At 44.6% G+C, this 72,089-nt stretch overlaps 1 protein-coding gene across 2 annotated transcripts; it reads left to right on the plus strand.

Moving 5' to 3' along the window:
- Positions 1-3,530: 3,530 nt before the first annotated feature.
- Positions 3,531-44,764, plus strand: SARAF (store-operated calcium entry associated regulatory factor). Of its 2 annotated transcripts, none has more exons than XM_085641082.1 (6): positions 3,531-3,798; positions 11,106-11,284; positions 18,060-18,534; positions 21,093-21,240; positions 28,866-28,993; positions 42,568-44,764. In XM_085641082.1, exons 1-6 carry the CDS (start codon positions 3,714-3,716, stop codon positions 42,591-42,593), a joined length of 1,041 nt encoding a protein of 346 aa, XP_085497208.1. In that variant the 5' UTR covers positions 3,531-3,713; the 3' UTR covers positions 42,594-44,764. The 2 variants fall into 2 exon arrangements, with proteins under 2 accessions (XP_085497208.1, XP_085497207.1); XM_085641081.1 differs by having other exon boundaries at positions 3,541-3,798; positions 18,060-18,606.
- The last annotated feature ends 27,325 nt before the right edge of the window (positions 44,765-72,089 follow it).

Below are 72,089 nucleotides of genomic sequence, written 5' to 3' on the forward strand. Positions count from 1 at the left end.
GCATGTATCTTTTGCACACGAGTAGTCCGGTACTGTACTTAGAACACTGACATCGCTCTGAACAATTTTGCTTACACGTTTTCGGGTGTTGAACTTTTTCATAACTCTAACGCTTTTTCTGGTTCTCTCTCAGTGTTCGGTGATAATCTTGAGTGTTTTATACCACGTTCAGTCCATGCGCACGCTGATATTCATTGGTTTAGTCTTTGTAGATACGCGACGCTTTGCAATGACATTGATCTCTTTCGACCTTCATTCACTATGGACTTTCTTATTATTCCATAGTAGCGTAATAAGGTTTTGCTACGGTGTTTAATTAATGACGCATTTATGAAGTTTATTTAGGTTTGACATTTAATTGTATAATTGGGTGATACATCCATGAGCTCCTGGGGTATAGCTTGTGTATTTGTTTCTTTTAGGAAATTCCCCCTGGCGAAGGGTTTGACCCGAAATGCATCGGGAGTTTATGCTACTCGACATCTTAATTACAACAATATTTGTGAAGCTATTTAAAATATGAGAAGTATCATATGAAGAAGATATACCGATAATTGATTCATTAAATCTTCTAACTGAAGTTTACATTCAATGGAATCTTTGATTACTTGATTCACAGTGTTTACGCGCATTGATCGCTAATACAGAGTGCTTGTGTGAGCTCGTCCTTTCCCTGTAGGAGGGCGTTACTGTTTGACTATATATTTCACACCTCATTGGATCAGGAGGTGGTACTCACTAGCACCGAAACAAACTATATATTATAATTTTTGTTGACATTGGTTACACATGTTGGAGTGCGACCGTCCCGTACCTATTTGCAGAATGCTAAAGTTGGCATCTGATTTAATAGAATTTAGTGATGGCATAAAATGCCATCAGAGAGGGGATTGATGGAGCAAGGTTTCGCATAAAGAGAAACTTGCTTGTATGAAATCCTCTCAAATAATCTGTAACATCATAATCAACCCGTCTGTGAGTACTAACAGTGCTCCACATTTTACATTTATATCTAGGGGAAGCTTTCTTATGTGCTTGCAGTAATGAATAACCCGAGTGTCCTAAAATGGCTGGTAAAACGTGGGAATTCTACTGCGCATGCGTCTACTACATCTATGTAGTATGACGTTTTCTGTTGCTTGGGGGAAAATTCTGCAGCTGCGCAATAGCTTCTAATATGGCCGCTTTACAGTAACTCACTAATGCACATGCTGTGCTGAAACTAACCTATGCACTTACTACTAAGCTATTAATGCAAAAGATTTGTTAAGTAAATGGGGTTAGAGTAGAAGTAAGTGGTATACAGTGAATTCATTTATATTTGTATTCTAACATGTTCTTTTCTGACTTTATTAATAGTTCGTATTTGGGCCTTGGATGGTGACCACATCTCTGTTCCCTTGTGATTTCTACACATGCGTAAAACGACTGCTTGCCCTGGAACAAGTGATGTAAATTGACTGACTGCTAAACCCTAAGCCAGCAAGGACATGAGAAACCCAACTCTTGACCCTACGAGAGGAAGAAGGACAACCACGGCCCGTGGAGGGAGTTCCGTGGGGCGGAAAGGCGGGGCGGGGGAGGGGCAGGGTGGGGGGGGTACTAAAAACCGGAATATGGATAATTGGAGGTAAGTAAACAATTAAATAAATAAAACGAATTTTGTAGCGCGCGCTGCATCGCATTTTGCATTTTGCAGGTCCACGGGCCGCGGCTGAAGAAGGAGCAACAATGTATAAAAGAATTATCGATCCACATATGAAATGCTTGTGGGAATAAAGTTTGTGGGTATTAAAATTAAGGGGAGGGGAATTAGACAATAGCCTAAAGAAAAATATTGCACTTAGTATGGTGTGATGTCCTCACCCCACCGTTTGGCTCAATCAAATTGCGGGTGAACATGGAATTGAAACATTTGGGGGTGGATCATACACTTGAATTTGGTATAAGAGAGGTAAGTTATAGTTAGTTAGACACACTTGATGCTGGGATGCTGATACTATTCTGAGATGCTGTCCGATTTTGCTGCAATCTGACTGAAGAATCCAACACTAGGGAAATTCGCGGAACAACCGAGGAGGCATATCTAGGAAGGGGTCCGGACGCGCCCAAGCCGGAGCGAGTAGCACCAGAGAGGGGTGTAACGCTGGCCTTACACTAGAAGAGATACCTTCCCTGTCCTGAGCTGATCCTGAATCTTTGATACTCTGATGTCGGGGTCCTCACACCATTTCTAGGTAAATATAATTGTAGGTTAATGCTCCGTACTTGCTCTCTGTCCTTTCTCTCCTCAGGTGCTGTCATTGCAAGAATGTATTTAATGCAAACTGATTATGAGCTAACTGTACTATTTTCCTGATGGAGACTTCTGGTATATTCATGTGTATTTGATTTGACTCACAAAATTATTAATTCAGATAAACTTTTAAAACTCCTTCTGAGTCTGTGGTTCTTTGAAATAAAAGTTAAATGCATTATTGTATGTCCTCCCTATTCTAATCAGTTACTAGATCTTTTCGACAGTGCATTTACTCAGGAGACAGGAATGGTAAGAATACTGGTGTAAAGGTTTCCTAGGGTAAACAAAATTGATGACCAGTGGATATTTACTAGCTCATTTAGTGTATGAATGTATATGGGCCCAAATGAGTGTTCTGTGTATTAATGTGTAGAGCTGGTAAACTCCGCTGCATCACCACCACGTTGGCATATTTCTTGTATGAAATAAACCTGCAGCAAAATGTTTTCCAACAAACAAGTCATGTGTGTTTATTTGTTGATGTGCATGCTATGTTCTTCATGTTGGGTGAGTTGCCTACATTGGCACTATCTGCGTAAAAACAGTAGCCAACGCGTTTTGTCCTCATGGACTTCTCCAGGGCTCTATTCCAAGTCCTTCTTAATGAAGACACTGTGCTGGTGTATATCTTGCAAGTAATACCTCAATTTCATATAGAAAGCTTGCTTATTGAGTCCTCTAATGTTGGACCCAGGCACCCCAATCCATGCAGTGGGACACTGTATAGATTGATTCCAATTTTCGTTAACAAGGGCTTGTTCAAAGTTTTTTTCAGGACTTGCTGATAAAAATTTCCTGTACCTGAGTTCGTGTACTCCAAATACATTTTGCAAGTCCTGAAAAAAACTTTGAATAGTTATATGTATGTGGGGCAGACATTAGGGTGTGGGGTAGGAAAATAGTTCATTTTTATATAGTAGGTTTTAGTGTTGTAAGAGAGAATGCCCAGGAAAACTTTTTGTAAAGTGCACCTGTTTCAATACAGCGGCCTTTTCACACACAATCAAGTGGTCAGTGCAGCGCCCCTCTCTCCCAAGTAATGCGGTATCCACTTTGTATGACCATTCCAAGATGGCCTGTTCGTTTACAGGGCCCGGAGCTTTAATGCTGTTGCAACGGATTTCGCACGCACATTTACTGTGTCCCTCTGGGAGCGTGGCCATTGGGAAAGCAGCACGTCAGCTGCATGATGACACAACGTGAAACATAAAAATAACTGCAGCGTGGTGACAAGACGGAACTCCGCCCCCTTATACCAAAACAAGGAAATGCCCTGACAGCGCCAGCTTCGTCTTCCCTAGATCCCTACTTTGACAGAAGGCGAGGGCTGCTGTTGGAGCTGGTGTGCGGCTGACGGTTTAACGACCCCCGCTGAGTTTTCCGAGGGATCTGACTCCCCCGTGTCTTCCCGAGGATGGGGTCTCCTGCCGCCCTTGTGGTCTTCTGTGTGTCCGCGCTGCTGCTGCCACCGCCCCCAGTGCTAGCATGGTCCGACCATGGTAAGAGCAGCGCCCTTGCTCCGCAGTAATAAGTAATGTTCGTTTCTTCAAATGCCAACGCATATGAGCTAAAACCTTTGATTTAGAAATAACTGTTCCTTTCGCTATATCTTTGCGAGCAAGTGGCCTATTCACGTACGAAATGCTGTTGTATTTGAAGCCTGGACAAGGTGCTTTGAATAAGTTCAGCATGTAAAGCAAAGTTGTTACATCCTGCGATGCAAGCGTTACAGTGAATGAGCCCAAAGTACAAGGTCGCCACTAGAAGCTGTGATTTGGGGGTCAGTTAAGCATTTGTAACACATTTTCCAGCTATTTTTTAGACTAAAAAGGTAGTTTTTATAGAGCTACAGTAAGACGCGTCCAATACCTATTTTAAAAGTCTCTGCTACCAGGGCCGGCTTTAGTAGTGGTGGCGCCCTGTGCGACAATGTTTGTTGGCCCCTTCCCATGACCACCTCGCTACAAATTCCCTCAGTACCACCATTTGACAATTCCCCCCAAGTCTCCATAACCATTGTTTCTTAGATTTATTTAGTTTTAAAGCGCCACTCATACCAGTTTAAGGTGTCAGAACACTTTCACACATACGTTGCACAGAGACAATCATGCGTGCGTAAATCAGTGTATAGGAAATGTTACATAAGACAGAGGCCTACAAGGTGTAGGAGTCACATTTCATCCATACTGCTAGGCAGTTTAGTCTAAGAGTCATTGATCTGGGAAAGCACAAATTCAGAATTTAAAATGTAACACCATTGTTAAGGGTTTTCTTCATTAATAAGAATTGATTTCTACCCAAATTAACCCTCTTTGCAATATTAGGATAAGGAAAGACTGAGCAAAGAACCTGTAGCTGGAATATATTCCTCACACTTTGCATGCAGCCTTTTGAGGATAGTTAATAGCTCTGCTCTATATTATGATTTCAACGTTCAAACTGCAAGTAACACAAGGATCTCTCTGGCAAAAGCGAGAACCCACTGACCTATTTACAGTGTATGCACTTTGTGATCTGAATGGGACACGTTCTTATCGACAGGCATGTTAGCCCTCTGCCCTATGATGAGTCAAAACTTCCTCTACCAGATAAAGCGCTGGTTTCTCTCCAGTAAGAACATTAATCACCAGAGTTATCGTGACATTTTTATTGATGCTTTATTGATTCTTGAAAATTGCTGGGACAAGGAGCGTGGCATCTGGTGCTTTTAAAACAATAAACATGGCGCCCCTATTCAAGTCAGCGCCTGGTGCGGTGTCCTCGATCGAACCGCCCTAGAGCCAGCCCTGTCTACTACATTAGCCTAACATTATTATTCATGAACACCAGCTGAGAGGTTTAAGTGAGAAGGAACGAATAAAGATAAGGTAAATTAAATAAGATGTATATTAAAAGTAAAAACAACATAGAAAGTGTCACTGTTTCACTATCAAATAATGACTGAAACCAATATCCATTGGTTTCAGTCTTCATTTAGCATTCAAGTGGAAATTGGGCATGGGACTGGTGCTGTGTCAGAAGCTGCATATGATTTTGCATTGCATTAAATTGATGGACATGCTTGAACTGATATGACCTGTTGGTTGTTAATCCTAGCTAATTTCACGCAATTACTGTTAGCTCCCCTGCACTGTTAGCGAAATGGACCAACCACATGCAAATGAGCCGCGATCCTGCTATATATAATAGGGGCACTATCTTCTGCTGGTTCACCGTCCCTTGAGAAAGTGAGCGACCCTGCACTGGTTTAATCCTGCTTGCCTGTTCAAGCAAAGTACCTACATCTGGTCCTATCCACACAATTTAAGGCAACTCAGAAAAAAGTGATATTCTGCATGTAGTATTTTAAAAATAATATATAATCAGTTTGACCCAGAAGCTAATTTTGCTTGTTAAAATCAGGAGAATGTGCGTTAAGCACCATCATTCAGATTTTCTATCTTCTACAAAGTCACAGTATTGTGTTTGCCCTCTCTATACATATACTACCATATGTCACAACAGTCCCTTTACTTAACAAATGCAGAAAGTTGGCACTTAATCAAAATTTGTTTTTGCATTACGTAACAATAACAGTGCTTTTGTAGTTCAACGGATTTACACTATAATTTGTAGCTCGTTTGGAGTGTGTTTCTATTTAAAGTGCCTTGAAGCAGTTCGCTTGCTGATTACATTATCTTTATGTAAAACTATAAATGTTTCGACTTTGTTACCTGAGGGATTGATTTTTGTAAGCAGAAAAAGTACTGGAAATGTTTGTAAAATACGTTATTAAATCATAAGTAACTTCCAAGAGGAATATCCTAGAAAATGACTAGAGGTCTGATTCAAAATTGGGTGGTAACAGGACATTCTTTGGTGCAAGTACTATATCGCTTGGAGATTTCACTCTTGCCCTCCACTATGGCAATAGGATGGTGGAGGAAATTCTGCTGGTCGATTTTCTTCTGGGATTAGCAAGTCAGCTACAGATCAGAGGTCTGTGTGCTACCTTTCAAATTTGACCTACCCTCTGGCCTCCTCCCTCAATAAGATATTGTCTTATGCATTTTTATTTCTGGAAATTTTTTATTTTTTTCTGTTATACATTAGAGTCCTCAGTACAACAATAGAACTGCAAGACTTAAAAATGTGAATAAACTTCCACGGTTATATAACATTGGTGTGAATAAGAGACACACACATAATTCCATCCTCCGCATTTCACCTCCTCTTTTGTTTGGCGATAGAGAGCTAAGGGCCTCCGCAGCCATATATGCACGTCCCCCTGTATGTTGTCCAAAAACATGGTGTACGTTAGGAATATTGCATTTTCCCATATATACTCTCGGTAACCTCCGGTCTAGAGGTGGGCCTCCTATGATATCTGATTCCTCCCTATGCTTAGAGATCTGCTTAACCACTGCAGTTCCTTATTGAGTCTGTTCCAGGTTTTCACCACCATGGCAGATTTGGGTGGTGCAATGCACATTACAGGCCCCTTTATAGTATGTGTAAATTGCCGCTTCACCCCACTGCATGGGTATCCATTCTTAATATGAGTTCTTGCAAAGGGGCATAGACACATTCTTTCACTGTGTATAGTTGGGTAGCCTCACGTTATTATTTAACATTTATCATTTGTGCATCACCAAGTAGAGTGTCTTGAGTTTATCCTATTTAAATCTTTTTCTCTCCATCACACTTTAGAATTATAAAAGTTTGCAAAATGTTTGCATTCCTAACTGCTGAATGTGTACAGTAAATTTACAGGTATTTACATTTTGTTGTGTGTTACAAATAAATGATTCTGTAGCCTTTCCATTCACACTCCCCGTCTTACAGCAAGATTTTCACATAATTCACTTTACTTTCTCCGACTTCAAATTAAGAGGAGTTTGTAAACACCAATCCCTATGTTAAAAAACATAAGCAGTAATTTGTCAGAAGATCTAGCCTGACGTTTGACCTCAGTATGTGAAGTGCAACAAGTGTGACAAGACAAATACAGAATTTAAAGTCCTCTTTATTTATAGCTTGGACTTTCCCGATCCACCAAAAATCTTCTCATGACCTACCAGTGGATCACAACCCACAGTTTGGGAAACACTGCTTTAGGCGGTTCAAGGTTATCTATATAGATCAAGTGATAGATTCTGTGTTCCACGTCCACCCTTTGATTTGACCATCCCTCTGTATCACTTCCATCAGTGACTCAATTGCCAGGACGAACAGCCTCTGGACAGAGGGCGTCTATGCCTTTTCCCTCTTTCATCATTCTTAGGAGCTGTGTTTAGGGTATTCTCTTAAATGATAATGATTGAACCAAGTATGGATACCTCATAGTCATGTTAGAGGTATTTTGATGAAGGTTAGTGGAGAAGTGTGGCTCAATGGTTAGAGCGGCAGACCCTGATGCAGAGGCCTGGCCCGGGACCAGGGTTCAATTCCCCGCCTCGGTGGGTCTTGGGCTCAAAAATTCCACGGACCTGATAATTCTCTGATTGTTGGAGAAGTGTGGCGCAGCGGCCTCAGTATCCGACTCCAGAACTCCGGCCTCACGGTTCGATCCCCGGCACTGGTGGCAGCTCAGCTCAGCAGCATGTGACTCCGGGCAATAGCTTACTTAATCTCCCTGGCGGCCCTCAGCGCCTTGAAGCCCTTAAGGGGGTGATATGTTTGCGCTTTACAAATAGGAATTGTGGAGTTCTTTTTTTATTTTTTGTTCACAAATCCATTTACTGCCTCTGTCCTCTGCATAGCATTCTGGATTGGTGTAATCTGCTGATTGAGGTATAGGGTGTGAATTTGTGACAGCATATTTCTTTAATTAGAACATGTTTTATTATACTTAATTGCTGTTTGCGTTCATCTTGGGCTGTTATCAGATTGTTGTTGTATTTAGTTGGAAAAACACTAAGAAATGCATTGGTTAAAGTAAATTAAACCTCAAAGAGCATCCGCTGTGTGCAACCTTTTTATGTTTTGCCTATGCAGTGCTTGCGCTGTCTCTTCGAGACATGTATTCAGGATATGGACATGAAGCTCTCCCCACTTTCCACCCATCTTTTTAATTGGCTCCTGTCACTTTCCTTTGTAAATGGTGGCTTTTCATTGGTCAGTAGGCTTAGTAGCCTTATCTCTTCTCGTAACCTCCATGAGGACACCCCCGTTACATGTGTTGTTACTCGGTACGCTTTAATTGCAACCTCAGAGCAGTATTTTGTTACATGGCTTCCTCCTGTCCACTGTTGCAGGCAGGACACACTCTTCCTGCAAATCTTTTTTTCATATGCGCAGCATGCCTTTGCTGGCATAAAGGCGGGCACGCCTTTCCTTTGTTATTTGCGTCACCGAACGCGGCTGCATGCCTTTTTTTGTTGCTGTTTATTTACTTTTGTTAAACTGCCACCACCCGCGCTTTAGCTTTAAACATCTTCAGCAAAAGCGGGGGTACTGTGACTGCTTCAAAATGAAAGAAATAGAAAAGAAAAATTGCATCTTTTTTCAATTTCTTTACTTTTGAAGCAATTGCGGCACCCGCACTTTAGCTTAAGATGTTTAAAGCTAGAGAGTTGGTGCTGCCATTGAAACAAAAGTAAATAAATAGAATAAAAAGCATGCAGCTGCCATTTTTTCTATTAGTTACAATCGCAGCACCTGCGCTCTAACTTTAAACATCTTAAGCTACTGCGCGGGTGCTGCGATTGCTTCAGAAGTAAAGAAATGTTTTTGTCTATTTCTCTACTTTTGAAGCAGTCGTGGCACCCGTGCTTTACCTTAAGATGTTTAAAGCTAAAGCGCGGATGCTGCAATTAATTTATTTTTGTCTCGCTTGTTTTACAAGGTTGCGCCAGCCTATTGCCTTATTTTGCAGAGGAATATCTTAATACAACTTTGATTGCTGAATTATCTTAATTCCTAGTCACTGGAACTCCCAATGTAATCAAATGCTTTAAAAATATCTAAAGTATATACTGCTGATGGCACTGAGGTTGTAGTGTCTATCATCATGATTAGGGGGTAAGTAAGGTCTCCTAAATGTTTAGTTGGTAAACATCCTTTTTAATATTCATTAAACAAAAAGTGAACTACCTTTTTTTTTTTTCTATTTGCTAACATCCCTCCATAGACCTTATAATCGCAGTTTAAAAGTGAAGTGGTCTACACCCATCACATTTGGCTGGACCCTGGAACCTTTCCTAGTTTTGGTATAAGTGTTACTATAGCATGTGACAATGTCCCTGGCACTATGTCTTGTAAAAATATACTTAAATAGTTTTGCCAGTATTGGGAATACCAGATCCAAGAGAACTTTTATACCTCTCCAAGGATATGCCTTCTGTGCATGCAGCCTTACTAATTTTTAGTTTTCCAATAGCCTGAAATGCCACTTCTAAATCAATTCAAAATTCCAATGTATCCTTTTGCTGTATGCCAGCCTAAGGAGATTGGGTGTATTATGCTAGTTAATAACCTGGGGCCTGTCTCCTAATACATATTCTGTATATATCTCTTTAAAGTAATATAAGAAAACTTTCTATATCCTCCAACGTTTCTCCACTGTCTTATTTATGATTGGGTCGTATACATTTTTAATACAATTCCTTTTCGTATCAATTTTAACATTCCATGTTAACAATGACCAAAGCTTTTTCCTAGTTAGAACTGTTGTGCCTAACTTGTCTCCCACTTCTTTTTGTTTATTTCGTGTACTTTGCATTTTAGTGTTATCTGTACGCTCTTAAATTTTTTAAAGTTCTTGAGCTGATTGGTCAGATCCTAGCTGACAAGTTGCCAACTTGGTTTGTGACTCCAAAAAAGTTTTCTCTCTAATTCATCTCACTCTGTTTTGTACTTTGTAGATACTCTTATTGACTGTTGCATAAAGATTCTCTTTTTATTTCAATGCTTTAAATGAATTCCACATCACACCCAGCTAAACTGTGTCCATGTTATTAATAAAATATTCACCGGCTTGGTTTAGCACATAATTTGTTAATTATTGTCATTAAGAGTTTTCTGTCTAAAGTTCAGCTTCTTTTTGGTCCGGTCAAGTCACTTTTTAATGTCAGTAAAACTTCTGGATTGTCAGAAAGAAGAATTTGGTAGATGCATTAAATCTTTGACTAAATCTGCCAGTCCACCATGAATTAATAAGTAATCTAATCATGAGATATTCATGTGTTTATTTTTTTATTTTTTAGTGATGTGCATTTTCTCAAAATATCTATAAAATGTAGCTTTATTGTTCGATTCCAAAAAAGGATTTTAGTTTGGTTATGTTTCTTTAGGGTGCTGTTGAGGAACGATCTAACTTTTCATGTAATAATATGTTAAAATCGCTAGAAATAGTATAAGGGCCCGGTGATTCCAATAGAGAGACATCTGACACACCTCAGGCACATCCACACTTGGGCCATAAAAGCTTTTAATAATATTGAATGTAAATGCTGTTCGTTATTGTGTACTTTTGGATTTTGTGTTTTGTTTTAATTAGATTATTTAGTATTTGTTAACTCTGTTTTTTTATGTTTGCATCTTGGAATCTTATTCTAACAATTACCAACCCAGTTTGATCACTGGATACCGATTTAATTTTTATATACCATAAGAGACTGATTGATCAGAATAGGAAGGAAAGAGTAGTACCTCTGAAGTGTTTTTGGCATGCAGTGCATTTTACTTATGATTGATTTTCAGTCAATAATTAAATGCTTATTTTACTGCTGAAAGTCTTTTTTATTTTGCCTCCATCTCCAGGGAATTGTTACCTAATGTATGTCTTCTGAATTTCCATCTATCTAATCTTCTCCTATGTTTCCAGATAAAGTGTTGCTGCGAGAGATTCAGTCGGTAACTCTCTATGGAGATCGCTATACCAATTCCCGACGTTCTTCTCCCATTCCTCAACTAACATGCACTGGTGGCACAGCAGGCTGCTCTTCGTACATTCCGCAGGTTGTGCAGTGCCAGAACAAGGGCTGGGATGGCATTGATGTGCAGGTAAGGGGGTTTTAATCACAACATGTGAAATACGTTTTTTCATGCAGGCATTTGTCCTGAATTTATCTTAGTTGTGCAGACGTGCTCAGGAAGACATTTTGCTGGGGTAGTAATCTCTGTGCTTACAGCTCTCTATTCTGTTGCAGTTTATTTGTCTATCAGTAGGGAAGGTATTTGATTTCTGTTGAACAAGCAGACCTGACTTTTAATCCGAGGTTTCCCACTTTAACAAATGGTCAAAATAGGTAAATCAATATCCTCATTTGTCTCGATTCTCTTAATTTTTATACTGAGATGCGCTCAGAAACCGGTTTAAACAGCGTCTGTTTTTTATAACCTCCTTCATCGCTTTACCTGTCACTATGCTTGTCTTTTGTTCCCAGTGCAATAGCTAGTCACAAAGACATGGCATCAGCCAGCATTTCTTTTACTGAATTGTCCCTGGTATTGAGCACAGCCCAACTGTGATGCTTCTTTATGACTTGGTTATCCTCTTCTTGCTCAAAGGCCTTTGGAATATTACCCAAAGAGACCCTCGCCATGCCAGACTGTATAAATAGTCCTCACCCACTCTTGCAACCTTTTTATTCTTCTCCATTACCACACAACTCTCTAAAATAAATCTTTTTTTTAAAAAACGTATTTTATTAAACCAGCACAGAGCCATTTCTCTTCCTCACTATTATTTGGCTAAACTCAATGAGCACACTCCCCTGGAGAAAAGTAGGGAGTTCTCGCAGTTCCATGGCTGTAAATGTTTTTTGGGGGGGGAATTTTTTTTTGTATTTTGCTTAAAGCACTCCTATTACTAGAAGGTTTGGAATTTTCAGATGATGTCTTCACTTCCATGCTGTTTAACTTGTCTTTGACATTTGACACTGCTGACCTTGTGCTCGTTTTGGGCAGCTGCAACTGTTGGGTTTCAATGTCCTTAGCTGGCTTTTTTTTTTTTTTTGCAATATTTCTTTATTAGCAATTTCAAATGATCATCAGAAAGCCTCTACCCCTTCACCTATGCTCTGGGGCACTCATAAAGCTACTTGACCTTGGAGATAAAATTCCGTCTCAGGCAAAATCTGTCAAGCATTCTGAAAAGAGAGCCCCATTTAATGCAGTTGAATGTTTTTTCTGCGTCAAGAGATGCCTATTGCATCTTCATTCAATTCTCTAATATCTAATAGATGGTGGGCGAGTGTCTGAGGGTGGTTTCTGGACAATTGGTCTGGTACTAAACCCACCTGAAAGGGTTGAACAGGAGCGTGATTAATTTTCATAGCCTAGGCGCTAAGATCTTTGCACATCTCTTGACAAGGACTTTGACGAGGTAAATGGGCTTGTAACTGGCGCACTGAAGAGAATCTATCACCTCCCTCTGGGGAGGAGAGAAATTACCCCTTTAATTTGAATATGTTCAAAGTAGCCAGAGGTATGAGCATCCTTAAAGAACTCTTCCAGTATGAGGACTACTAATTTTTATTTAAGATTTATAAAACATTGCTGCCAAGCCATCCTCAATTGGGGATTTACATATGGCTAGATCAGATATTGCCTCTGTGTGCTGGTCAGTTATAAATTTACCATCTGATAGAGATCTCAATTCTTAGCGGTAATAGGATTCCTTCTATCTTGATGTGATGGAAAACCAGCCACTCATTAAACACTCTGAGGTTTATATCAGGACGTTGACCCCTGTCTCGTTTCACCACAAAGAAGAAGTTGCTGATGAAGCTCCGAGGATGTGGGGTTGTAGAAATGATAGCTCCCTTTGGAAGGATTCCGGACACTTTTGCATATACCAAAACGGCCTCCACGTCAGAAAACCGCATGGGTTGAGGGGGCGCGAGGTTGGACCGGAGAGCCGCAGAACTCTATGTGGAAGTCCTGGATGGTCTGAACAACCCACGTGTTGGAGGTCCCCATCCTCCATATGTGGGCAAAACCTGCCAATCTGCCCCCTAGTCTTGCCTGGGAAGAAGGGAGAACACTCGCCCTGTGAGGAGCCTTGGGATTGGCTACCTCGATATCCACCTCTGGAACCTCTGTGGCGGGGGTATCCTAGAGTAGTTTAGAAGCCTCCAAACCTGGTCTGGTCCTACCACTGTCCTTGTTTTGAGGTTTGATCTCTGGAAGGAACTTAGTGATGAAAGCGTATGGCCGAGCGCCCCTCTAACGTGGTCCCCAAAGAGACCCACTTGCGCCATCTGCCCGGCCTCTGAAGTGGCCAGATCTCTTAGCTTGGGATCAATCTTGATCAGCGAGGACCGACGCCTCTCTGTAGAGAGAGCACAATTAGCGTTGCCTAGAAAGATGGATGCCATTTAGGCCCAGCCAAAAAGGGTGTCAGGGGAGATGAGGGACCCCAAGGCCTTGGTGTCCTTTGCCATGTCTAGAATGTTCACCCAGGGATTGACTAAGTTAAGAAATGTATTTTGGCACAAATGCCATGAGCGGCCGATCCCTTTCTTGGGGTCTTGGATATATTTGGCTAGGAAGGTAGCAATCCTGGGGTCAATTTCAGGTGTGAGTGCAACCTTGCCCTCCAAGGATGGGCTGGGGCACTCTGCCTTAAGGCGATTGCACACCTCTTTGTCTAAGGGTTTGTGTAGCCTCTCAGCCACTCATGTGGCCACCTTCTCTGCCAGTGCTCAGTCTGATGATCTCAGGTACAGTAGATCATCTGGGTTCAGCATTTCCGACCCTTGGACCTGGATGTCTTTGTAGTCGGTGGAAGACTTGAGGTCTGAGTACTGGCACCAGGGTCTATCTGGCTCTATATCCCCATTAGAACCCGTGGGGGAGTCATTGCCATCTAGGGGCACCAGTGAGATGGGGGAATTCACCACGTTGAAGGCGATTGTAGCAGGGTCTCCAGCCGGTGGCAAAGTCCAATCATGAAAGGGTGGTATTGTCAAGGAATGCGCTTTTGAGTCTATCAAAGGCATCTAGGGCGATATATGGGTCCCTGGTGCGCTTCCCCTTGGACTTATGAACGACTGCCTGCCCTAGAGGTAAAGGGGCTGAAGTCCCTTCTAAGTTCTCCCTCTGGTCGAGGGATTAAAGCATCTCTCCGCCATTGCTTAAAGCTTCTGCTCTTAGGGTGCTACCGCTTCGGAGACTGTGTTACAAATTAGGGCGTCAATAACATCGCACTGGTTGTCCAATAGGTAGGTAGGAGACGCACTACTCTCCATAAACGAGTCCTGAGACTGTTCCATAGTAGGGGAAATTATAGTTGGCGTGGGTGTTCCAGGTATACAGTTAGGCAGTGCCTAAAGGCTAATAAGGGTTAAAGCCCAGGGATATAAGATTCCCTTTTAAGGTCGAGCCTCGGCAGTGCATGTGCTTCTCTGCCCAGCATGCTGTATTAGAGTATGGACTTGAAGATCCTCCCACTCTCTGCCCATATTTTTCATTGGCTTGTGTCATTGTCCTTTGTAAATGCTGGCTTCTGGTTCATTAATAGGCTTGTTATTCCCTCCTTAGTACCGCCTTGTCTTCATTTGTAACCTCCCATAAGAACTGGCCCTTTTACTTCTGTTGTTACACGGTACGTCTTACTTAGTCTATAAGCACGATTTGCTGTAATGAGTTTCTTCTACTGCAGACACGACATTCTTTCCTGCAGCATTCAGCGCACCATGTGCACTTTCACTTTCTAAGCAGCCCGGTACAATGGCAGCCACTTCTTTGAAATGAAATAGGTCTCACAATTACAAGAGTTTGAGCTATTGGCATTGTAAGTGACAATGCCTTTTATTTATATGTTAATTATCAAAACGGATAAATAAATGGCATAGTAATTTACAATGCCAATACTTAAACTCTTGCAAATGAGAGACCTTTTGCATTGCAAATGCTTGTTTATATTTGCTAGGGACAATTTCCACCTCTGTGGAAGCAAAATGCCTGGTTCGGTGTCCCAACTGGGCAGTGAGCGTGCTGTGCTCAAGGAAGGCCTTTAAAACTAATAGGGCGGACAGGGCCTCCAACAAAGACCTCTTGTTCGGGTATCAGTGACCATTTAGGCAAAGCAAAAGGAGGATCACTAGAGCATTTTGGTGCCCATCTGGTAATACAGACCCATTAGAAGGGGTGTGACACTCCAGGCAGCGGTGTAAAACACTTGCACGGCCTGTCGCTTTGCTCCGATGTAATTTTTAAAATAATCAAAGCCTGCGTGCTGGCCATGTCAAGACACATGTCCGGAAAAGGCGAGCAGCGTGCGGGTGCCCTCTAGTGGTCAGAAGGCCGCACAGCATTCAGAGAGCTTAAGCGGCAGCGTCAGGAGCACAAAGGCATTACTGCGGCTGCTCAGTACCTGCTATTAGGAGGCATAGACACACATGAAAATATGAGCAATATGGCCATAATATGTCAAATACGTCCATAAATAATACCGCAGTATGACCCGAAGGCCGAAGTACTTCACTGAAGGCTGCTGGAGCAGCAAGGAAAGCGAGAGAAAGAAAGAGAGTCAACTATGAAGGGACTCTGGTGTGCTGATTGGATGGACTTTATTTTCTGTTTTTTCCCTCCGGTTCATGGGATTTGAAGTTTTTCATGAGTTGAACATGGCTTCTGTTAAAATAAAGTGAAGACAATTGAGCTTAATCCTCGCCTCTTGTCATAACATAGTCATATCAGCTATCGAACTAAAGTCCAGGACTGGAAACGGTATCAATGATGCGAGGTGATCATCCTAGGTAGACCATTTCTGCCTGCTCCCGCAGAAAAACAGACCAAATAGCTCAGTGTGTTTTGAGGTTACTGCAACAGAAGTTTGATCAGAATCTAAACATGGGATTGGACCTGTAAACCAGAAAACGTTGCTTTTTTCTTTTACAAGGCTCGTAAAATGTGGCACCGAGGAAGTGTTACTTTAGAAGACCATTGAACCTATTTGTTGGGACAAAGCACTAGCCTTTTCAAATGGCTGTTTTTGTTCATGCTCATTCATTATAATTAAACTATATATTTAGAATAAAATGTAAGACTAAAAAGTGAGAGAGGAACACAGTTGCAGCAAAAACTTACAGGAGATAAGGAACTTTATACTTGCTGAGATATTGAATTTATTGAGTACCTAAGAAGCATCAAACGCCTATTCTACAAAAGCAGAAGTTACAACAGATATTCAGTTCATAATGCCAGCCGTAAAGTGCCTCAAATATGTAAGAAACGTTAATAGGCTAATTCTACAGATGCATCCCAATTGTTAAGTGGGTGAGCTTAGGCATGTGTAAGTGAATGCGTCCACCTGAGTCATTGTATAATTTGTGATATTTTCAACACGTGGACCTAACCTTTGGGTGCAGTGAAGTGCTGTGCATACCAGGTGAAGAACATGTAAATTACCAGCATGAGATAGCAGGAAGATGATGATGCTTCTTGATGCATAACTCAAAAATCTTAAAGAAAGTCCCATATACTACAAAGTTGCTCAGGAACTATACAGTGATGTATAGCACAATGTAGAGGGGCTACAGGGGCGAGTTTGTGGCATGCAATCAATGGAGCGAGAAAATGAGGGTGTGATGTGGGAGACATATATTTAAGAAACAAACTTGGGCAAGATACAGTAAGCAAAGGTATGCAGGCATGCAACATGTAAACTGACCAACAGCAGGCAATTCAATTACATACATCAAATGACTTGAATTACTGCTTATGCTGTTGTCACAAAAATATTTTTAAGGTTTTATATATAACATTTAAAAGTATGAAATCTTAACTTCGATAAAAAAACATGATTTTAGTTCCTTCAGTGAGCCCAGAATGGAGGGAGAATTATCAGTCAGCAGGACATAATTGATTTCTCAAAAGACCACGGCGTTGAATGTGGCACAGAACTTAAAAGTCAGCATGTATATCTTATCCTCCCATAGATTTACAGCGGATGCCTGGCACTTTAGACCAACACGCTCACATGATCTTTGAAGCAAACGCTGTGTGAGGAATTTTGAAACTTCTAGTGTGCAAAGCCCCATCCTAAATAGTTAATTGTATTATTAGTAAAGCAGATGCAGTAGTAATAGGGTCTAAAGATTTGCATGTTTTCTGCACCCCATTTTGTTACTCAACCGATGACCTATGGGCTATTGTTCTTGCTTGCATTAGGACCCATTTATTTATTTTAGTTATTTATTTATTTGCTAGTGCCAACGAGACCAGAACGGATGATTGAGCACTTGATAGTAGAATCGTTACCATACTAAAGATGTTACAGTGTACTAGGGTTAGAAAGCAGGTTACAGGATGCAAAATATTTTCTGGTGAGAAAGACAGTTCTTGTAGTGCTTCCTCGGACATCGAACTGGAAAAAAAGGTAGCGGGAGGGTATCCAGGCATATAGTCTTACGTTTGCTAGGTGGAAACTACCCATCGGCTTAGAGATGCCATCTCTCCTGTCCAGGCTCACAGCCAAGATGTCAGAAACCAAGTAATCCCACCAGGGGTCCAGTGGCGTTGTTTCTGCTTACCCTACAGTTCCAGGCTGACTGTGTGACCTCAATAATTTTTGTGGCTTTGAAATATGTGCCTTCCTTACTTATCTTAAGAATTCCATATAGTGCTTGTAATGGTACCTCGTGACTCCTTTCTATTTAACATCACACTTTTTTGATGTCAGTTGGACTCTCAACGTGTGCTTTAAATACCCATCTGTATGAAATGATGCCAAATGTATTTCCAGTTCATGTAAAGCAATGAGTTTGTTAAAATATTATTTGTTTAAGATAGTGGCATTTAATACACATTTCTATTTCTGTATTTTCAGTGGGAGTGTAAAGCAGACATGGACAATTCATATCGCTTTGGAAAGATTGAAGTGAGCTGTGAAGGCTTTGACTATCCGAATGACCCGTATGTGTTACGTGGCTCTTGTGGTCTGGAGTATAGATTGGACCTGACTGAGGAAGGCCAGAGGAAAAGCAAGAGCAGCTATGGGGGTGGAGGCAGCAGCTTTGGCTCTGGGTACTCCAGTTCTAAGAATTCCCCAATTTCTTCAGAGGGAGGCGGAGCTATTGTCATTCTAATATTTCTTGCCATCGCCTTTGGTATCTATAAGATGTTTCTGAGTGGCGGGCAGCAGCCACAGCAGCCATTCGCTGATGGCACTGGACATCAGAACGCGTATGGTCCGAGTTATCAGGGCCCACCACCACCAGGATTTTCACCCGATTACACAGGTGCACCTCCAACTGGATTTGCAACTGGTTCACCACCACCGGGATTCAAATCCGATTTCACAGGTACTCCTCCTCCAGAATACGCATCTGATTTCACAGCTTCTCCTCCTCCAGAATACCCATCTGATTTCACAGGTATACCATCCCCAGGATCCAAGTCTGATTTCAAAGAACAGTCGTAACAATACTTATAGGACTCTTGCACTCATGAAACAACTGGAGGCGTTCTTGCCTGCAGAACATCTTGCTTCAGCAATATGGCATTTCAAAACAGAGTATGACTGCTGAGGATGTGATAAATGTATTTTTGGGGCTTATAGGGGATGCCAGGATTCAATTAAAATCACAACCCCACAAATGGAAATACATTTACACTCCCCACCACTCGTGTGCTTGTTACCCAGGCAGCATGTTCCATCAACCACTAGACATACTCTGGGTATATGGCGGAGCATATCCTGGAGCTTTGCAGCTCACCTGTTTAAAATAAAATATGTATAGCTTTATAAACAAACACTGTAGAGATGGTTAATGACCTTCTGACATTATTCATTAAAAAATCCCTTAAGATTCGGTGGAACTTAAAACTGTAAGCATTCTTCTTCCCTTTCTGGAGAGACCACAATTTTAAGTTGAAACAATGAGCTGTCGCGTTTCATCTTCACCTTAGGTCCAGAGGCAACTGCTGCGTACCTGTGAAATTAAAGCAAAATACAGGACTACTCAATAACTATATTCACCAAAAAGAAGCCCCCCCCCATTTAATTGTATATCCTTATTAACATTGCTTGGTGAGGCTCCCATTTAATGAAAGCCATTTTGTATACGCTGTGACGTTTAATTAAACATGTTTACTCATTTACACCCATTTAATATTTAAGATGGCCGTTGGGACTGCCGTCTGTTTTTTCTCTTACCCGAAGTGTAGGCTCCAGAAGATTACTATGTAGTCCGTGGTTCAGAGTGCCACTAATTTTTGAAATACCATGCTTACGTTTATCTGTAGGGGATTTGCTTTAACATCTCAATCATAGTGCCCAATCTCCACCTTCATACCACCTTTTTCACCAAGCAGTGACTCCGCAAACCAAACTTGTTGTGCTTAGCTCTCTTCATCCAAATATGTACTGCCAACACTACCTTAAGATTAGGTGAGAAGTCATTTAAAGCGCTTAGATGGAGCACAGACAATTGGGGAACTTGTTTACAAATGTGGAATACCTATTTTCGTATGTGTTTTTTCTAGTCGAGATGCTATTAGGACCAGCTTTAAAGAAGCAGTCTGACTAATTACCACTAGCAGTTAGGCTGTGCGCACACTTTTATATTCATAAAGTTACTCCATACTACAGCAGCATGCTTCAAACCTAGTGATGATGAGAGTCCCTAGCTATTTACCACCCGGTGCAATGACTCCAGTAGGGAGCTGAGCATATGGCTAAGCCTGGTTTGCATTGGTGCATGCTGTAACGTGGAGCTCGGTCACCCCCATCATGTGAAGGATGCCTTTAGATGTGTACCTGGAAATGCCTGTTGTCCATTCTTGCAGGCAATCACAAACATTAACCCTTAACTTCTCCCTCATCTCTTTAAACTCATACACGTTGACATAACTTTATGCAGCATCTACAATAATCGTGACGACAGAGGTCAGCAAACTGCTTAGCAGCGTTTTTATACCTTTAGGCTAAGGGAGATTTTCGGTTACACATACAGTTTTCACTGTTTGTTGCACGATTACTTGTAGTGTGATTGTGCCACATAAAAATAAGTTTCTCTGATTTTCCTTTAACATTAATTATGTGGCACAAGGGCAGCATGCATTCCTTTGGCTTCACGTAAAAAAACGAGCCATTTAAATGTTAAGAAGGCCACAAACGTGGCACCGTTTTGTGCGGTTAATGTGTTGATTATGCCCATATAATTTCGTGTTTATTTTGGACCTTTAACTAACTGTATCACATAATTTCCTGTCAAAAATCTCATCCTAATTTGGCTGACGGCACCATAATCACAGCAAATTGTGCATTTATTTTGGGGCACGTTGACTATGCGCCTTTCTGCACTAGATTATCTAAAAGGTGACCTCTGTCAGAAGAACACAGTTGTAGCGAATGTCGGGCCAGACAAAACCAGATTGAAGGAACAATAGATATTTTTTTGGTATATGATTTGGAAAATATGGTTAAATCAACAGTTTTTACTTAAAAAAAAAACGTTAAGGTTAGAATTGTTTAGGAGTGTACAAATAGTTTTCTGAGTTGGACCTTTAATTCTTGCCTCTGAAATGGCATGAACGTCGCCTCTGCTCCCCTCATATGCAATAGCCATTTTTGGAAACCTATTATGATTGTGTTCAGGACATGATCATGATTATTTAATAATTGATTGCAGCGATTGTTTGCATTTTGTTTTGCTGTTCCGTTTCACATACATCTATCCGGATACATTTCCCCCAAGTAGTCGGCTTCCTGTCTCATTAATTCAGTCAGATGAGTGGTAAAATTCTTTGTTTGCTCCAATTTCATCAAATCAAAGTTATACATTCATCCACCCCAGGGAAGAATGGAGAGCAATCAGGCGCTTTAATGTTATTTTCTTCTAATTTTGTTTGACTCTAGGGGCATCAGCCGGCTTTGGAGGTTTTGGCAGTGGTGCTGGATTTGGAAATGCTTTCGGCAGCCGTCCACATAATGCAAACTCGGGGCCAGGGTTTTGGACTGGACTTGGAACTGGAGGCGTGCTAGGATACTTGTTTGGAAATCGACGGTAAGAATCATACGTGATCAGTCTTACTTTAAAAAAAAAATCTACTGAAACTCAGAATAAATGATCTCCCCTACTTTCTCTTGATAGTTTTTCCCCCTACCCTTGCCCAATCCCACCATATTTAGAGCCTTTTTCAAAGATCCGTATTTGATATGATCAAAACCTAGCTACAGCTCCAAATTTGAAGCTGTGTGCACACATCGAAAACTTGACACTTCAAGAAACATTAAAAGATTGCTCACTGAGTTAAATACTTACCGCTGACATCTCCTGTGATCCCCAATTCACAAGATAGAGTCCCTACAAAGCCAACTTGGCCCTCCACAATGTCAGCAAATTGAGTACAAATAATTTGGGTAATTGGAACACCAGGTATTTACAGTGGTGTGCTGTGAGGTGCAATATATTATTGAATACGTGGGAGTTAATGGGAAAACTAAATGTAAAATGCAAGTGATACGCTTGATTAGTAAAGGCAAAATACAATCATGGATACAGGCTACATAAGTTCTTAAGTTCCCCCACAGGGAATTTGAAAAACAACATGCACATCAAACGTTTTGTCCCATTGCATATCATTCGACTGGGAGAGGAAAGTCAGTAGCATTCACCAATTATCAATCCCCTGGTTTTGGGGACAATTAATTTGCATACACACACCCTGATGTTTACCTGCATACCCACATCTTAAGGTTTGTAGCCCCCAGAATTCTCTCCAAGACCTCATGAGGCATGGGTTATTTACACCTTTGAGCAAGGCTTCTTTTTTATATCCACATGTGTGCACCTATCGAGACAGCAAAAACAGCATTCTGATTAAATTTGTTTTGCCGTTTATTTTTAGATTCTTGCAAAGACTATCATTTGTCACTTGCACAACTTACCACAAATGCCTTTATGGTGGACGTCCTTAATTTATTTAATGTTGTACATTGAATATTGTTTTGCATTTTAGTTAATAAATTAACCGGATATGATCAGATCCAAGTCATAAGCACTGGATTGTCCCACCCACATGCATGTCCCTGAGCACTTTATAAACATTTTTATGAAAGCATACAGATATGCGTTTGTGCAAAGCTTTTCAGTAAAAAAGTGCACTTAAATAGAGAAAAAACAGTTTTTGCAGCCTATTAGCTGGGAAAAAATGGTCAAATGTTATTTTCCATTTAAAAAAAGACCCAGTTAAACCAATAGGTCAGTCCATTAGCAAAAAGTGGCTACAAATAACTATCATAAACCCTTTTTTAAAAATGCAACAATAAAGATACGAGGAAATCACCGATGTTTTCGGTGAAAACGTCGAATGGAAGGATGTCACCGAGGATATCGACACCGGGCAAGTCACAGCCTTCAGCCCAAAACCGTAATCACTGAGTCAGAGGATATGGATCCACAACTGCCTAAAGTCAAATAACACGGCATACTTGCAGTGAGTACCACTTTCCAACATGGCACTGACTGCCCTTCTGGGGGTAGGGCTTCAAGCCCTCATTCTGAGATCTTGGGCCGCCACTGCTTTTCAGCCATGGCTGGCAAAGATCGAAAACTTCTGAGCCGACTTCGGATTTTGTTTTGGCATAGTTAAGACCCCAAAACCAAACTTTTCTCGATGCAATACCTTCTTCGACGTTCACCGGTGGGATGAAATCGAGACACAGTTCAGAGCCGGTTTTAACCATCGGCATCAAACTGCTTATGGGTCTAGCCATGGTTCATTGACAAAACCTACTACGGAGTTGAAAGGCGCTTTCATGGGGACAACAACTTTGAAGCTGAAACATACATCCTTGTCTAAAGCGACTTCAAGGGCCAAACAGCCTACACAGCTCAGTCGCTTAACAGCAGACTCTGATGTTCAACAACCTGTCCTTGAATGACGCGTTCAGCAGGAGCTGGACTGTTGCAAGCAATGCATATGTATATATGCCAAGAAAGGCAAAATCATCACTAAGCCTCCACCTCAGAATCAGCTGACTCTCCCTCAATAAAGACAGCTTACCTTGAGGGACAGTTAACAATGGAGCCACCACTACCTCCTAAGATAAAGATAAGACATGACGGGGCACCAGCGTGTACCCCGGATACCTACCCACCACCCTCCCCCTCATCCACTGCCACTTCTGCCTCCACCCACCTCTGCCTCCTCCTCCTCCTCCTCCACCACCACCTCCACCGTTTCAGGGCTCTTATCATTCATACTATGGGTAGGGGAGCCCCCCTCACCCAGAATTTTGTGAACCCCAGAATCCACAAGATGATCCATGGGATGATTAAGAGGTAGTACTTCAAGTGCCCGATGACCCAGATTTGTACCCCGCAAAGACTTCACCCACTGATAACACCACGTCATATCACAAGGTTATTCAAAAGGCAGCTAACTTTCATAAAGTGGACTTGCGTTCCATTCCGGAGGAAGAGGACTTCTTACTAGAAGTTCTCTCTCATACACAGTGATCCACTCAATTCCTGCCAATGCTTAAACATGTTTAAACCACCACATGAAGTATTCAAAGACCCAGTAACGGCTAGAATTATCACACCAACGGTCGATAAAAGTATAAGCTGTCTCCTTCTTATATTTTACATATATTACATGGCAATTCCCACTCAACTCACGGATGGTACATGCCGCACACAAAAGAACAAATTCCCAGGGCTCCGGGGATGTCCCACCCCAGAAAAAAATAGTAAAAAATATGATGCGGCGGGAAAATGGGTGGTGACCCAATCCGTAGCATAGTGGCGTATTGCAAAATCAGTAGGGCTGTTAGCAAGATACAGTCACACCCAGTGGGAAGGAATGTGGGAGCTTATACATCACCTGCCAGAGCAGAACAGACAAGGGGCACAAGAAATTGTATTAAAGGCGCTGACTGTCCCAAATACCTCTATGAGATGTGCCCTTGGTGTGGCGGGCACTGCATCAGCACCTGATCAACATGCCATTTGATGAAAGCATCTATTCCGCCTCTGGGTTGATCAGATACTGGAGAATATAAAAAAAGATACTGATACTGTCAAAGCAATGGGAGCTTAACTGTTTCCATGCACTAAGGAGAATTACCATTACACACACTTTCGGGGAAATTCCCAAAACACCTCCCAGAAGTGCACATGTCTTATCAGAGGCAGAACAGCACACGCAGCTTACCAGGGTATATTATAGGGATTGCAACTGAGGAAATAACACTGGAGGATGAGGTAGAGGTGGAATGGCTAAATCACCTACCCAAACCCAGCAGTGACTTCCTTATCCTCCCCCACCCTCCGACCACACAACGCCTGTCGGAGAAAGACTACAAGGTTTCCTGCCACAGTGGAACAACATCACTTCAGACCTATGGGTCCTAGCTATTGTGGAACACGGGTACTGCTTAGAGCTCGCTACTACACCGCCAAATATCCCACCATGACCACTCTCCCTTTCCCCTCAACATCAGCAACAGGGGGTCTACCCACTCTATTTTCTGATTCCCAAAAAGGATGTCACTCAGGCCCATCCTAGACCGCCCACCCCTAAAAAAGTACATCAAATCATAACATTTCCATATGGTTACACTACAAGATATCATACCACTACTAAAGGAAGGTCACTTCATGACCACCCTAGACTTGAGGACGCCTACTTTCACATACCAATTCACCCAGCACATCGGCGTTAACTCAAAATTGTGGTAAGTGGCCAACATTATGAATTCAAAATCCTGCCCTTTGGCTTCACCACGGCACCCAGGGTTTTCATAATATGTCTGGTTGTGATCACAGCTTATTTATGAAGGAGCAACGTCCACATCTTCACTTACCTAGATGATTGGTGGATAAATAGTTCAAGTAAACATCACAGTCTTGCTCAGACGTAGCTCTCTTTGGAGCTACTATACAATCTGGGCTTTACCATAAATTTGGCAAAATCCCATCTGCAGCCTCTGCAAAATCAATCCCTTCCAAGGGCTGTACTAAACTCCATTACAATAAAAGCTTATCCACGTCCCAGCTTTTCAGTCCCTGTGGCCTCTTTTTCAGCCAATTCGTCAGATAACGGTACGCGCAGTCATGCGCTTGTTGGGTAGGATATCCTCTTGTATCACCATAGTACCACATGCATCCGCTACAAAAGTGCTTAGCAGAGCAGTGGTCACAAGCAGAAGGTCAATGGGAAGATCTAGTTTTGGTAAAGGCCAGCACACATTACTCTGCAGTGGTGGGGCAGCAAAAATGTGCAACACAGCACTTTAATGGACCCTGTTCCACAAGTGACCGTTATCGCGGATGCATCCCTCACAGGTTGGGGAGCACACCTCCAGAACGTCAGTGTTCAAGGTCTGTGGACTCTCCTACAAAAAACCTCTTCCATAAACTACCTAGAGTTGTTAGTGATTCAGTTGGCACTCAAGACGTTCTTCTGCCACATTCATCACAAGCAGTCCTGATCAGAACAGGCAGTTTGACTGCCATGTATGCTCTTCAGAAATGGGGCACACTTTTGCCTCCAACTGACCATATTAGCACAAAGCATATGGCAGTGGGCGATACACCACAAGGTTCGCTTTCTAGCAGAGTATCTATCGGACCTGCTCAGCAGGATACAGCGACAAGTCCACGAGTTGGAACTCCACCCCCAAATACAACTCCTGTACTTCCCAACATTGGGGTTTCCCAACATAGACCTGTTCCCAACTACAGAAAACACAAAATGCCCAAGCTTCACCTACAGGTTCCCGAACTCACAGTCTAGGGAAAAAGCACTATGGATTAGCTGGACTGAGATATTTGCCTACGCTTTTCCGCCTCTCTCACTACTTGCATACGTGGTGAGGAAACTATGGCAGACCTCCCTTACATTAACATGGCTCCCACGTGTTCCAGGCAACCTTTATTCACAATCCTCCTCGAACTCTCAGTAGTTCCCCAAGAGAAGCTCCCCAACTGGCCGGACCTTCACACACAATACCAGGGAACCTTAAGACCGCCTAACCCTAAATAATTCAATATAGCAATTTTGGCTTGAAATTTTAGCGTTTGTTACCTAAATTTACCCTCTGAGTGCAGGGACATTCTCAGGGAAGCTTTTTTGGGTCCTCTTTAGCTGGTAAGATAGGAGAGTATTGAGGACTTTTATATACCAGTAGTGAAGTAAAACAAGGTATTAACCTCCTGTTGCTTTACTTTATCTTTCCCTCTACTTCACCCCCCTAAGGTTTTTGCTTTGCTTTCTCAAACCAAGCGTTTTGGGAATGGAAGCCTGAATAATACTGATCTTATTCTATAGGAGATTATACAAATTAGCTATGAGGGGGACATACTTTAAGATTTGACTTCCAAAAGACAGTTCAAAGACCGTTCATTGTATCTGTCTAACTGCTGAACGTGTACAAAGATCAAAGCAGAAGAAGCACAACACTCCCCCACACCTCGCCGATGTATTGAGTTTATGTGGCCAGAAGTATGATATATGGGCCAAGATTTTAGTTTTCTGTGTACTCGGATCTCAAAGGATTCATTGTGTAAATGACTATAGGATCTTGGTGGTCAGTAGCTTGGATTCCTTCAAGATGCTATGTCTGCTCAACTAGAGTAGAGCGCTTCGCTAGTTGGAAAATGCTGCTCGGCTGTGCTTGCAGCGGAACTGACATGTAAATATAGCATTATGACGCCGGGATGAAATATGTATTGGATAAGGCCATGCTTCCAATGATCCGCTCCTGAGTAATGGCCATGACAGCCTGTGCAGGAGAGGGACCCCAGAGTGTTAAGGAATCCAAAGCAGACCCTTTAAGAATGGCCACCAGTTATGCATGGTGTATGAAGTTCTGAGCCATTGCCTATATGTTTTCGGGATTTCCAAGTTATATTCTCCGCTGCGCCTTAGTGTAACAGCTACAAGCATGTAGGTCTCCCTCTGACCGTCTGAATAATCTTGAGGACATGCCAGTAGTTAGAGTGAATTCACTGACCACCTTAAAGTTGTGTACTATGGAGTGGTAGGGGAGATGGCGTTTCTTTATTTTGCTTCATATTCTGTTAAGTGAACATTGTCACATGATGCCAGTGGCATAGCACAAAATGATGCCTCACCCTGAGTCTCTCACATCTTACAGATATTCATTGACTCTGGCCTGAATGCCGCCCCCTAACTGAAGATAAGGGGGACTCTGAAAAGTTGTGGATCTCTCTGCCCCCACAGGCTCCTGTGTTAAGCTCCTGCATGATTCATTAACTTTTGTAGGAATAATTCTGAACTATTTTGGAATCGTTTCTTTGCAGTGTTTCAAAGAATTGTGCACATGGTTGTGAATCAAATCTTCACAGTTCTTTATACGTTTCTCTAAAATTCCACAAACTGTACATTTTTCCCCTCTTCGTCTTGCTATTCAATATATTTTCGATGATTTGTAAAATCACAGGGATCAGAATTTCTCTGCGTTGTAAATATTTGCCCCCATCCAGCTTCATTGTAGATTCAACATTTGTGGGCATGGTAGTATTACAGCGGTACTATTGCATTAATATACAACTTAGCGGGGGGAAAGAGTGGTGTGTGGAATGCTTAAATTAATCTCAGCCACTGGTAAATTATCTTTGCTGCATTCCAGTCCATCATTTATTTGCTAACTGTGCCACTCGGACATGGAGCAACCATGTGCAAATCGGCCTCAGTCCTGCCTGGTCTGTTTAGTTGAGCCTCCCCACGTAGGAGGATTATACCTGAATGTGGATCCTTAGTTTACTGACCAATGGACTCCAGCTGCAACTCGCTGATGTGGTCCAATGAGGCCGAAATTGGTCTTACATGTGGTCCTATTTAGAGGGAACCTGGCCGATTAACCTGGAATGACAATTACGAAGTGAGAAACACAGATTTTTATACGCTTGGTCCAGTCCCTGTCTGTTATGCCACAAATAATCTAAAAATAAAAATGGGCTGGCTTGTGATGCAGAGTAATTACTCGTAACAAATTAATTCAAGCATTTCAATCATAACTTTTTTGTGCTAAATGAGTTCTTTTTAGTAGAAGAGGTATGCCCAGGTATGGGTTCTGACCTCACGGTGCAGTAAGACTCAAGCTGCACTTCAGTAATTAGGTCAAACAAGGCCAAAATTATTCTGTGGTTGATTGTCTTCCCTTTCATGGAGACTTGCCCTGGCAGTCCAGACTGTTCCCCACTTCTGGTTTCCATCTGATTTACATATGGCTGGTTCCTCTCTAATCCGATGGGCAGCTCAGAGGACTGGTATGCGCCCAAAAGCAGTTAATAGTAGCTCAGGTAGATTCAGTCATTCTTCCCATCAATATTTGTGCTACTTAAATATGCAAGCTGCTTTACTTTGAGAAATTACAGTCTTTACTTGTATTTTTCATTCAAATATTTAATCTTTTCCCACTTTTTATGTCTGTTACTTAAAAAAAGCCTTGTTTAATGATATGTGATTTAACACAATGTAACTTGCAGTGTAACACAATAATTAATAATCATCTGGTGTCAACAGCCACAGAATCGATGCCCCATCCTTTGTGACTAAATTCAATTTCGCCTGGGGAGAAAAGTGCTACCAAAAATAGGCAACTTTTTTTTCGCAATTAAAACGTCTCCTTTAAATGTTTTTCTCATATTTTTCTTAGATCACAGCCCTACCAGTCACCCTTTTTCAACACAGGAACTGGTGCGCATTCCTCCTTTCCGTCCTTTGGAAATTCAAGTGGTCCCAGCCCTTCACCACCAGCAAGTTCTGGGACAAGAACAGCTTCAGGTAATCTACATTGTTTTAGTCTCATTCGTTTTTTGCCAGTTAAACCACAAGCATGGAGTGTTTTTGGGGTTTAAAAGTAGGATGTAAATGAAATGTCATCTGAAATTATATATCTACTTTATTATGTATTTCAGTTGGCTCTCTTCCTAGTACTCTATTTGTCCAGACAATTTTTTAAATAGTTTTATTTAAAAAAATTCAAATTACCCCCTTACTGCTGAGGCTTTTTCATCCCAGTGTTGAACCCTTTTTTGGCTATTAGGGGTACTTTGTGCTTAGGCCTTGTTATACTCAGAGGTTTCTGGCTGGCTGAGATGCATCGAAGCCAGTCAGAATCCACTGCTCTAGATAGTATGAGTATGATACACTTGTCCGATAATCTGTGCTCACCCTTGGGTAACTTGGCACTGAACTGTTAGGCTTATCCACAGGGCCCAAGTGTGAAGTATTGGCACAACACCACCCTCGCAACAAACTGTGTACACCGCAAAAAGACTCCATACCATATGTATAACAAGCATTTGCAATGCAATAGGTCTTGCATTTATAAGAGTTTGAGCTATTGGCATTGTAAAATTACAATGCCTTTTATTTATGTTTTGGTTTTAAAACAAATAAGAGGCATTGTCATTTACAATGTCAGTAGCATAAACTCGCATAAAAGCAGTGTGCGGCGTGCGGCGTGCAGCAGTGTGCGGCGTGCAGCAGTGTTTCGTGTAGCAGTGTGAGGCATGCAGCACTGTGTGTGGTGTGCAGCGGCGTGCAGCAGTGTGCGGCGTGCAGCAGTGTTTCGTGCAGCATCAGTGTGGCGTGCAGCAGTGTGCGGCGTGCAGCAGTGTGCGGCGTGCAGCAGTGTGAGGCGTGCAGCAGTGTGAGGCGTGCAGCAGTGTGAGGCGTGCAGCAGTGTGAGGTGTGAGGCGTGCAACAGTGTGAGACGTGCAGCAGTGTTTCGTGTAGCAGTATGAGGCGTTCAGCAGTGTGCGGCGTGCAGCAGTGTGTAATGCGTCAGTGTGGCGTGCGGCAGTGTGAGGCATGCAGCAGTGTGTGGCGTTCAGCAGTGTGTGGCGTGCAGCAGTGTGCGGCATGCAGCAGTGTTTTGTGTAGCAGTGTGAGGCATGCAGCACTGTGTGGCGTGCAGCGGCGTGCGGCGTGCAGCAGTGTGCGGCGTGCAGCAGTGTGCTGCGTGCAGCAGTGTCGTGCAGCATGCAGCAGTGAGTAATGCAGCAGTGTGTGGCGTGCAGCAGTGTGTGGTGTAGCATTGTGCAGCAGTGTGTGGCGTGCAGCAGTGTGTGGCATGCAGCAGTGTGTGGCGTGAAGCAGTGTGTGGCGTGCAGCAGTGTGCGGCGTGCAGCAGCATGCAGCAGTGTGCAGTGTGTGGCATGCAGCAGTGTGTGGCGTGCAGCAGTGTTTCGTGCAGCAGTGTGCGGCGTGCAGCAGTGTGTAATGCAGCAGTGTGGCGTGCGGCAGTGTGTGGCTTGCAGCAGTGGGCAGCGTGCAGCAGTTTGTGGCGTGCAGCAGTGTTTCGTGTAGCAGTGTGAGGCATGCAGCAGTGTGAGGCATGCAGCAGTGTGCGGCGTGCAGCAGTGTGCAGCAGTGTGCGGCGTGCAGCAGTGAGTAATGCAGCAGTGAGTAATGCAGCAGTGTGCGGCGTGCAGCAGTGTGTGGCGTGCAGCAGTGTTTCGTGTAGCAGTGTGTGGCGTGCAGCAGTGTGTGGCGTGCAGCAGTGTGTGGCGTGCAGCAGTGTGCGGCGTGCAGCAGTGTGCGGTGTGCAGCAGTGTGGCGTGCAGCGGCATGCAGCAGTGTGTGGCATGCAGCAGTGTGTGGCGTGCAGCAGTGTGTGACGTGCAGCAGTGTTTCATGCAGCAGTGTGTGGCGTGCAGCAGTGTGTGGCGTGCAGCAGTGTGTGGCGTGCAGCAGTGTGTGGCGTGCAGTAGTGTGCAGCAGTGTGCGGCGTGCAGCAGTGTGCGGCATGCAGCAGTGTGTGGTTTGCGGCGTGCAGCAGTGTGTGGCGTGCAGCAGTGTGTGGCGTGCAGTAGTGTGGCGTGCAGCAGTGTGCGGCGTGCAGCAGTGTCGTGCAGCATGAAGCCGTGAGTAATGCAGCAGTGTGCAGCAGTGTGTGGCGTGCAGCAGTGTTTCGTGCAGCAGTGTGCGGCGTGCAGCAGTGTGCGGCATGCAGCAGTATGCGGCGTGCAGCAGTGTGCGGCGTGCAGCGGCATGCAACAGTGTGGCGTGCAGCAGTGTGGCGTGCAGCAGTGTGCGGAGTGCAGCAGTGTGCGCAGCAATGTGAGGCGTGCGGCAGTGTGAGGCGTGCGGCAGTGTGCGGCGTTCAGCAGTGTGCGGCGTGCAGCAGTGTGCGGCGTGCAGCAGTGTGTGACATGCAGCAGTGTTTCGTGTAGCAGTGTGCTGCGTGCGGCAGTGTGCTGCGTGCAGCAGTGTGCTGCGTGCAGCAGTGTCGTGCAGCATGCAGCAGTGAGTAATGCAGCAGCGTGCAGCAGTGTGCGGCGTGCAGCAGTGTGCGGCGTGCAGCGGCATGCCCCAGTGTGTGGCGTGCAGCAGTGTGCGGCGTGCAGCAGTGTGCAGCGTGCAGCAGTGTGCGGCGTGCAGCAGTGTGTGGCGTGCAGCGGCATGCCCCAGTGTGCGGCGTGCAGCAGTGTTTCGTGTAGCAGTGTGCGGCGTGCAGCAGTGTTTCGTGTAGCAGTGTGAGGCGTGCAGCAGTGTTTCGTGTAGCAGTGTGCGGCGTGCAGCAGTGTGCGCAGCAGTGTGTGGCGTGCAGCAGTGTGCGGCGTGCAGCAGCTTGTGGCGTGCAGCAGTGTGTGGCGTGGTTTGTAAACAACAAGAAAAGTGGACATCAAAGGAAGGGTGGGAGGGAACGAGCATATGGGGTGTGAGTTATAACGAAAGTTAATTGTTGTAAGAGGGGATGCAGGAAGTAAGGCCGAGCGCGCGCTGGCGAAAGCAGTCTGCTGCTTTCAAGTCCGATGCCAGATGCCAGCTTCGCGCTTGAATGCCTCACATGCACTGGCCATAAACCGCATTCCTAAGGTCTTGTGCCCCTTACTAAATCTCTCTGAATGCGTGAGGCGGCGCACGCGCAGGAAGTAGCTGGTGGCAAATGGAATGCGCGTGGTTGTGCGCGTAACCGCCACCCGATCCGCCTGGGAAGCCTTTGGGAGCATTTTCGGAAGCCCCTACATAAGTCTCGCTGAGCCATCGCTTACGCGATAGCCAGGCGAGACCTAAAAACACTGGTCTTTATATTGCACATTTTCAACCAAAATTTTTTTGATCAAAAGGAGAGACAGAAGGGGAGGGCAACGGTCCAGCATACGTGCCCAATGTAACAATTTAAAAAAACGGAGTATGCAGTTCCTAAAGAAACCAGAAGTGACTAGGGAGGATTGTGCAGGTGACGGTCTATCAGGAAGAAGGACAGGGAATTCCTCCTTTCAGATTTAGGGCCCTCACACACCCAGCCAGCTGGGTGTCATGCTTCATCATTGGGCATGCTCCTCGTCGGGTCAGCGCTGCAATACCCGACGGGCACCTTCAGTGGGGGCTCTTTGGCGGAGATCTTTTAATCCTTGCTGTAAGGGTGAGTGCGTGTAAGGTGCCCTATAGAGTAGAAGTGTAGTGAGGTGTTGTGTTGACCACATGAGTTTTTTGAGCAACTGACTATATCATTATTATAGACAGTCGCCACCATTTCTCTTATAACCAAGGTGGGAGACAGGATTATTAAATTTAGTTACCCTGATCCTCCCTCTCCTTGTTTTAACTTCCTTTTTACACACAACACCTCACTACACTTCTACACTATAGGGCCCCTTACACGCACTCACCCTTACGGCAAGGATTAAAAGATCTCCGCCAAAGAGCCCCCACTGAGGGTGCCCGTCGGGTATTGCAGCGCCGACCTGACGAGGAGCATACCCAATGATGAAGCATGACACCCAGCTGGCTGGGTGGGTGAGGGCCCTAAATCCGAAAGGCGGAATTCCCCGTCCTTCTTCCTGATAGACAGTCACCTGCACAATCCTCCCTAGTCACTTCTGGTTTCTTTAGGAACTGCATACTCCGTTTTTTGAAATTCTTTATATTGCACACACACATTGAAATCAAAACAAGATACACATTGTATATACACTTTACAGTTACATGCAATTGTCGAACTTTACCATTAGCAGCATGGTCAGGCCTTCACAGGTCTTTGACTACACCTCGTGATCCAGCCCCTAGTCGTTCAACTACACCAGTCAACGATACATGTTGCCCCTACTAGTGCCCCATTGACTAGACAGTCGGAACCCCCCAAAACGGAAACAATTACTTAGTTTCATCCGTCCTGATTAGACCTCCAGGCACCCAGTGGCACCTGCAAAAGTGCTCAATTGCTACCCCCCCCCCCCCCCCCCCCCCCCGTAGACAAAAGGTTGTGACCCAGGAAGATGTTGCGCTTCCAAGTCTGGATAAGTGTTTCCTCTCACAGAGGTGCAAGCTGCCGTAGCTCCCGACAGCCACACGTAAGTGTCCACAAGGCACAATGAAACCCCTCAGCCCCGTCACAATATTCTCCACATCAAAGTACCTTGTGTAGTGGGTCCAGGAAGAAGGAGTCATCGACCTCGGACGGCAGCCACGATGCCAGGTACTATCGTCCTTCCGATCTGGAGGTCAAAGACAGTCTCAGCTCAGGTCCCCCAACACCCCTCAGACAGCACACTCTCTGGAGTGCAAGCAAGCACAGGTCCCCTGGTTGCAAGCACGGGTTCCTTTGACTCTGCAAGCTTTATCCGCACTCCTCAAACTCCTCACGTCCTGACACCTTAAGTGGCTGCTAATCTTTACAAGCACGCTCTTCTGCACTGTATGATGATGGTGTACATTAGGACAGTCCTTGTTCCAATTGACAATCACTTCCACCTGTTTCTGCTGCACCCTGTGCGGCCCTTACAATTTCATGGAAACTGTGAGATCCTTTGTGTCCCTGGGATCTCATGACAGGAGGCCAGCGAAACAGCCCTTGGAGACTACTTAGGGATCCGAGCCATGACAGTTGGCACTTAGGTGCAGGCCAGGAAGGTCCAGCCAAATTCCACCAAGTGATAGTCCCCTTCCTGGAGCACGACAAGCTCCAGGCGTAGTGAGCACGTATACATTACGCCTAGCAGAGAATTTGACTGCGAGCAGTTCGTTGGAACCAAACGCAGTGCTCTGGGATTTATGGAGTTTCTTACAAACCAGGTCCTGCTGGAATCCTTTGCTGCAGCATCAAACTGTACCACATGCCACTGTGCTAACTTTGTACAGCTCACCGAACAGCTCCACTCCAGTATAGAAATTGTGTACATAAAGCTTTATAACCGTTATGAAGACGTGGCTGGACAATCTTTGCCATGACTCCTCGCGTGGAAGGGCAACCTAGAGGGTTCAGAGAAGACTCCTTCCGCGCATATTCTCTCAAGCTGTATACATAGCCATTCGAGGTCTCACACAGCATGTACAACTTGATGCCATAAAAAGCTCTTTTGCTATGTATATACTGCAGAACAGCAGCAGCCCTTTGTACGGGATCAAGGACTCATCAATAGCTATATTCTGAAACCTGGCAAACAAATATTCCATGACAGGCTGATTTTTGAACAACCTGTCATGGTCTGGATGGTTTCAGTGCAATGCAACAGAATTAACATTGAAATGCAGTATACGCTGCAATAGCAAAATACGATTTCTGCTTATGTACGGTGTGAAGATGGGCATTACCCAAATTATGTGAGTAGACCAGTAGGACTGTAAGCTGGGTTTGTGCACTAACTTCATTTTGAGCATAAGGCCCAAAAATGTCTTGAACTCCTCAAGTGAAGCGGAAGTCCACCCATGTGCCCTAGAATGATGCCCAAGAGTACCGCCATGCTTCCTCATACAAATATGTCTGCTGTAAAATTTCCTCAAAAAAGTTCACTTCCAAAAAGAGATTTGGATATTGTCAATCAGCTACAAATTTGCTGTATGGACTCTACACTCAGCGCCTCCAACGAACAGAGGAATTTAGGGCTGTACTAAATTGGGGGGCTGCCAAGAGAGCACTCAGTCTGTGCTTGCCGCTGCAAGTACCTGCTCTTTGGATTGATCTTCCCTCCTACAGTCCCTCAGCTACAAAAACTGTGCTTGCAATTGGACATCACGACTGCTATGATCATGTTTCTCAAAATCTCAGACTGACGAGTCATCAGATAGAATTCCTCGGACTGTCACATTACTTCCAGATTCTGCTCCATTTTCCTCTCCCTGTGATGCTGTCTCAGTATCTGTTCCTCCCTTAGAGCTTTCCTCCATAACTCGAGTTAGGGCCTGGGCAGCAGTCCTCCACCGAGATGCCAACTGCTAACTGGTTAAAACCTTCCTTCTAAAACACAGTCCTACATAGAAGGCAGATGTATGGTTCTAAATAAGTCAGTGGGTGTGTGCATCTGTGAGATGTGTGCAACAGTAAATAAGCAAAAAAAGACTTCCCTTTTTCAATGCAGCTGCGGGCTCTCCAAAGACATGAAAAAATACACTATTACTTCACTGTTCCACATACCCAAAACCACAGCATACTTTTGTCATGGCTTATCAAAAATCATTATTGGCGGAGCTACTGGGCCATCAGCAGTATAAAACTAATTTCCTGAAGTCAAAAATGTACCTTGGATGTCAAGAAGCCCATATTCACACAGTAGCCCCTGCATCGTTGTGCGCAGGTGTGCTCCTTGTGGAAACTCGCAGTGCTATCAACAGGGTCACCAGAGTGATGCTGCAAGAGAGCACCAAATTACCAATCAATCGGGATTTATAAAGCCCAGCAAATCACCCGTGAGGGTCTCAAGGTGCTGGAGTTGGTAGTTGCCTCTCAGTGCTCTGTCCATTCGAACAACCATGTCTTGAATTCTGAATTCCTGGAGCGATGCAGTGTTCCTTAGGTGCAGGGAAAGGTTGTTCCAGGCTTTGGCCACCAGGTGAGAAAAGGAGCATCTCCTGCTTTTGGATCAGCGGATCCAGGGTGTGTGTGTGAGGAAAAGGGAGGCGGATCGCAGGTGTCTAGTTGGTTGATGGAAAGTCATTCGTTTGTTGATGTATGCTGGTCCTTTGTCGTGCAGATATTTGTATGCGTGGGTCAGCATCTTGAATTGGCATCTCTTCTGGATCAGGAGTCAGTGTTGCTTCTTGAGGTGCGGGTTGATGTGAGACCATCTGGGGAGTTCAAGGATGAGTCTTTCCACTGAGTTTTGTATTGTCCGTAGCCTGTTCAGGAGGTATACAGTGATTACTACTTAAAGAGTGTTACCATAGTCAAGCATGCTGGTTACGAGGGCTTGAGTGACGGTCCTTCTGGTAGCCACCTGGAGATCTTATGGAGCATGCCTAGGGTATGGAAGCAGGTGGCCAAGAGTGTGTTTTACTGTTTCTGCATAGATAACTTACTATCCAAGATTATACCGAGGTCGCGGGTGTGGTCTGTCAGGACAGGAAAGTGCCGAGTTCCCTGGCCACCAATTGTCGTTCTATGGCGATGTGGTATTCTCAAAGATGATGATTCTGTCTTGTCTGAGTTGAACTTGAGATAGTTGTCCTTTATCTAGTCGGCGACATTCGTCATACATCTGTGGAAGTTGGCTCTGGTGGTAAAGGGGGTCTGTGACAACGAAAGGATGAGCTGGGTGTCGTCAGCATAGAAGATGATGTTGAGTCCGTGCAATCTGACGGTGTTGGGTGGGTGGTGGGGGGGGGGGGGGGTAATTTACGTGTTGAAGAGGGTGGGGCTGAAGTACGAATTTATGGGATGTCAGAGACGGTCTCCTTGGGTTCTGAGGTGAATCATGGGAGGCGGATTCTCTGGGTTATTCTGGTGAGGTATAAGGCAATCCATTCAAGGTTGTATCCCTGGGTTCCCATTTTAGTGGAGTCTGTTGATCAAGATGTTGTGCGAGACAGTGTGGAAGGCAGCTGGCAGGTCCAAGAGGATAAAGGCTGCTGTTTCGCTACAGTCTAGGAGGGTCCTGATGTCATTGGTGACTGCTACCAGTGCTGTCTCGGTGCTGTGGTTGACTCAAATGTTGGGTCCAGGAGGTTGTGATGTTCCAAGTGTTTGGTAAGTTGCTGGTTGATTGCCTTTTCAAGAACCTTCACTGGAAAGGGGAGCAGGGAGATGGGCCGGAGGTTCTTCGGATCTGCTGGATCAACAAATGGTTTCTTCAGGATGGGCCTCACTTCAGTGTGTTTCCAGTCCTCAGGGAAGGAGGCTGTGGTGATGGAGGTGTTCAGGATTTTGTTTGAGCGTCACCAATCGTCTTGCTACCGAGGTTGAAGATGTGGCGGGGTCATGGGTCTGTGGGTGCTCCAGAGTGTACGGAGTTCATGCTGGAGATTGTGACTTGAGTTGTGAGAGGGTCCCAATGGATGAGCAGTTGTTCGGGGTTTGTGTTCGTGGGTGTGAGTAGGCTGATGCTATTGGCGGTGGGGGTTTGAAGATCTCATAGATGGCTGAGATCTTGTTGGGGACGAATCCGCCAGGGTGTCACACAGTTCTTGGGAGGGTGTGATGTCATTCCCAGTGGCTGTGGAGATGGAGCACTCCTTCACAGTGGTGAAGAGCTCCTTGTGGTTTGTGCTGGCTTCTATGCAGTCTGCTAGAGCGCTCTTCTTTGTTTCTCTCAAGAGGCAGTGGAACCGGTAGAGTGCTGTTTTGAAGGTGTTCTTCTGTCTTTTCCCTAGTACGCCACTTCCTTTCTAGTTGCTCGTAGTTTTATTTGGAGGATTTCAGCTCCGTCGAGAACCAGCTGTTTATTCTGGCTGGTACTTTGGGTTTGGCTGGCTTGGTAGGGGTGATTGTTTCGAAGCATTCTGTGATCCAGTGGGAGTAGTTCTTAGCAGCCTATTGTGGGTCGGGTGATGTGTCTTGGAGGTGGGAGTTGAGTGTTGTTCCACTGGACTTCTGATACCTTTTTCCAGTTTCTCCGTGTGGAGCTGGGGGGCATGGTGCCAGTGTTAGTAGATCCTGAGATGGTGAAGTGGACACTGTAGTAGCAGGCCCAGGTGATCTGAGATACGTGGTTGTACTTGACTCTGTTACTGGATGTAAAAATGCGGTCAAGCGTGTATCCTATGATGTGGGTGGGGTCGGTGACCAGGTGTTGGAGGCCAATGTTGCTCGTGCTTTCCAGGAGTCAGTTGTGTTGGTGTCGTCGTGTCGTCGTGATGGAAGTTGAGGTCTCCTAGGAAGAAGTAGTGCTCGAAGTAAATGCCGATCTGGGCGATGAGGTCAGGGATGGTGTTGCAGAAGCTGGGGTGTGGTCCCGGTGGTATGTATGCAATGGTGCCTCTGATGGTGCTTTTCCTGTCTGTGTGAAGTTGGAAATTAGGATGCTCCATTATCAGGGTTGGGTCGTCTAAGGAGGTTGTGCAGCATTTGGTGTCCTTACAGATGATGGCAATTCCACCTCCGTGTTTGTTAATTCGGTCCCGGTGTGGTAGCTTGTAGCCTTTGGGTGTGGCGATGGCGATGTCTGGAGAGAGGCCGGGATTTCAGCCAGGTCTCTGTGAGGAAGATGACGTCCTGGGTGAGGGATGAGATCGTGTCCCAGATCTCCGTGGCGTGTTTGCTGAGTGATCGTGCATTGAGTAGAATGCACTGGAGTTGTGCCGTTGTGGTCTTGGTCGGCGTAGTGGGCGCAGTCGTGTTTGATGTGTCTCTGGCGTTGTTGGTTGCTTCAGTGTTGCAGGTGAAGTTACAGTGCTAGCAGGAAAACGGTTCTCTAGTGGTGCTTCTAGAGCTGCAGCAGCAGTTGTTATCGATGGGCTCGGGGCTCGGAGGTCTGCGGTGGAGTAGCACCGCAAGGTGAAAGAACCAGGGTTCTTGGCTGTGGGCACGGTCCAGAAATGGATGGGCGAAGACGGGCATGCCTTTGGCGCTCCGGTGGCTTGGCTACGCTGCAGCCTCAATTAAGTAGGTCCTACGAAGAGGGAGGGGCACTGGGCGGCAGTGGGTGCAGCTAGGCGGGAAGTGGGATACAGAAGGGAGCGGCAAATGAGGAATAAACAAGGAGAAGCAGGGAAAAGCAAAAGAAAGCACTCAGAAAAACGGGGAAGAGGAAGGAGAAAGCAGTGAAAAACATGGCAAAGCAGGAGAAAGCAGAGCGATGCAGCAGAATGTTCGATCTGAGCCTGGGACTTGCAACTGGGTTGATTAAATTATGCGGCAAGAAAAGGCAAATAATGCAGCACATTTTTTTTATAGTATTACTTCATTATTTTGTGTTTTGTAAACATGATAATACTGTCTGGGCAGAGATTTCACCTCATTAGTACCAGTTTATCAACAAATACAGAAATGAGCAACTGAAAGATGACCAGGTAACTTTTGCGCAGGGCCTTCCACTGCATGTGAACATGTTTCCACGTTTTTTGTTCCTTTTGATTCGTTTGAAACCTAAACAATTTTTATTTTTTGTAATCTGTAGATCATGCAGCAGAGGATAGATTATGTGGTATTTTTTTTAATAAAAAAAAAATGTGTTTTCTATTGAGGGGAGATGCAATCAGCCCCGAGTGGATAATACTAATTTCTAAACTATGTAAGGCCACCAAAGGGGGTCGACACATATGCTAAGACAGCCGACCCCCTACCTACATTTGTTTATTTTTTAAATCTGTGCCTTCCCCTGGGGGCCACTATCCACCCCCAGGGAAAACGCACATTTAAAAAAAGAATTGGAGGGCCAAAAAGAGGTCGTCTGCATGTATGCCAGGAGGACCAACCCCTTGACAATTTCATTTTTTTAAAGAAAAAAAGGAAAATGTTATAATTCCCTTGATGGCGTGATTGTACCCCCATGGGAACAAATACTTCAGTTTACAACATATTTGTCTCCCGCCCCCCCTCCCCTTCCCCCCAGACTGTAGCTATGGGATTCTCTCTGAACTCCTACATCATGACAATCTGAGCATTTGTGGGATAGTTTAATACCAATTTTAACAGATACATGTTTTCTGTGAGCAGCTTTGACTCATTAGGCTTCCAAAAGCATTTTTTTTTTTTTTTTTTTAAAAGATTTGGCCTGTCAATATTGAAAACAATTTTCAATTACGTACCCATACAAACTTACATTTATGTATAGTAAAAAATGCTTCTGGATCCCATGTGCGGTGAGGACAATTTTGTGCCCATCTCTAGAAGTGAAAATTCCCTAAAGGAAAAGGATTATGTTTGCAGTGGTGTATAGAAATCCATGTCTGGATGATCTCCAAGTGTTTAGAACAGGTAGCAATGTTGAGGAAACTTTCATATAAAGTTGAATGCTGTCACTGTATGGCTGGAATGAATTGTTTGAGTATCACTGTAAAAAGCAAAGTGGTTTCTTCTATATCATCTAGAACATTTGGAAGAGAAGAAATCTTTGGGGAACTCCTTGCTGAAAGAGGGGACGGGTGCAAGTTTTATTTGTAGTGAGCAGTTGGTCGGACAAGATTCAGCCTCCAAAAGACTGAGCTGTAAATTACTGTCCGCTGTATGTGTGGGGTATTTCTATAGGACAAACCTTGCTAAAAGACATAAGAAGATCAGTACTTGTAAACTATGTTGATGACTCACCTGGAAGAGAACTAGGATTACAGCCAAGTGATTCATTAATAGTCAAAAGCACTAATTAGAGTAGCAAGCCATTCCATATAATTGTGGAGAAATAGCCAAAGGAAAAAACTGAAATGTGCAAAAAGAGTCTGCAGGAAACTTTTCTCCATCTTGACATCTGTTATGTTGAAGATGCCACACACAAGGGTGCCATTCACTCCTGACCTACTCCCCTTTGGTTCCTGACTCTCCAGGGGTAGTGAAGCCAATCAACCAAAGCTAACTTTAGTAGTTGGTTTGCATGCTGGGATGCAGCATGATGCAGTTAATAAACTCCATGTTGGTGAATAATCAGGGCTATATCTACGCAAAAGAGTAGTGCTTTTATTTGTTAGTGAGTCAAATGACCAGTTACAAAATTGGCTACACTTGGAAAAATAGAATGTTATAACACCTTTTGGCTCTACAGTACAATTCTAATTTTTTATAGTATTTGTGCACTAGATGTTTTTTTTATATCCTTGGCTTTATGAACAATTTTATTTTATTGGGCTGCTTTGAAGACTTTCAAGGTGCAGAGAGTCTTGGTGTCCAGTTATGGGATGACCCGGCGTAATACTGTTCTCGATTTTTAGAAAATAGTTATAGTTTCAACTGGTCTCAATGTTTTAAGTTAGACACTGATAAGATTTTCCGTGGGGGTATCAAATGTTAGGGGCCCATATCCCAAAAGTGGATGATTGTGATAAAATTATTCTTTTTTTAGGCCAAGGCAGCCACTGACTCTGTGGTCCTCCAAGATCTAGAGTGTCGTCATTTCAACTTGGATCTTGGCTTTGGGGTTAGAGATCAAGTGTCACTTTAAACAGTGATATCTCTGTAACAGTAATGCCTAAATAGTATGTTGTAAAATGGTTTTATAATCAGGATGACCGGCTTCTTTTAAGTTGAGATCCCTCACCAGGTGTAAGAAGGTTCTAAACCTCCGGAACTAGTAAGGGAGTATACAAGGCAGATTGAGGACTGTGCAGGTTAGTCGGTGATGCAGCAAAACATTTGCAGCACAATTATCTGGCAATTGCTGTTTGAGATCCAAGGATCTTAAAAGACCCACTAGGCTTCAAAGATCTCGCTCATTCTTGTGGGCTTGGCTTCCTGAGTTATCTTCCATGCATTCCTTCTGTCACATGGGCCTTATACATATCTTCAGTGGTCAAGGCAGCTTGGGGAATAGCAAGTGCACATCACAATGTATCCTTCAATGATCAAGGAATGCAGTGAGGTGGGGACCTGATGCATCCTTGGCATTGCCCCAGAGTGCACAGTTTCTGCCACATGTATTTGCAAATTGAAGAACCAAATTGTGCACCCGAAGTACAATTTGTTCACTTGCAGGTTTGATTTGTGAATTGCGCATTTCCAAATTATTTTGATGAAAATACCCCTTAGTATTCTCTTCTTTGAGCTTCTATCCTGACAAGTGAAAATTGTAATATGGACACTTCAGCAAGAGGCAGCTGTGATATTTGCTTTCTCCATTGAGAAGAAAGTACTTTATTACCCTTTTGCTTTCAGTATCCAGGTACCAAAGATTGCAATCCAAACCATGTTCCATTAAATGCACAGGAGTGTAATGTAAAAGAAATGGCTTATTTTGGTATGTAATGTAGGCCCGTTTTTAATGGATCTTATGTGACATTACTCAGATTGCAATAAAACAGTACCCTTCAGCGACTGTCTTTATTGAGCCTGAGTTTACACTGCCTTTTATATTACAGGTGGCTTGTAGTTCACAAGAACATGGTTCAAAACTTAAGGAGCTCATTTAATTTCACAGTACCTTGTTGCTTCCTATGCAGAGGTTTCATTGTATGTTTGTACCACAATGCGATGCCAAAAAGGGTCTTACTTGGTTTTTTCCCTAATAATAATTTTAATTTTCATGGCATTCTTCTTTTTTTGTCTGCAGGATTTGGTGGGACCAAACGAAGATAGAACTTTAAACCTGGATAACCTTCAAGAAAACCTTTTTCTAAGGAATCTTACTTTGTTATTGAAACAATATTTGAGCATCAGATTTACGGAACTGCATGCTCCTTCAAATTCAGTCCAAGGTTTTAGTCCTATATTAAAAAAACTGATTGGTAGCCTGACCTCTAGTTTTAAATTATTTGCACAGAGGAATTTAAAACTATCAGAGATTCTAAAAAAATGTTTACTTGATACGTTTTCTTTGTCCACAGAAAGTGAATGCAACCTTTGGCAAAGATAAACCCCTGTTGCCTTAAAATAATGTTAGTGCCTAGTGAAAGTGTTCACAGGAGCCAACGTAGCAGCCTTGCAGCTTTCCACCAGAGAAATGTGTTCAATAATAGTAGAGCCTGCTATTTTAATAAAGATGGAGTAGTAAACATTTTGGGCTATATCATAGCAAAAATAAATGTAGTGACCACTCCATGTGGAGATGGCATCCTGGAGAGAGCCTTCCCATTGTCAGTGCCACCTAATTCATACATTTTCCAATATACACATTTATTAAGGTTGGTAATTGTTCTAGATTTTTGGGAAATTTCTGGATCTATAACCACATCTTGGGTCTGCGTGCAATTGAGTCTCACACTGGCGTTCATGAACGAGTGGAGTATTTTATATGAGGTTTAGTTGTAGTTCCAGCCCAGTGCCAATAGTGATTACATAGACCTCTAGAATCTGGCACCAAAATATACTCCAATGCGTTTACATAGTCTTTATTTTTGTATTTTATTTGCGGTATTTTAGGTGTTGCATTTGAACAGAGGGTTTAATATCTGAGTGTTGTTGTTCTTTCTCATACACTTGTATTAAACATTTTAATTATAATGTGCGTATATCATGAGATTTCTTTAACAACAGAAAATTTTAAAAACTGCACACTTTGTGCTTTGTTAATTCACTAGTACGTTATAATTAAATATACATTTTATCCAGAGATATTAATTTTGTGCAGATTTTTCATTCAGTGAATATTGCAATTCTTAACCATGTTTAGCATGTTAGTTTTTTCAATGCTGTTTTGTGTTTGGAATTTATGCTGTATAATCTATATTGCTGTGTGGAATTGTCTTCTGTATTGTAGGTGTATAAGGACTATGTTATTACTCTGGAAAAACATGGGTTTTCGGGAACTTTTACCTTTTATTTTGTAGGTATTTTGTAGTTCTGTATGGGCAAACAATGTTAACGCAAGTGACTATTTTTTCTGGCAGATGACTAGAATTGGTAAGTTTCCTGTCCATACTCGTATATCCAATCACTAGCCACCCCCCCTTCCTCTCCTACTAAAGACATTTAAGATGCTACTGCTCAAACTAATAATGTTTAGATTAAGACATAAATAGTCTAGCCGATGCCAAAGCTAGTACTTTCTAGGAAGTGAGGTTGTGTTGTACTGTGGCAAACTGGGAGGTTAATACTTGCACCTATATCGCCACCAGATGTAATACAGGACACATCACTGTTGGAATGCAGTCATAAAGCAGCACCCAAGGTGGTGACGCTACAGCAGGAAAATGCTAAACAAATAAAAATGGTTTACAGGTCAGCCATAACGAAGGGACCCGTCACTTTTGCTGCTCAAACCGTAGGGCAGATCTACTGGTTAGTATGTGAACTTCTCTTATCTCAATGTGAAGGGTGTTTTAAAGAAATGGGAACTGCCTATACATCGTCACCGAAAACGAGAAACTTGATTTGTAAATTGGAAAAAAATTGATGTGTGTTGGATAGACATCAATTTTGTGCAGCCTATGAATAAGTTGCCCGAGGGTATTAAACAGCTAGTAAACTCAAAATAAATAGAGCACTGTTCTGTTGTTTGGTTTGTAAAGCATGTGATTACCCAAAGGTGTCATGGCACTAAAAATGTAAGAGGAGGCAGTATCAAAACAGAGGCTATTGACGCAAATGTGTTTTTAGCTTATTGCGATATTAAATGATATGTGAATCAGCATTTCTTCAGCACATACTTCGCCTTAAAACTGGGAAATGGAGCATTTTCTTAGGCATACAGGGGGAAAAAGTCAGCTTTGAAAGAAAAAAAAAAAGCTTGTTTACATTATTTGATGCATCTTTTCAATTGCACAGATAGGGATCAATTGTAAATATTATGAATAAATGATGGATCTTGACCAGTTTATTCTTGTGTCCACTTTTGAAACTGGCATTTACTTTATAAAACCTTTTATAGTACATGTTTAATTAAATCTCATTAACTTCTTAGCTTGCAATTTGTGCTTGGAGGGTGTAAAGGTATGTGATATTTTTGGGATAGAAACAAATGCTATATATTAAAAATTTAACTTGAAAGTAGCCTACACTGGTATTGGGATTGTATTGTTAACTGCCAACGTTCAAAATATTAAGTAATGGCATAAAAGTTGCCTTCCGGCATGAATCTGTAATATATTCATGTGCTAGTTATATTCCTTCTAGTTTTTAGGCTTGTAAAGTGCCACTTTTTCTCCACGGTAGGTGTGTCCAGAATGACTCCCTATGATGTCAACCTGAAATCCATTTCTAAGGCCTCCTGAAGTAGAGTACCTCAACATGGATCTGAGAATGAGATACAATGGGGAGACATTAACATATTTCTGTTGATTTATCGTAGTTGTAGAACAACAAAACATTTAAGTAGAACGCACATGTCTCAGGATCTTCAATGGTAACCTTTCCTTTTAACAGTAAGGGACAGCAGACATGTCACTGTCTGTCAAGGAAGTAAGCAGTCTTTTGCTTAGGGATCTGATGCCAAGGCGATGGGACAAAGCATACTACCCATGATGTTTTGTAGACCTAAAGTCCGCATTAGATCGAGTGCCTCGCGAGCTCTTATAGCAAAAATTGGCTAAATGGGGCATCAACAGCGGTTTGCTGAGGCCTATCATCGAGTTATATACAGGAACCTGGGTGCAGGTCAAAATAGGAGATGGCAAACGAGCGACTAATAAAATAGAGACAAGGAATGGACTAAAACAGGGGTGTGTGTTAGCCCCCAGCTTGTTTAATTTATATCTTGCTGACCTTGCAGAAGCACTTCAGAATGATAATTGCCACCCACCTTCACTGGCGAACAAGGAAATTAGATATCTCCAGTATACAGATGACATCGTCCTATTAAGCCAAACGCCAATAGGACTACAATGTAGCATGAATGCCCTAACAATATATATGGATTAACAAAGATTAGATCTGCAGAAAACTAAAGTAGTTCGACTGGTAGACTGTAAATATAAGACACACTCCTGGTTCCTGGAAGGGAAAAAAATCGAGGTAGCCGATGCATATAAATACCTAGGACTCCACATCGAACATCAAATTAAGTACAAACAGCACTCTGCAGCAATGATGGCAAAAGCCCAATCGCTAATTTAAGGTTCCAAGCTATTAAAAAGGAAATTGAGCTGTCAATCCTTTGCCCACCTGCTGTCAGTAATGCGTGCTCAGTTAATGCCAACAGTTACGTACGGCACAGAAACGATGAAGGGTTGTGAAGCAACCATCTTGAATAAAATTCAAACGAGAGTATATAAATCAGTTTTTAATATATCAAAATCAGCTTCTCCGGCTCAAATCCATCTTGAGTTTGGATTGATAAATCAAATATTTCAAAGCAAAGCAACCTTTGTTAAGTTATGTTGGAGACTGCGGGCATCCAAAAAAGAATCTATTGATAACTTGTGCTGGCAGGAAATAGAAGAACAAAAATCGACCAATAAAAAAGGATCCTGGGGAGCTTACTTAATGCAGGCAATAACGGAACTAGGCGTGCACAAAGCCTGGATGGCGAGTATAGGAAAAGCAGCCTTTTATCAGGCAATTAAAGCAACAGCCAAAACTTTGTCTCATACAACTGACAAGAATATTCTCATACGAAGACGCCATGCCTGGACAGTGATTAATTCTTCCAAAAAGAGCCAGCTGCAGGAATACCTTTCAGCTCATTTCTCACAGAACATAAAACAACAGTTCATGCAATTCCGCTTCGGTATGTGGGAAATTAAAGATCTTGCTCCTAATTGGAAATATCAGTTTTGACCATGAATGTCGGCTGTGTAAATATAGGAAAGAGTCTTTGGACACACACAGAGAATATGTGCTAAAGTTTGGATTAGAAAGGAAAAAACAGTTGAAAACAATCTTTACAATACTAAAAATCTGAACCTGCAGGCAAGCGGTAACAACTTGGCTTGGAGGGATCTCAATCCCACTTGTCTGCAGAGGGGTAACATTTTTAAAAGACAATTTGAAAGAAATAGCCCATATAAAGGATTAATGACATAAATAGTATACATGTAAAGTTCAGTTGGATTACAAACCGACCAGGAGTTTAGCAATCCCAAATTAAATGATAAAGGATGGTACTCAGCAAGAAGAAAAATTCTGGATCAAGGACAATATTGAAATTAACCACGAACAATGATCTTGACGGGCTATAATAATCCCAGTTTAAACAAAAACTCTGAAAGAAAAAAGTATTCGCTTTGTATCTACTCCAACTGTAAAGAAACTTTGTTTGCCAATGTTCAGAGATATGTGAAGCATATTATGGATTTTAATGATGACACTATGAATTTTGTCATACATTTATATATATTTTTTTTAAACAGAAATTGTTGTTATATCCGTGCACAAAAGGTTTTATGAATGTTTCTCACGTTTTTATATTTAACATACAGTGTAATGGTTTTAAAAAGACTAAACACTAGAATAATAAACTTGAAACACTACCCATGATATGTGTGATTCCCCACTGACTTTAGTATTCCCACCCACCTATTACCCCCATTTTCATTTTAATCCATTGCCCTCATTGCCGGAGCAGCTCCTGTGTTTCGTCCATGGCCTCCAGATTATTTCATATTTCCATGGGCACCCTCTATCTTTGTACACATATGTTTCAGCTTGCTCACATCGGTCTGAATTTACCCTCCATTTCTCCAAAGTAGGGGCCTCAGAACGGCCCCTTACTCTGATCACTTACAGTGAGCAGTCAGTAACTCTAAATAAAAAACTGTGGTTTCTTATGACTTGTTGGTGGGCCCTTGTTCCATGTTCCAAATGAGTTCAGCATTTGGAACCTGTGAGATCTTGAGTACAGTGTTGAGACCGTTAACTATCCCTCCCCAAACCTATATATTTAAGAACCATGCCCATATTGTATAAAGGTTAACTGTCCGTCCACAGCCCAGAGGCAGCCTCCCTTTTCTATTTTCCCCTACCCTTTTCAGCCTTGTAGCTTTGTCCTTGTGTTATATACTCGATGCTGCACCCTTACCTGTATGAGTCTAAATCATACACCAATCGCTACCTCTCTAGGATGTTCTAGGGCACCTTCCCATTCCAACTCTTCCAATTTCCCTAAGTCTTCCACCCAGCAGTCCGAACAGAAAGCTGTCATCAATATCTGTAAAGACAATTCCTAATAACTTCCAATTTAAACTACACATATTTCCTGGTCCTTCTGGTTAGCAGAGCACCAAAGCTCAATACCCTACAATGACCCTGCTACTCAAGTTTGCAAATCCTAGAGACCTCTACATTCTTAAGTTGTAGTGCTCATTGCCTTTACAAAGGAAACCACATAAGATGATAATTTCACAAAATATACATTTTTGTAACACTGTTCCGGATTGTAGTGTGTGTACCTCCAATTACGTGACAAATAAAAATATTGACAAGGCAAACAATAGATACATCCAGTAATTTCCAAAATATATCAATTACACAGCATTGAAATGCTGTGCATGAGTTCCACAGATCAAATGTTGTAGTTCAGAAACGTACGGGACATGGACTGCAAAACATGTCTATAAAATAAGTAATTGACTTAAAATACACAGTAGAAATTAATCAAATTCAGTTTTGAAATAGGATTAGGAAAGAAATGTAGATAATGGAATTGGACTAGGGCAACTGCACATTAGCTACATGTGGACTGGAACAGCATGAGGAGGGGGGTATCATGACCTAGGTTTGTCTCCTGATCCAGTCACTAGCCCCCCTTTCGCACCTACTAAAGACATGCAGGCTTCTATTTCTCAACTGATAAAGTTTAGATTAAGACATAAATAGTCTACCCTATGCATAGGCTTGTACTTTGTAGGAAGTGTATAGTACTGTGACAAACTGGGAAGTTGTCTCAAGGATTGCTGTCTTGTTGGACCGAGAGGGGCACCAAAAGTGCTACCCTCATAATGGTGAAAGGTTACTGCCTGTGCCAGGAGTTCAGTAGCACAAGCGCGGTGGAGGCAGCATACCGTGTACTGAGCAGTAGAAGTGAGCAGGCCTTTTTACCTGTATCACTGGAATGAGGCCTACAGGCTCCCTCCTTAAAAGTTATGTTGCTGTCTGCATAACTCATCCTTGGCCTACATCATGTTAGTATGTTGCACTGTGCAGCATGTATATGTTGAATGCGTGTGCTGGGTGTACACGTGCCTGTGAATAGTACAATACATGGAAGATTCTGATTCAATTTTGGGAGATCCAGGGCTTACTGGAGGAGCATGAAGAGTTAGAGGAATCCCTCAGATAGACTTGTGGATTGCTGCATTCATGGGAGCTGTGTAGGGCACACACAGGAGGAAGGAGAGCCAGGTTTATGAGTAAACTTTAAATGGTGCTCTTTAATTTAGAGGAAGATCACTGGGAAGGGATCTAGGCACATCTCAGGAAGGAGATGGGGCTGATAAGAGAATCATAAAGGGTAGGGCTGTGGCACTGGGGTAACCTTTTGATGCTCCTATCACTATGGCTAACATCCAGGTGTGAACCTCTAGTCACCCCCAAGGCATGGGTTGGGGGGCTATCATATTTGGTGTCTCTCCTGCTGTTACAGACTGCTTTATGCAGGCAGGGTAGAGGAGTGGGCACTTCAGAAGGAGGCAGACCCCAACAAGAACTTCAAAAACTCAGACCCTAAATCACATTTGGTGTTTGAATATGGACTATAAGAAGAGAGCATGAGGCCCACAAAATTGTCAACTGTCAAGCAGCCAATTGGGCTCTACAGAAGAAGGTTTGCAAGACGTCTGCCTGTGAACAGGGCTGGAGGCTAAGGTTTTTTTATTTTTTTGTATTTATTGAGTTTTCTATAGCGCTGGCTAGACCCAAAGGTATCGGAGCGCTTTACATTGTGAATAGCAGCAAGTTACTACAATAATCATTTAAACATTTTACACGAAGATTTCAAAGAGAATGCCAAATCATAGGCAGCGGAGAGGGAGAGGGGGTGATAAGAGTAAGACTAGAAGGATGGAGGGGGGAGGGGGGGGAGAAACTCAGATGTGGGAGGGGGCGTAGGCAGAGTGGGCAAAAAGAGAAAGACGTTCAGCTCAAGCGAAAAGAAAAACATAAGATCAGGGAACAGAAATTAAGAGACAGAGTTGCGTGGCATTAACAAGGATAGTGGGCAAAATTCAAAGGGGGTGGGAGAGAAGGTAGGAAGGGATAAAAGTGATGTTATGAAAACGGGTGCGGGAATAGGAGGGAGCCAGGAGAGGGAGGATGGAGTAAGGCAGACCAGAAGAAGGGGGAAATACTTTGATGATATTGGCTGGACCCGAAGGTATCACAGCGCTTTATATTATGAACAGCAGCAAGTTACAGCAATAATCCATTTGAACATTTTACAAGCACATTTCAAGGTGAATGCCAAATCATAGGCGGCAGAGAGGGAGAAGGGGGGATAAGATTAAGACTAGAAGGATAGATGGGGGAGGGGGGAGAGACCCAGAGGGGGAGGGGGCATAGGCAGAGCAGGAAGAAAGAGAAAGACGTTCAGCTCAAGCGAAAAGAACGTATAAGGTCAGGGAACAGTAATTTAGAGACCGAGTTGCGTGGCATTAACAAGGATAGTGGACAACATTCAAAGGGGGGGGGGGGGGAGGGTAGAAAGGGATAAAAGGTCGGTCAGTCTCCTAGCTAGTCGAGGGGCATTATCCAAGGGCATTCAAAAACACATGCCCCTGGAGCCCCATTGCCTGCCCGTTTGCCAAGACCAGTGTGCCCTGTGAGGAAGATGAGAGCACTGGAGGGGGTGACGTCTAGTGTGGGATCCTGGCAACTGAAACCCTTTAGTGAGGTGTGAGGAGACTGCTGTTGCACCAATCCATTTTTCGCGCATATGCAGGTTCAATTCTGCAACCCCCTATGCCAGAGGGGGCCATAGCACTTGTGCGTAGTAAAGTCGCCGACCCCGTATTCCAGGTGGAGCCATTGTGAAGATTACTGCCGGCCAATTGGGTCATAGAACATGAACAGAGAAAATTCGGGGACCTCTTGTGTGAGGATGGGACCACCTAGAAGATTACTGCCATCCAATTGGACCATAGTCCATGTACGGAAGAAGGTTGGTGAGGCCAACAGAAAGGACTAGGACCATGGCCTGGTTCAGGCCGCTGTGGTGAAGCTCAGAACCAGAGCAACCCACCTGTGGGAAGGATCCGAGGAACTTACCATCTCATCTGGAGAAAGCGCCGTGGGCGCCCAGCCGCTGCCCTTGCAGAGTCTCGAGTGCTACTCACCAACCAACACCAGCTGCTCCCCGCAGAGACTCCGGTCACACCATCCTTATCAGAGCAGGTAGGACTGATTGCTGTACTGGAAGGCCCCCGGGGACCTTGTTCCGTTACATAGCTCTTTGGGCCCTGGAACACCTATGTAAGTCGGAGTGGGACAACTGAGACTCTGACTACAAGTGGGGCTTAACTTGATTGTTGCCTGTACACTAGAGCCCTAACCTCCAGGGACTGTGTATATTTTTTGTGTGTGCTGTATTTCACTTTGTATTTGCAAAGACTGCACCCATTCAGAATTTCAGTCTACAGTGCCGCTAGGGTTTAAGGTCCAGGTAAAAATGGAACGCCTGCGGGTCTCCTACATGCACCCCTCCTACATGCACATGCCTTCATCGCATTGCAAACATGGGAAAGGAGCATTGAGAGGAAGTGGCACAATGCCTCCCGACTGCCACTCTCATGCTACACCCTTTCTATGTGCCTGTCACTTTTAAAATGGTAGGCCTGGCAACCTACAAAAACATTTTAGTGTGAGGAGGGGGTGGGGCTTGAGAGGGCAGGGCCTAGTGCCAAGATTTACCTGAGAAGTAATGGGTCCTCTACAAATCCCTCCCATGACCTCTCCCCACCCGAAGAAAGATTTACAATGCTGTAGGTCTCACATTTGCTAGAGTTCAGGATATTGGCATTGTAAATGACAATGCCTTTTATTTATGTGTTTTGAAAACCTGCAAGCTGTGCGTAAACACGCACTTTGTACTTATAGTCCTTTCTTACGAGAAGCAAGGCTGGCAGTAAAAGAGGCACAGTTACTGCCAGCCTTGCTTGTCGTAAGCAACAACTAGAAGTACAAAGTGCGTGTTTATACACCGCTCGCAGGTTTTCAAAACATATAAATAAAAGACATTGTCATTTACAATGCCAATAGATCAAACTCTCGCAAATGCAGCACCTATTGCATTGCAAATGCTTGTTGCACTCTGAGACAGCAGCAGCCATAGGAAGGCAGGGACCGTGATGCCAGGCTGTGTGTTTTAAAAGTAGGAGGGAGGAGGAGGCAGTTACAGTTCTGTTTACAATGGAGCTTTGTAAACCACGAGCACTGGTGCTCCAACTTGAAAAAGAAATAGTGCTCACCAGCTGTAACAACCCATGTAACAGGGGCAGTCCCTGAAAATGGAATTTAAAGCCAATAGCCTGAATGCAGCATGTCTCGCAGAGACCGTGCAAGCATTGCCTAGGCTAGATCTAAAAACGGAACTACTTGACTGAGAATTTTTTTTACCTGATATTATTTTGGGAAATAGATTTGAAAGAGTACAAAGAACTGCTTTTATGGGGTGAATGGTTAAACTATGTCGAATATGTATATTGTTTTACTTTTCGGCCATATGGTTCTGTATGTTATATTCTTACATCAAGTTAATTCGGCTGAAGACTACTTTCTGCAGGGAGGAATATGGGCTTGTTTAACTCCTAGCAATGAAGCACTGTAGTCACTGATCTGTTACTTGTAAGTGCATTGGTGAGTTCAACATTTTCTTACAAGCAATTTGGTGGTGGCCTTTGTAATGGGCAAATCATTTGCATTTTGTACATGTGGCAGTGCCAGCAAACAAGATGGTTAACCAGAGCTGGATTGTTTTAAGGATATGCAATAAGCATACAAATTCAAGAAAAGGGGGAGGGACTCAATGATGTGGGTTCATTCACCTATTTTAAATGTTCTTCCATGGCCAGCGGCATTGTTTTGCGGCAAGGGGTGAGAAGTTTGTTGCAAGTATTTGTGTGGGGTGTGCAAGTATAAAAAGGGGACTGGATGGCCATACTGTGAGGTGTGGAGGAATTGAGAGCATAGTGAAGATTACAGGGAGAAAGCAATCTATAGAAAAACTTATGACTAGGGCTTGTATGCTCTACGGGCTCAGAGTGAGGCGGTGATTGTTGGGCCACGTGAAAAGGTATTTGTGAGCACTTACTGTGGGCTTCAATTAGGTCTGTGTTGGTATCTTATCCTTGCATGCGCTGATCAGGAAGTATCCATAAGGGGTGGTACTGCTGAATGCCAAGTCCACCACGGGCTGCGTGTCTCGAGAGCAGGTGAGTGGAGTCTCCCTCATTGCCATTACTGCTGTAGAAGGAATATCTGATAGAGACTTCTATCTGTAGATTCCTTACCTTTGAATTTCCCAGGCCTCAGGCTGATTCCAGAAACTTTTGCTGAGCAATACCCCTTGCGCGCAACGTCGAGTAGCTCCATTCGGCTCCGCTTGATGTCTCCAGCGTCGTCGGCATCGGTTAATGTCGCGGTGCCTGTATAGGTGCCACCCAGGTGTGCAGACATAATTTATTTTCTTTCCGCACCAGTTGAGCACTGGTCTGGGAAGAGCTACCTCGCTGCCGCTTTTTGGAAGGCTTTTTCTCGATTTTTGTCGATATTTTGGGATTTCCGACTTCGTGTGTGAGGGATACCTATGAGGAAGATAGGCTTCAAGCCATGCGGGACTTGTTCCCGCAGGATGTCAGTCATAGATCCCCCTCCACGTATGTCTGTGGTGTCTCAAGCACAACCAAGACCTTGAGGGAGAGGGTGATGAAGTTACTCGCGGCCCAGCAGTCGACACCATCAAGCGAGACTCCGAGGAGGTCACGATCGAAGAGGAGGTCTTGGGACCGCTCACAGAGCCTTAAGTCCTCTTCCTCCCATTCGAGATCCTAGGGACACTCGGGGAAGAGGCATAAGAAGAAGAAGTCCAAGCAGACTTCGTCTTCACCTCAACTGGTGTCCGTCATTGAAAGAGGTAAGAAGCGCTGACTGTAGGCACGGTTACATAGAGTCGACTTTGCGTCTCCCCCCTCTGTCCAGGGGTCAGAGCGACTTCTGCTTAAATAAGAGTTGTATGAGGGCATGCGCTGCGAATTTGAGCAGAATTACCCCGCTGGTGAGCCTTCTGGCCCTGTTGAGTTGGAAGGGGCCTCATTGGGTTTGACGCAGTCGGCTCTGGCTACAACACCGGTGAGGCCCCAGGGATCCGATCTCCGATCCGGTTCTACGCCGGTCATGCCAATGCGACCTTCCCCGGTGTCGAATCTGAAGTCGGTGCCTGCGACGTCGCCGATGCTCATCGGTGGCGCAAGCCCCATCTTCATTCCGGACGACATGGAGCCGGAACGACATCGATCAATGCTGATTCTGACGTCAACAGAACCTAGAAGTTCTATGTTGTCGCCTGAGCACTCCGAGGATGTGCTAGGCTCAGGAGAGGAATGGGAGTGGTCTGGGGACCCTCTTGAAACCCAGGAAGTCTCTGAGGAGAATTTGGACTGGTATGGGGAACTTGGGGAGCCCAGTGAACTGGATACTTCTCCAGATACTGGCATGCTCTCTCTGCCAACAGTGGCTATGGAGGAGGGGGCATCCTATGCCATGGTGCTTGAGAGGGCAGCCGAGATCCTTGGACTGGAGCTGCCCTCGGTGCAGGTCAGGATTAATCTCCTGATTGAGGTGCTTCAACGTCCAAATCCCTGTTGCCCTTTAATGAGGCACCTACCGACGTCCTCCTAGGAACATGGTTCAAACCTAGCACCAGGGCAATTGCACGCCACCATCGCCAAGCTCTGGGTGACCCAAAATTCCTCAGCTAGCACCCCACCCCAGAGAGTTTGGTGGTGCAGGCCTTTACTTTCCAAAACGCATTCTCTTCCTCCCCTCCGGATAGGGAATCCAAGAGGCTGGATTTATTTGGGAAGAAGTTGTTTTTTCCCTCCAGCCTGGCATTGCAGTTGGTGAATACCGCATGCTTATTGGGCCGTTTCTCTCATTCCCTTTGGGAGACGGTTGCGCAAGTGCTGCCACAAGTCCCAGAGGAGGCCCGGGCTGTGCTCTCCCAAGCTGTCAAGAATGGGAGAGACGCAGCAAAATTGACCATATGGTGTGGTCTAGATACAAGTGATTCACTGGGCAGATCTATTTCAACAACGGTGGCCTTGAGGCACCACGCCTGGTTTCGTACAACTGGCCTCTCAGGCGATGTTCAAGCCAATTTGATAGACATGTCCTTTGATGGAACCTGCCTTTTTGGGGAAAAGGCAGACTCTGCCCTGGTCAGGTTCAAGGACTCTCGAGCTACGGCCAGATCCTTGGGCCTCTCCTTCACCTCCCGTGGCCAGTCTTCCTTTTGCCCATTTCGTGGCAACGGAAGGGGTTTCCAGCCATGTCAGCCATATCCCAGCCACCGTCTCGCAAAGACTACCCAAGCCGTGCCAGAACGCGGTGCATTCCGATCTTGGAATGGAGGCCAGAAGTCGTTGACCACACTGCCCCCAGCAGCTGCAACCTCCAAGCAATCCTAGGCTGATCCTGCAAGACCACACTACTCCAGTTGGGCGGAGAATTGGTCATCATCTCCCTCTCTGGAGATCAATAACATCGGACAAGTGGGTTTTGCAGATAGTCCAGGAGGGCTATTCCCTACCTTTTCTTTCTTTTCCTCCTCCTATTCTGCCAAGTCAAGAACGGCTGACAGAGGATCATTCAAAGTTGTTACAAGTAGTTACGGCTCCCTTGGTTAAGGGAGCTATAGAAAGGGTCCCAGTATTAGAAGTAGGCAGTGGCTGTTATCCACTACTTTCTGATTCCGAGGAAGAACAGGGGACTACGGCCCATTTTAGATCTTGGTACTATCAATCTCTTCCTCAAAAAGGAGAAATTCAAAATGCTCACTCTGGCTCAGGTCTTGTCTGCTCTAGACCAAGAAGACTGGATGGTAGCATTGGACCTGCAGGATGCGTATTTCCATATTCCCATCCTGCCGGGCCACAGGTGTTACCTGCGGTTCAATGTAGGCCGTGACCACTTTCAGTTAACCATGCTCCCCTCCGGCCTTACCAGTGCCCCTCGGGTGTTCACCAAGGTGATGGTGGTGGTCGCAGCTCTTCTGCGCAAGTTAGGAGTGTCAGTCTTCCCCTACCTAGACGACGGTCTGTTGAAGGCTTCCTCGCCCCAGGCTGTCGTCTCCCACCTTCAGACTACGGCAAACCTTCTGCATTCGCTGGGGTTCTCTATAAAAGTGCCGAAGTCACACCTGACCCCTTCTAAGGCACTCCCTTCCTTTCTTCAGAGCTGTTCTGGACAATGTGCAGTTTTTGGCTTATCCCCCCCGAGCAGCGAGTCCAGGATATTCAGGTTATGATTCCGATATTTCAGCCTCTATCCTGGATTTCGTTGAGACTGACTGAGGCTGTTGGGCTTCATGGCCTCCTGCATCTTACTGATCAGCCACACCAGATGGTGTATGCAGGCTCTGCAGTGGTACTTGAAGTTCCAATGGGCACAGCATTGGGGAAATCTCACCGACATGGTTCAGATCTCGGAAGGAACTGGGAAAGATCTGCAGTGGTGGTTAACAAACCGCGAATGGGTCAACGGCAGACCCCTCTCCCTTCACCAACCAGATCTCACAGTAGTGACAGATGCGTCACTTCTGGGATGGGGCGGCCACCAGGGAGAGGTGGAGATCAGTGGACACTAGTCTCCGGGGGAGACTGGGCTCCACATAAATTTGTTGGAGCTTTGTGCAATTCGATTGGCATTGAAAGCATTTCTTCCCTCTGTGAAGGGAAAGTTAGTGCAAGTGTTCACGGACAACACCACTGTCATGTGGCACTGCAACAAGCAGGGCGGGGTGGGGTCGTGGACCCCATGTCGAGAGACCCTGCGTCTCTGGACCTGGCTGGAACAGCAGGGCATAACCCTGGTGGTTCAACACCTGGCAGGTTCTGTGAACACCAAAGCAGAAAAACTCAGCCGTCGATGCCTAGCGGATCACAAGTGGCATCTCCAGTTGGAGGTGGCGCAAAGTCTCTTTCAGCTGTGGGGAGAACCGTGGTTAGATTTGTTGGCCTCCAAAAAGAATGCGCAGTGTCAGCGGTACTGCGCACTGGAGTTTCCAAGCCGGTCAACTCTGCGCCGCCATGCTTGGAGATTGAGCGGCGATAGTTCCGTTTTTGACCTTCCTCCCAAAGTCTGTAACATTATTCTGGCGGCCAGGCGGCCCTCCACTAAAACGGTATACACCTGCTATTGGTAAAAATGTGTATTATACTGTACAGAAAGGTCCATTGACCCTCTGTCTGCTTCACTGTCTACTGTTCTTTTATTCATTCTAACCCTTGCCCAGCAGGGCTCTGCCGTGGGTACTCTCAAGGGGTTACCATTCTGCTCTGTCTGCTTTTTTGCGGCTGCCAGACCAGCCCTCTCTCTCTAAGTCTCCTATTGTTAATAGATTTCTAAAAGGGCTGGGTCACTTGTTTCCGCCACCCCCTTTGTTATGCCACAGTGGGACCTTAATTAGGTCCTTACCTATCTAATGTGTGCTCCCTTTGAGCCCTTGCACAATTGTCCCCTCTGGCAGTTGACCATCAAAACAGCCTTCTTAGTGGCAATTACATCTGTCCGGAGGGTGAGTGAGTTGCAGGCTTTATCTTATGTCCTTTCCGGACAAGGTGTTGTTTCGCACCAGGGCATCCTTCTTGCCAAAGGATGTCACCCCATTCCATCTGGGTCAGTCCATCACTTTGCCCACCTTCTTTGCTCCCCTGCATCCCTCTAAGGAAGAGGAGTGTCTCCACTGAATGGACCCAAAGAGAGCGTCGTCGTTCTACCTTGACCGCACAAAAGAGTTCCAGGTGGATGACCATCTCTTTGTAGGGTACGTGGAGCGAAGAAGGGAATGGCAATGCAGAAAAGGACTATCTCTCGCTTAGTCGTTCTCTGCATCAAGATCTGTTCTACCTTGGCAATAAAGCAGCTCCCTGAGGGATTAAGGGCCCATTCAACCATTGGGAAAGGCTGCGACTTTTGGCTTAGCTCGGGGTTTCTCAGTCTAAGACAGATGTCAGGCAGCGACGTGGATTTCTTTACACATGTTTCCAAAAACATTACTTTCTTGATGGTCGGGTACACAGGGATGGACACTTTGCCTGTTCAGTCCTGCAAGACTTTTTAGTTTAGGATGCGAATCTGCAACCCACCACAGGGATGGTATGGCTCGGGTATCTTATTCAAAGGTAGAATTCTCTATCAGATGAACAAGTTACTTACCTTCGGTAACGCATTATCTGGTAGAGACTCTAGCTGCAGATTCCTTACAGCCCCACCCATGCCTCCCCGCTTTGCGGACTGATATTGTAGGGCTAGGGTTGTTTCCCCTTTTCAGGGCCCTAGTTTTGCACACAAAAACGTCAGTTACTTCGTGGCTCTGCGCTTCTGGCGTGGAAAAAATGAAAAGTACTGACGTCCACCGGGGTGGCGTCTATATAGGCACCACGATGTCATAACCGACGCTGACTACATCACACAAAGCCGAATTGAGCCACCCGACGTCACGCACAAGGGGTATTGCTCAGAAGAAGTTTCCGGATCCAGCCTGGGAAATTCAAAGGTAAGGAATCTGCAGCTAGATACAGTCTCTACCAGATAATGCGTTACCGAAGGTATGTAACTTTTTCGTTGCACAAAACTGAGAAAGCGACATGTAACACAGTAGCAGAACAACACAACCATCTGCGAGAAAAGGTGCATGCAGCTGGAAGTATAGAGCGTCGGCTCAGGCGCTGTCCGTTATGAATACACTGCAGCAGCAGCAATAGGAGGAGCGGTATGTGTCACCACCTTGCAAGACATGCAAGAGTAGACCAGTATATAAGTTATGTCTCGAACGGTGTTGGCCATGTTGAGTGTACAACAGTTTATCAATTTATTCGGGTATTTCTGAAACAATTCTTCTAGGTTAGATCACAGAAAGACAGTTTCTTAGCGTGTGCCGCGATTGAAACTAAAGAAAAGAAATAGAAAAACAAATGGGGGTCGCACGCTTTTTTCTTTCTTTCTTTCTTTCTATTTGCTTACTTTTTTTACATTGGTATCCCCTGCACGAGTGCCCCCATTATAGAAAAAGTAAGTAAACAGGAAACAAAAGCCATCCGGCCACTTCGGCAATCGCAATGTGTAACAAATGAAAGAAAGACGGCCGCCATTGAGGTGTGTCGTGCTGGTTAAATTAGCAAGCGGTGTGTACGCCCGCCCCCATTGTAAAACAAATAAAAAAGCAGGGCTCAGTCTTTATTCTCATTAGTTAAAACAGGTAACTGTTCATATTTCTCCTGCTTAGCAGCAGCGCAAGTGACATAGTTTGTTTTATTAAGTAAATGAAGAGGGTGCCCAGATAATGCGTGTTGCCCGTGCATGAAACTGACTGGTATGATGCCTATCCTGTCCTTTGTCCCAGGCTAGTGACGTTGGTCATGTGCCCGCCCTCAGACGGGCACTGGGAGGGCTGGGTTTGATGATTTCCAAAAAACAATAATGATCAAATGGGCACCGTGCTACAACATCATGTGTGGCTCCCGTGCATATTAAATTAGGCAGGCGCCTTGATCATATGTGGTGCCCATGCATATTAAATTAAGAAGGCACAGTGATCAAGTGCTGGGCCGTGCATATTAAACTAAATTAAGCAGGCGCCATGATAATGTGTCCCACCTGCACATTAAAGTAAAGAGGGTGCCATGTTAATGACCAAGCGCGGTCTGCCGCGATGTGAAAGAAAAATAAATGTTTAACTTACACATGGCCCCCTTGCATTGCATGCTGCTTGTTGTGAGAGTTTGGAAGCGGGGACATATGCTGGGTAAAAAAAAGAAAACGGTTGCGAGAGGGCATGTCCTACCTGCAACATCTGGTAAGAGAAAGTCCTTTAAGAAAATAGTGCTCACAGTCTGTAATTAAAACACCCTGAGTAACAAAACAAGTAAATGGGACAGTCAATTCAATTCAAAATAACTTTATTTGGCACCAAGACCACAAAAGTTCAGCAAACAAACAATACATTTTTGAGACGTAAAAAGTCCCGATTAAAAGATAAAATCACAATTAAAAATAGTTAAAAATGGACACCGTATCGACAATAAAATTTCATGTTTCTTAAGATGGAGCTATACCAGATATTTCTATTCCCCAACCAGTTACTGTGCTTCACAGCGTTTCCTAATACCCATTGCAGATTTAAGAAAAATTTGACACTGCACTGCAAATAATGGAACTTGTCAGGGATTGCAGGTATCTAAACCCCTCAACATGTGTACATGGACACATGTTCTTTAATAGGGGTACCAAAAATCTTCTCCTCGGTTCCTTATAAAGTGCACAAAATAGAATAAAGTGCAGCGTGCTCTGGATTGCCATGTTGTCACATGGGCAGGGAGTAAGATTGTCCATCCATCTAGATTGCCTGGGAAATGCCACTAAAAAGTGCAAAATGCCTAAACGGAGGCTCGTTAAAAAAAAAAAATTCTGATTATTCGTAGTGAAGGATAGGTAAAATTGCAATTTAGGCATAAAAGGGCAGCTAGGACCTGACGCCTCCAATTGAGAATGACGCAAGGTTGCCCAGGTGTTATGCTCCTCTTTTTATTATAACCTTGGCATTGGTGGGGATACTCATCGGAGTGTCAAAATACTCGCCCAATCCAAGCTGAAGGAACCTTAACCCCTCACAAAACTGAGCCAGGGGATCTTCAATGACTTGTCTCCAAATGAATACAGTCTTCAATGATCTCCCTGGCGAACTGTAGCTCTTCAGACACCCATATTTTGGACCATAAGAGCACGGGGGGAAGAGCCTATGCGGTCTTCAATATATTCCATCCCCACTTCTTGGTGAGAGAATGAAGTGGAAGAGCTGTTTGGAATCATCAATAAGCGTTTTATAAACTTATTTTTCACCACTCATAACAGATGATTTTTTTGGTAGCCCCACACCCCTGCCCCGTAAGATGCAACCGACAGGCATTTTGCTTTGTAAAATGTAACAAGCTCTGACACTGGCTTATGCCCTAAATTACAGGCAAACCTAAACAGCCCCTCCATAAACTCTACTACTTTGCTGAGCCCTTGCCGAGACCAAGGAATCACATTTCAACTTCTCATTGTACGTATTCCCCAGATATGTAAAGGTTTCCACCTTTTTTATAATCTTTCCCCTTACGTTAAAACTTCGGGTTTTGGTCTTTCTTGGGACAGTCCTTATGGGAGGTTACAAAAGTAAAAAAGGCGGTACTAAGGAGGAACTACTTAGTCTATTGACGAGTCAAAAGCAACCATTTAGAAAGGACAGTAACAGGAGCCAATTGAAAAGATGGGCAGAGGTTCAAGTTCATACCTGAATACAGCATGTCTCTAAGAGACAGCGCAAGTGCTGCCTAGGGGAAACCTAAAAAACAGTCGCTGAGGCTGTCGCCGATGTCCTGGGGTGTTTTCACACCCCTCAATGGGCATCGGCTGCTTACAGCCCCCAAAAAAGAGCATGAAAGTCTCTCTGTGCGGTGCTTTTTAGTTGTCTTTCCTGCCATCATGTGATTTCGGCTCCTCACCGGATGACCCTGTGAAAGGAGCTGAAATCGTGTGATCTACGGTGCCACTGTGTGAGTTTCAGTCCCAGGCTTATCTTTAAGGAACAATCCTCAAGGAATGTTACGAAGGAAATACATATCCAGTTCTAGAATTTAATTTTCGAGAGGAGTATGCAGTGCCCTAGGTAAAACAAGGTTAGGAGACGGTTTTAGTGTCAAGAAAGTTCTGCTACTTGAACCAAATGATTTAAATAAACCCAATTTCCAAAGTGAACAAAACAGAATTGTTTGTACGCTGCACTTTGAAACTTTGACTTTTCATGCCAACCTGTGCCACCACAGATTGCGTATTGGAAGTCTAAACCTGTGGATTCGGCAGTATTCAGGATAGTGAAGCACTGCGGACAGAAGCTCAAAGTGCTCCCGATGCTTGGCTGTCAACCAATTTAAAAGAAGAATTTGGGCTGGAATGGTGAAATGGCAGTGAGCCCGTTCATGATATGCTCAAAGTCAGTGTTCAATTTGTGGCGGTGTTTGCTGGTGCTCAGCAACAGCACTTATTTATAAAACAGCACATGGTGGCGCTGTCTGACTTCTAACAACAGCAAAGTATCTCACAGTTTCATATGCTTAAAAATTAATAATGACCTAGCATGTATAGTCAATCCTCAGAGATCGAGATGGCCTGTAATAGTCAAAACTCTCACACTTTTATCAGTGTGATGGTTAGTAGATAGCAATGGAGCCGGCATTTGCCACTCCTAGTAAGGGCAGCAAGTGGTGTAAGCCCTGGGGGCCTTCTAATGAATAAGATGGGCCCTGGCGCATATTTTTTTTAGTTAAACGAGAGTAAGAAAAAAATATTCTTCCATAACTAAATCGACAGTTGCCAACCTAAAAAGAGATGTCCTAATTACCACCTTCTTCACTGGTAGCTAAGACTGTCATTGTCTTTGGGAAAGAGGGAGTTGCACAGATTAACATATCACATCAGAAGGTGGATAATCGGACAATTAATCCAATGGATATACAAGAGCAATGAGACCTAACATTACTAGCTGGTTTGCTTCCGCGCTGGAATCCTCACCTCACAATGCTATGTCGCACATTTCTAGTAATGATATCTGTGTATCAGTTTCTGTTTACCATCTAAAATGAGGAGGTAGTACCATCTTGCAGGGTGATATTACTGGGATTCAGATTCCTGTTAAGAAGGATTAATTGGCAATTCCAATATCATAGTGAATAATATCAGGCAGTGGCGGCTGGTGACATTTGAAAGTGGTGGGCGTCAAATTATTGCCGTTCCGCACTACGGTGAACGAGTGTAGCAAGCGTGCCCGAACAACCGACGGGGGCTGGGGCGGGGGAGAAATTTTTGAAAAAAAAGAGTGGACAAATGGTGCATTTTCAAGCAAATTAGAGAAAGCAGTAAGGTTAATAAAGCAATACGATTTAATTATCATTTAAGAAGTTGTCAATTTTTATGACCTATAGAGGACAATCTTTGCCAGAAGCGCCAAGGAATGCCCTACACTTCTACTGTTCCTCGTGTCCAGCCTTATGTAAAAACTCCATAGGTATGAGTGAACCTACAGAAACATGATTCAACTGAGACATAGAACTTAGAAAACCAACAGAAATATCTCACTGTGACCCCACGGCACAAAAAGATACCATGTCAGTGTGCAGGCGCCGCAAAAGTGTACAGAAACAACCAGCAGTAAAATCATAGCAGAACAGCATAAACAACGCACTGTGAATTCAAGTCACAGAATCGAATTCACACTGTGAAATAACAGCACAGCATACACTTAAAGACATCTCTCTGCACCATCTGAGAAAAGCAAACACGTGGACAGCATAAATACACAACATTTTATACTGTTAGCAGAGGAAATCACAAATATGTAAAACTCTTCCTGTTTTTTTGGTGCATGAAAACATGTACCTAAACATCTAATTTTCACATCTGCCCGAATGGATCAGACCTAGACAAACATTTCTATGACTTTATAAAAAAGCAAATCAGAGAGGCACAGACATTTTACGGGGCAGCGACGAAAAAACACAGAGACAACTTGTTGTGACTTCAGAAAAACAGAGGACACAAATGGACGCACCGCCACTGAAATAAAACCGGAGTTGCTGTAGTACATTAGCAACAACAAAAAAACATATGGACAACATCGTTATTTTCGGTCTGTGGTACACCGTTTGACACCCTGTCCACGGAAGGCATACCTATGGAGTCCGCAGCTCACAGCAAGGAAGGCCGGTGCTTGAGGCGCCCCCTGTTGAAGTAGAAACCACGTCACACTTGCCTTTGGCAAAGTACACAGCTGTTGAAAGACCCCCTCCAAGCTCTAAAACGTGTATACACAGTCTGCCGCATTAACGGTGATATCGCGGCCTGCTGCTTGGTCGCTGTACGCAACAGGCCACACAAAACACAAGGGACACAGAATGACACGCACACACGCTGTGATAGTGTGTCGGGAGCTGAACCCCGTGCGGTTCCTCCCCATTTATTATGCACCCTGCAGGCATTGCCTGACCCGCGGATGACGTGACATCCTCATCCGTCCAACACGCCGTAAAGTAAGACTGCTGACCCACTACATTAATAAGGGTAACCATAATAATATGCCGGTCCCATCATAAATGACGCTGTTTACGTCCTGACTTTTCAGTCACCCTACAGCCCGCTTCAGAATTATTCGCCCCCTTGTCTATTAAGGGACATGAGCTATTTTACTTTTGATTGTAATCCTTCCCCAAAAAATATTTTATAGCTGAAACTGGGAATATAAAACGTAAGCCCAGTGATTCTTTTAAAGAGGGAAAATGTTTTGGGGATGGGGATCTAAGATGACGTGTTCATGTTCTGAATCATAACAGTGGAGGAAGAGGGGACGATTGGGAAGAACCTCAAATCAGTGTAACATCACAACATACACTGCAATGTCGTTGTAACCCTCTGCTGACCAGCATTCGAATGGACATCCCTCTGCCTTTTCTGAAAGTGTTAGAGAAACGCAGAGGACTAGCAAACCCGACGAGAATTGTACTTTTAACCACATATAAGGAAAATACAACATTACAAATCACTCGCATGAAAACAAAGTGAAAACCAGACCCCAGGGATTTGGAAAGCGCTTGCAGTGTTTGCGCATATATATGGGAGCAGTACAGGCGGGTTCAGTTCCTAGCACACAGGCACATGCCCGACAGCCACGGCCTGGCAGGCCCCCAGCCAGCCGGGGATCTTCATTAACACTTTGAAAGCCCTGCAGTGGACCAGGGGCCGCACAGAATCCCTTTGTTGCCCCATCATGTAAATAAAACCCTCCTGCCGAGGCACGTGAAGCAGCCGTGGCGTATGTATGTGAAGCACACCCCCCGTGAAACGGCATGTGAATAAAACCCTCCTGGCACTCGCATGTAAATCACAAACATTGTACATTGTATAACGTGATGTGTGTTTATATACGAAACGGATTTGAATAGCTCGCCTGATGAATGCGAACAAATCACACAAGGATTCTGAAAAGTGGTTTCATTAAAACGGAGTGGCACACGCATCTGAAGCACATACTTTAAACCAATGCATCACTTACCACAAAGGGTAACTTAAAGCTCCTCGATTCGCTTCTTGTCACCGTCTGATTTTTAATGCATATACCTGGATAACCTGTCATGCCTTTTGGCCTACAACGGCCTTTCAAATGTATTGTACTTTGATGCATATGGCCATAATTTGCAATCAGTCGCGGTTCGCGGGGGGGGGGGTTCGCGCACGGGGGGGGAATGAAATATATTAAACAAAAAACTTACCTCACAGCCGGTCCACGCCACCTCTCAGACCTCTGCTCCCCTGGGCGCCTTCACGAACGGCACTGGAGGGGCCCAACCCCTCTCAGCCAATCCTGGCGCTACCAGCAGCGCCAGGATTGGCTGAGGGCACAGCTTGCGCTACGCCGGCCACCTGCCCATTAGGAGACCGAGGGGCTCCTAATGGGCATGCGCAAGCCAGTGCAAACACAAGTACGCATGACTGGGCACGGGTGAAAATTCGCTCACCTTCCCCACTCATGCGCACTTGTGCTGCTGCCTGTTGCCCCTGGTCTAACAATCATGTCAGTCAACATGACGCCGGACCGCCCACCCCCTTTAGACTCTGAAGGGGGTGGGCGGTCCGACGTCATGCTGACTGACATGATTATCAGTTGGTTCTCCCTCGGCGTCTTTGAACTCAAGTAAACTGATTCAGTTTACTTAAGTTTAGAAACGCAGAGGGAGCTACGGGCGGGGGGGCAACGCCCCCAATGGATGCACCGCCACTGATATCAGGAGAAAATAAGCTTATGTTTACAACAAGGTGATAGTTACATCATGCTGTACATTAGAAGTAACAACCAAGGCGGACTTGCTAATCGGTCAGATTTGAGGTCTGAGTGGAGCTGTTGCTATTTATTGCTTCTGTTATACACCTTGAATGCTCACCTGTAATCAGTAAGGGACTTCTGTATACCTCTGTTCCCCATTGATTGACAATCTTATGCACTTACCAGGGATGTTGCAATCTACGGTGGAATATTTTAGAGAAGGAATGTAACTGAATAGCCAGTCCCTGATCTCTGACCCAGGAAATGATATAAGGTTTCAGGAGACCTCTGCAAAAACATTCAAGTGAGGAGAAAAATGATATATCCATTGCAATTCACAGAGATGGCTTGCACTTGATAAGAGCTCAGTGCTGTAAGAGGATCCCTTAATGAGTTTAAATGATAGAAAATATGGAGTAACCGTTTCATCAAAAGTGGCAATCCGAGAAGGGGCAAAAATAACTTGATAGAGGCCATCGAGTCATGAATAGCAAACAAAAGTCAGGATTGTTCTCTAATCTTATCAAGGAAACGCAAGAAGAGGTTGTGACAGTGGCTTTTAAATAAAAGAAAAACATCTTACCTAGCAGGCCTGCTCTGAGTATAAAGTCTGTCTCAAATCTTACTTCGTACCCGTTTTTTAACAGATACACGGGTGAAGCAATAATTTACACTTGAGCACAGCTCAAGCAGACTCAAAGCTGTCCACTGAAGCATGTCCACAAGTAAGGGTGTAAAGGAGGGTGAGGGTGTGACCAGTGGACTGTACAAACAAGCTTCTCTCTCTCCAGCCAAATTAGACATATATTTTGAGCCTCTTTCCAGTAAAGGCACTAGATCAGCAGTTGCATCTGATTCTGATAAGACTTCTAGCTGCAGATTCCTCACCTTTTGAATATTCCCCATCCATCAGACAGGATCCAGGAACTTTTTCATAGCTGTCTGGCTCAGAACTGATTCCGTTCCACTTTGAAAGTGACATGCGGAGCCTACAGAGGTGTCACTCCTTCACACTGACTTCAGTTCCTTTCTTTCCAAGCCTCTAGACATTGATCTGGAGTTTCTCTTATTTCCTAGAGACTGCCATTTCGATTTTTCTCCCAAATTTCCTACAGTGTGCAAGGGATTTCACCCCCTAAGACGACAGGTTTTAAACCCTGTAAGGACTGTCACAAACAGGTGTCTGTGACAGATCCCTACCAGGTTTGCCTGTGGTGCCTGAAGTCGAGTCATGACTCCTAAACCTGCAGAGATTGTGCGTCGGGGAATGGAAGGCAAAACTTAATGTCGCCAAACACAAGAAGACGCAGCGCCGAGACTGCTCCAAGTTAAAAGCTCGATTCCCACTCCTGTTCCAGGAGTCAACTGAGCTGTTCTAGAGGCCGGTCTTTCTGCTCCAAATCCTTAAGTAAGCATGAAAAGTATAAGTTGAAGCTGAGTTTTGCTCCGTCATGCCATTCCCAATCCCCTGACGAAGCACGTGGGCGGTGCCAACATTCCTGTTTCCAGAGTCTGCTGACTTTGGAGGCAATTCCGCAGCTGGTTCCAGCACAACCCAAGGTTCCGGGGCCTGCATCCGTGCCTCATGGAAGATTATGCTCCTGCTCTGCTGATCTCCACTGACTCCCCCTGGCGCTGCTTTGGGTACTTTGGAGCCAAGAGGCCTTTCACCTGGATTACCGCCAGCGGGTTCGCCCTCAGTGCCAGCTGGACCCTCTGAGCCACTTCTGCCCTCGGCTCCAGTACTGATGCCGCCTCTGGCATCCATACCCACTACTGGCCCAAGTACGTCGACATCGATGCTGACTTCCCCGCCTGAAGAGGTAGCCCTGATTGTCCCCTCTTACGCCGACTTGACACTGGTCTGACTTCGGCCCACCAAATCCTATTGAGGTCTCTACACTCGCTTTACCACAAGGCAGGCAGCATTCTTTATAATCTCTTCTTGGAATGAACTCTGATAATGATTACGACCAGGGTGATGAGTTCGCTCAGCAATATGCCAATGACAATTAGTATGAGAAATTGCAAGAAGTTGGTGGGCTAGATACGACTGCAGAAGAATATGCCCCCTATGGGCTAGATACGACTGCAGAAGAATCTGCCCCCTATGCTATGGTTATGCTTAGGGCGGCCAAAGACCTTGACTTCCACCTCCCCACCATGGAGGTGAAAACAAATCTCCTGACTGATGACCTGCAGCCTGGCCAGTCTGCTCTAAGCCTCTCTTCCCTTTCAATGAGAGATTGACATATAATCTCTTGGAGGCTAAGCCTCAGCCTTGTACCAGCCCTCCAGTTAACTTACAAATTGTTAGGCGCCATAAAACCTATTTTTTTAATCACAACACTCCGCCACTGAATCTTGTGGTGCAAGTTTCCACTGGCTGTATCAACCTCAACAATATCCCTACCACTTCCCCTGACAGGTAATCAAAGATGGTGGAGACCTTCTGAAAACTTTTATTCTCCTCAGCCAGTTTGGCTCTGCGGTTGATCAACCCCTCCTGTTCGCGGGGCTGCTATACTCATTCTCTTTAGTACTCAGTGACACATGTTCTCACTGGTGTTCGGAAGACCTTCACCCTGTTCTTTCACAGGTCATTCAAGATGGTCGCGTTGCAGTCAGGTATTTACCTCTTTGTGGCTTGGACAACACCAACTCTGTTGGGAGCACTAAAGGTGCCAATGTTGCCATTCATTGCCATGTGTGGCTGCGATAAACTGGGTTCTCAGGCGATGTCCAGTCCTTCCTGATGGACATGTCATTTGATGGGACTCACTTGCTTGAGGACAAGGCTAAACTTCCCTTGAATGTTACAAGGAGAATTGGGCTACCGTTCCCTCTCTGGGTCTTTCTACCCATCCTCACCAGCGTCAATTCCAGAGTTCCTTTTGTGGCTTTGGACAAGGTATTCTTTACCGCCAGACTGTCCCCCCGCAGCAGGGAACTGATCAGTTTTGTGGGAGAGGCCGTGGTGCCTAACACTCCCACGGCCAATGTAAGCCTGCTGCTCAATCCACTGTTGCCGCAGCACCTACCTGCCAAATCTCCTTAGTGTACCCTTCAAGGGTCACAGCCACCCAATGGGAGGTAGAATTCAACAATTCTATCCAGTTTGGCAAGTGATCACATAGGGCAGGTGTGTCCTCCAAATTGTTCGCAAAGGTTATGCCTTGGCCTTCCTTTCGTTCCTGCTGCAACTTTCACCGTCCACCCAACGACTGACGGAGGACCATGTCTCCATTTTGCAGTAGGAAGTGCAAGCCCTTTTTGCTATAGTGGCTATTGAGAAGGTGCCAGCACCAGCAGTAGGACATGGTTGTTATTCCCGCTACTTTCTGTCTATTCTAGATCTGTGCCCAATCAATCTCTTCCTCCAGAAGGAAACATTCCTAATGCTTACCCTAGTCCAGTTCTTGTCTGCCCTCAACCCTGGAGACTGGATGGCAGCTCTGGACCAACAGGGCTCCTATTTCTATATGCCAAACCTCCTGGCCCATTGGCGCTACCTGCAGTTTGTGGTGGGAGAAGAGCATTTTCAGTTTGCTGTGCTCCCATTTGGTCTCACCAGCACTCCTCAGGTGTTCACAAAATTGATGGTGGCTGAACACCTTCGGATGTCAGGAGTGCCAGTCTTCCCCTACCTCGATGACTGACTGTTGAAGGCTGGCTCGCCCCAGGCAATCGTCAACCACCTCCAGACTGTGGAGAAGCTCCTGTCATCTTTGGGGTTCACGATAAACGTCCCACCTGACTCCTTCCCAGATGCTCCCCTTCATCTGAGCCATTCTGTATATGGTAGGGTGTTATGCCTTTCCACCAGGAAAGAGAGCTCAGGACACTCAGGCTATGATCCTGATCTTTCAGTCTCAGTCTTGGAAATCGGGAGGTCGACTCTAAGGCTGCTGGGACTGATGAACTCTTGCATCCTGCTGATTGAGTATGCCTGGTGGTATAAGTGGGCTCTGCAGTGGGATTAAAAGCCTGAATGGACCCAACATCAAGGGGATCTTATCCACGTCCAGATTTCTTCAGACTGTGAAAGATCTGCAATGGTGGCTACTGTCCCATGATTGGATCAGCGACAGATTCCTCTCCTTTCCCCACCCAGAACTGACATTGGTGACCAATACATCCCTTCTGGGCTGGGGCGGCCACCTGGGAGAGGTGGAGACCAGAGGCCTCAAGTCTCCGGTGGAGTCCTAGCTCCATATTAACTTTCTGGAGCTGAGGGGCATCCGCTTAGTGCTGAAAGCCTTCCTGCCATCCATCAAGGGGAGGCTGGTACAATTGCTCATGGACAGCACCACTGCCATGTTGTACTGCAACAAACGGGGCGGGGTGGGCTCACGGACCCTGTGCCAGGAGGCACTGCTTCCCTGGAATGAGATGGATTACCAGGGAATCTTCCTGGTGGCAAACCACCTGGTGGGCTCAGAGAATGCCGGGGTGGGCAAATTCAACCGTTAGCGCCCAGCGGGTCACGAATGGCAATCACACCTAGAGGTGGCACAATGTCTCTTCGGCAAATAGGGAGAACTTTGGCTCAATCTGTTTGCCACTGCCGAGATTCTGCAATGTCAACTCTTCTGCATGTAGGAGTTTCCAAGGAGTCTCTCGCTCAGAGACGTGTTCCACCTCAAGTGGAACTCAGGACTCCTTTTACCTAATACCACTCCTGACCGAGTTCTAAAGAAGATCAGAACAGACCAGGCCCAAATCATAGTAATGGCTCCAGACTGGGCACAGAGACTACGTTATCTAGAGGTCCTGTGTTTGAGCATCTACCCTCTGACCAGTTGCCCCTCCAGGATCTACGGTCACAGCAGAAAGGTGAGGTTCTTAACGCCACCCACCGCAACCTTCTCCTTCGTGCATGGAGATTCAGCGACTACAACTGACCACATCCGTCATTCTTTTGGAAGAAGTTGATGTCATCATAGCAGCAAGGCGTCCCTCGTCTAAAATTGTATATGCCTGTCTTTAGGGCAAATTTGTGGTTTGGTGTACCACTCACCAGATTAATCCCCTCCAGGCCAAACTGTCTAGTGTTTTGTTATGTGTTTTGTCTCTCAGCCGGCAAGACCTTGCTCTAGAAACAGTTAAGGGTTATCTTTTGGCCCTCTTGTCCTTACTCAAAGTGCACTCCCTTCAAGCCACTCCACAGTTGTCGTTTGTGGCTTCTTAGCATCATAACTATGTTCCTGGTTGCCATCACCTCAGCACAGCATCTGACTGAGCTTCAGGCTCTGTGTATTCATCCACCATACACCACCTTCTTCCCTGATAAGCTGGTTCTGTGAACTAGGGCATCCTTTCTACTTTCTACTGAAGGTTGTGATGCTGTTCCATGGCTGTCAAACCATCCCCCTGCCTGCGTTTTATGCTTTGTCTCACCCACTCTAAAGACGAGAAGAGACTCCATCGCTTGGACCTCAAAAGAGTGCTTGGTTTCTACGCTGATCGCATCAAAGACTGCTAGGTGGATGATCAGCTCTTTGTGGGGTTTGCTGGAGCTTAAAAAGGCAAGGGTTTACCATCTTGTGTTGAATCGTGCTCTACATTAAGATCTGTTAAGCACCAGCAAAGAAGCAGCCTCCAGATAGACTGCGAGCCCCCTTCCACCAGGGCCAAAGCTGCTGTCAATGCGTTAGCACTCAGAGTCCCTGTTCTAGACATCTGCCGGATAGCTACATGGGTGTCCCTCCCTATGTTCATGAAACACTATATTCCGGACAGTCAGGTCTGCCAAGAAGGCCACTTTTGCCGCTCAGTCCTGCAGGACTTTATGGTTTGAGCCATTCACAGCCCACCTCCTCTTGGGTACTGCTTCGATATCTATTCAAAAGGTGCAGAATCTGCGGCTAGGAGTTTTTATCAGAAGAACAAATTACTCACCTTTGGTAATGTACTTTCTGGTACAGATTCTATGTAGCTAAAGATTCCTTCACCCTCCCATTCTCCCCTTTCTGTGATTGGACTTTATCCATTAGTAAAATCCCAAGTCTGGGAATCTGCATAGTAGTTTATCAGTTTGCCTCTGGGGTTCTGTGTCTGGAGGAGCAGATGGTCTCGAAAGCAAATGATATCAGCACACTGAAGTGGCACCGATATAGGCGCAACATGACACTTCT

The sequence above is a fragment of the Triturus cristatus genome, chromosome 2_2 (genome assembly GCF_964204655.1).
Source record: "Triturus cristatus chromosome 2_2, aTriCri1.1, whole genome shotgun sequence".
Classification (NCBI taxonomy): domain Eukaryota; kingdom Metazoa; phylum Chordata; class Amphibia; order Caudata; family Salamandridae; genus Triturus; species Triturus cristatus.

Coding starts and splice junctions, on each gene's coding strand:
- SARAF (XM_085641081.1), top strand. CDS start 3,714: ATGGGGTCTCCTGCCGCCCTTGTGGTCTTCTGTGTGTCCGCGCTGCTG. Junction 11,285..18,059: donor GGGATGGCATTGATGTGCAG/GTAAGGGGGTTT, acceptor CTGTATTTTCAG/TGGGAGTGTAAAGCAGACAT. Junction 21,241..28,865: donor TACTTGTTTGGAAATCGACG/GTAAGAATCATA, acceptor TATTTTTCTTAG/ATCACAGCCCTACCAGTCAC.